Source organism: Juglans regia, chromosome 12 (genome assembly GCF_001411555.2).
Source record: "Juglans regia cultivar Chandler chromosome 12, Walnut 2.0, whole genome shotgun sequence".
NCBI classification, from domain to species: Eukaryota; Viridiplantae; Streptophyta; class Magnoliopsida; order Fagales; family Juglandaceae; genus Juglans; species Juglans regia.
The window spans coordinates 305736-377824 of NC_049912.1; the positions used below are offsets into that span (position 1 = coordinate 305736).

Genomic DNA, 72089 nt, shown 5'->3' on the forward strand with positions numbered 1-72089 from the left:
CATACTGCTCAAACCTTAAAGTAGGAGCACAAAACCTAGTAGCTTATGTCCCCCATAGCCATTTTTCAGCTAATTCCATATATCTTGGCAATTGGGCAGTTCTCAAACTTCCCAATAAGATTATTGTGCATGCTGCAAAGCGCTACAAAGCATGGTAAAATGCATGCACTGATCTTTCTTACCCCAAACCTAATAGGCTTCCATATCACAATGGTGTTGGGAAGTATTCATTTCCTCATGTTGTATCACAAGGTAGGATAGATTTTCTAGAATCTCTTGTTCATTAAACAAATTTTGAATTTTCTTATGCCACGTATCATAGTTGGTCTCATCTAGTGTCTCTCCTTTAGTAAAGTTAACATCTATGTTCTTAGTAGTCATTATAAGCATTCATTGTGCAAGATTGACATTAGCACACATATAATTTTATTTCAAATCTAATTAGATCTACATAGTGAGATCATAAATTTCACAACAAACTAGCAATAATCTCCCATTATATAAGTTAAAATATCATATCTAATTAATTTTGAATAAAATTTATAGGGGAGTTTTAAAAGTTCATAACCCATGCACATATGGTCCATTTATCATGTATGATAAATCCATAATTCCTTGATCACATTGCGCATAGACTCCACTTGAAGCTTCATTGGTGGTTTGATGCATCGTGTTAAGATGATCTTAAAATATATCGATAGACGTGAAACACGTCCCTTTACTTGGCCACAATAATAAAATTACATTTTCAATATTACACTTCTAAAGAAAATTCTATTACAAATCATCTAGAAAAGTAAATAAATAAATAGGGAGGTCACGTCATCAATATACTTATAAGCTACATTATATCCATCCACATAAAAATAAGTCCATACATTACAGATGAGCACAAAAATTACCAATGTCAACTCTATCTATTTACAAAAAATACTAATAAATTTAAACATCCAATCATAATGGTATGCATTATGATTCAATGGACAAATCATGTTTGCTTAATGTTATGATCTACTGTGTCGTGATGCATGGTTACTTAATCATGTTTCTTTTTTAGCTCTTGTTATTATTTAATATGATTAATATATATAATATTTATTTTGACGATATTATACTTATTGAAAAATACGTTAGCCACAATAGTAAACTCATAAATTGATATGACTTGATGTAATAAGTCCGAATATATTATAAAATCTAGTAGATCTAAATTAAGTATCACATGAAATCATGACAATTTGTGAGTTTATTTTTATATAATCTTTTTGTCATTGTATCGATCACTCCTCTTATTACTTTTGCTGAATTATTCATATGATTTGGATTGATGAATTCATTATTAATATACATTGGTTTAATTATTGCTGGATATTTGATTATGCATTTGTTCAAAGACAGTCAACAAATTAATCTAGATTCCTTCTGATTAATGTTAAATATGTTGATAGAATCAACGCCCAATTAGCTCAACCTTAATCACTTAGTAACAATTTTTAATAGCCTTGTGCCAGTACTGTATTAATTATATTAATTTGTATTTTTATTTTTTTATTTTTCTTTAAATAAGACCAGGTTGTTACGGATAACCGATTAAATAACCGGATCCGTAATCGGGTCCATACCGGATCCAGATTGATCTTACACGCCCGGGTCCAATCTAGGCGGATAACCTCCCGAATTTACCTGGATTTTCGAGTTCTGGACTGGACCAAAAAAAGAATCTGGCCCAGTTGCACACCCCTAGAAATTCCCACAAGCCTTGATCTTTGCTCGTTTTACAATCCATGTCAAACTATTGCGATTGCACCTCCAAGTTACTTAGAAGGCTACCAGAGTCTCCCAAAATAATTATACACTTCAAGATCAAAAGTTTAAGATGGTTACTTTAGAAAATTGTGTAAAGAATGGAAAGGCCTTTGTACATTCACTCACTTTCTGCACACACAAAATTAACGTACGTAAGACTCTTATTTAATGAGTCTCCTGATGGGGTGGTTAATTAACTTTCCTAGAAGTTAATTAATTACTTGTAACTTCTCCACCCATGCAGACACTACATGGATCATGGGGTGCCCATTTACTGATTGTTTCAAAATTCTATTGCTACAAGCTTGATCACAAAGTTGAATCAATTGATCACTTATTCTCAGAATGTGGCTATTTTTTTTTTTTTTTCTATCTTTGGTTTCTCTTCATTGTTGCATCTTCCCAAGAAGCATAGATTATTAGGATGGTGGTTGGCATTAAGGAAAAAAGACCAACTAAGAATCCTTGCATCTATATTCTTGTGCTCATTTTGTGGGGGATTTGGAAAGCTAGAAATGATCATTATAGTAATGGAAAAGAACCGATGGCTTCTGCAATAATTCACAGAGTTTCCCTGTAATGCCTCGGTCCTGGAGGTCCGGAGAGTTAGATCTTATCACTTAATACCAACTCCAATATCACAACTATAAAATCTAAAAAAATCCATAAAATATTAATTCATGTACTCAACCCAAAAATACATGTTCCTTCATAGGGACAACAAAGAAATTCTCAATAAAATAAATTACAAATTCTCAAAGATTCGAAAATATCTGTAACTTATCATATCAAAATAAACGAAAATAATCAATTTACTAACTATGACTCTCAAATAAGTACTTGTACCCTCGGTCACTTATTACTCTACGAACATCAACCTTTCTAACACTGCCTACTCTTGCTCTCCAGCAGAACCATCAAGATTATCTGAAAAATATTTGGAGATAAGGGATGAGTTATCAACAACTCAGTAAGCAGAGAACATATACTAGTATGCAAACATGAGTATTTACAGAATTCAGAACGCAGAACAAAACATTTTTTACTTTCAGAATGCATAGTCAAAACATGTTATCAAAAATATCAGAGCAAAAGTTCAAAAATATTCATAATCAAAATTCGTTTGGCATAACATAACTGAACATCTTCATTTTATGTTATCATATCGGAACAGAGACCATATTTAACCCTCATGGTAGGGTTGTGCAAACCCCAGCGACCAGTCGAGCAGAAACGGAATGTGAATCTTCTTCTTATTATTCTCGGAGTCCCAAGTGTGTACAGAAAACCACTTTGCTTCCAAAGTGGTTGCCCTGGAAACAGAAAAATTGGTACCAACCCGAACAGAGGCCACGATTTTACACCCCTGATAAGATCAGAACGGAATAGAAACAGAAATAGAATGTCATGCCAGAGGTTTTCAGAAATTACATCATATCATATCCGAGTACAGAACATCTTCAGAACATAACAGAATTATATCACAAAATATAATTTATCTACAAAATTTCATATTCACTCTCTTTTGCACAGTTCAGAACAAAATGCCAAAATAGCTCATGTATGCACCAGTCATACCAGAAAATACTTTATTCTTATACAGAATTTCATAAGTAATGCAAAACAAATAATTGAGGTTATTTCAAATTTCTTTTCATAACAATGCATGCATGTTTTTCATAAAATCAACCTCAGATCATTTTATTTTATGCAAAGTCTAGTATAAGAACCCTGCTTACTTGGACTTCTTAACTTTTTATAATTTTTCCACAACAGTACTGAATAAAAATCAATCGTCACCTATAAAATAGTCACTTACTCCTATAAATTTTCAATCGAACATGTATATCAATGCTTAAACCTGAAATACTACGTAACCTATTATTCCTTAAAAACAATCTACAACTCTTATAACCCAAAAATATAATCACTTCCCAAATTTCCTCGATATCAATTAACACTTTCGACTTATACATTAATTCCAAAATATTTCTATAAAAATATAATTTTTGTACCAATAAAAGAAAATACTTACAAATTTTCTGAAAACCCGTTGAGGCCCATGGTACAATTCACGTCCAAAAATAAAAAATATGCTTTGGCTTAAGACTCAAGGGTAAAATCATAATAGCCTAGATATAATCTTCCCTAACTTTACGTAAAGAGCAAAACACCTTTATAAGCTTTATATATACGCAGGGAAACATTTTTTACTGGAACCAGATATGCATGCAACGGAAAACTCACTAAAACTATAACTTAAACCAACTAAACACTAATGGCATTAATGGGATCCACTAAAATTGAAACTTGTTTTTAAGTTTGACAAAAAAGGAGGCAATGACGAGGCTCACCAAGAGGGAAGGAGGTCGCAGCAGAGCTGGGTTGTGGTGGACGGTGGTTGTCCCGATGGTGTAGCATGAGCGAGAGCGGAGGTTTCCGTAGAGGTTGAGGCGAGGTGGAGGGCTAGCGACGACATTGGCTGTAGTGACTAGAGAAGGTTCAGTGGATCATGGAAGAAGATTCACACTCTGTTTTGGGTGAAAGAAAATAGCGAGTGATGGAGGTTGTCTTCCGTTGTGCGGAGGAGATCTCACTCGAGGCAATGGCTTAGCTTTAGGAGTTGGAAAACATGGGACAATAGGCTGAGTTCGTGAAGAGGGTGGTGGCATCCGTTGGAGGCTTGTAGTGGTGCGGGTCAATGCAGGGGTGGTTTCCGGCACGTTTGGCTCTCGGGGTTGGTGGCTGTCGTGGTTCACAATTGAGGGTAGATGCTCTGAGGAGTTTGGATGACTGAGGTCATGAAAAGAGGGCAGAGGCAGCTTAGGGTTTCTTCATGCATGAGGGATGGTTGTGATGCGCATATATATAGGGGATTGAATATAAAACCCCTAGATAGGGAAGGAAGGAAAGACGTGCATTGGCAAGCTGTGGAACACGTACGTGATTGAAGTGTACATGCAGTGGGAACAGAAGTGAAATTGTGTATGTCGTGGAGTCTGGAATTGTTTTCACAGGCTAGGGCTCTTTAGCCTAAAAATATTTGGCCCACGACTTGGATCTTGCATGAGATTAGTACATGGGATTTTTTCGTAAGTTTTGGACCTCGACTCAACCTAAAAAAAATACTTGTCCCATAAATTTTCTGGGTGAAAATCCACTTGATCCATTAAAAGATTTAAACCTAATTATCAAACCTATTGAAAAATCATATTCCACCAAAATAAAAAAATTCCGGGCCCGTGGTTCATAAAAAAAATACTCGTTAATCCCAAGTGGGTTTTTCGTATGTATAAACCCAAAAAGTTTAGAAAACGGGCTTGGTGCTAGGCTCGGGTGTTACGTTCCCCATGGATTTCTTGACAGAATATGAAGATAAAACCATCTCGGGTCTTGCCTTTTGATGCTCATATTTCCTTGCAAGTTTTTGGGTGTCAGCATGGTGGCAACATCCACCTATTGAGCTGTTTTAAAGTTCTATATTACCCGGTTGGTAGCATCCACCTGCTGGAGTGTTTAAGTTTAATATAGATGGATATGGACTTGGAAGGATGGGTTGTGGAGCCATTCTCATATCTGACTCAGGCAATATGACTTTTGCTTTCTCACTGCCTTTGAGGGATGACATTAATATATTGATTGCTTTAAGACAGTTTATTATATTGTTTGCAATTGGGATTTTTAGGAGTGGTATTAGAAGCAAATTCAGAAATTCTGGTGTACTGGTTTTTGAAGTCCATTTGTCCTCCATGACACTATCACACCGAATGGGATGATATAGTTGTTAGGAATGATAAGAGGAAAGGAAAATAAAATGTGGAATCAATCACACACAACATAAGATTTATGTGGCTTGACAATGTACCTACTTCCATGTACCTGCAGAGGATTTCATTTCAGATGATAGTCAAATATACACTGCTACAGTACGACGTTCATACAATGTTTAATGCAATATATAGTAAACCCTAATCAACATGTCAGGTCGGACAAGAGCCAAAACAAAATTTTAAGCCCAAACCTAAATGAAAATCTATAAAAAAATCACATTAATAAATCATTATCGGATCATATCATCAACTAGGCCGTCACAAATATAACCAGACTCTAGACAGACAAAGAAGCCCAACAATACTCTATTTTCAGCAAGTGCTATAATTTTCTCTTTCAACACTCCATGAGAAAGCAATTCGGTGGCAGATGTTTTGGCAAAGGCAGGCGCAACATGAGGTGTTCCAACAACTTTTAGAAATTGAATATTTTCCGTAAATAAAATTTATGTTTTTTACAGTTTATTGACTGATTGCAAGATTAATTTGTATGTACGTGCAAATGAAGCTTTTTGTAGTTCTACGATATGAACAGTTACGAGCATTTTGAAGAAGCCGCACCAGCACTTGTTAGAAATGGTAAAGTCGGGATCACTGCGCTTTTCCTTGAAAGTCGAGCAACAATGGATTGGGTATGAAAGCACTTGTTAGAAATGGTAAAGTCGGGATCAATGCGTTTTTCCTTGAAAGTCGAGCAACAATGGATTGGGTATGAAGGATAAGTGAAAAAAGTGGATTTTTTTTTGACAGCAGGGTAGGTTTGAATAGGAAAATTCTGGATTCATCAAAATTTTGAATCTTACTTTTGTTTTTTTAAATTTGCATAGGCTAAGATCTCATGTGGTTGGGTTTTGATTTTCATATTGCTGTTTGGATGTGCATTGATTTTCATTTTGCTGTTTGGATTTCATGGTTGAAACTCACGGACAAGGAGGATACTTCTCATACCCTGAATGATTCTCATCAATTTTAGAAGAGTACAGAAAGCTATGCTGTCATCATTTTATTGGATGGTGTAAAACTAAGCTCTTGACGAAAGATGGACTCAATCTGAAATGAATGTATTCCTGGTGCGTCATTTACAGGATAGGTTGGTGTAAAACAAGAAAGACCACAACATCCGTCTAGCGTTTCCCTACATGTACTCGTGAAGATTAACTGTTGCTTACATACATACGGCCATGACCCACTTGATGTAGCTTACAAGAAAAAAAAAATGCACACTATCGCGGTGAAAACAGCAAGAGTATAAAAACCAGAAGGAAAGAGAGAGAGTGGGGGGGTGGGGGTAAACAATACGCAGATGGTAATCCAAATTATTAATCAACAATATCTCCACCACTACATATATATATATATATATAGTATCCAACTTGAGCACTTCTTTCATTGAAGTACGCGGTATCAATGGGCACTCACAAGGAATGGATGCTGGCAAACCCCACACTCAATGGTCTCAGAACCCGAGCTGGGAACTTGGACCTGCAACAATCCACAATGATGTTATAGTAGAAATCTGTATTTAATAAGGGAGGGGACTCCCTAATAGGTTAAAATATTCTAACCTGCAAATGGACAGTGCAGATTGGACAGGCAACTTCCTTCAACCGCCTCCCAGATCCATCAGACTTAGAGCCTGTCAAAGGTAAACCATTCCTATGAGCATATCATATACAATTTCCCTTCAAATTAAAAGATCGGCATTTCAGCCAAGAGCCTGATGGCATAGCTTCAAATAAAAAATCTAGGTTCAAAACCCTCCACCCCCATTGTATCAAAAGAGAGGAAAAAAAAAAAAGATTGGCGTTTCGCTCGACTCATTGATCAAATCCCAAGCCGTATTGGTCAAAGTCAAGATCTAACCAAAACAACATATTTCCCACATTGGTCGGTCCAAGCCAACTGAAATAATGTGGTCTAGGTATCACCACTTAAGCTGAAAGCCTAAATAGTCCGCTACGTAGTCTGTAATAACAATTATATAACAAGAACAATAACTCCTATAACAGAAGATACCTGATGATGCCCTTCGATTCCTTTCCATCTCCTCCTGTTACATACAATTACAAAAAAATAAAAATAAATAAAAACAATCACAAATGAATTCGTGCACATACCAATTTACATACAAATATAACTGAAAGCTGTACCCCACTTAACTAGTTTTCAAAATTGCAAACATAATCATCCAAATTCACAAAAACAGTTTTAAGGATCATTGCAAATAGCAAAGACAACAACAGCATAGCACAACTTACCTGAAGCTTTTTGGCAAGATCCTCATGACTCTGCACTGCTACAGGTTTACTAGCAGCTTCCTTGGCATTACTCAGCCTCTGAGTCACTTCAGCCTGTAAAGAATAAGGACACTGTCAGAACCGGTATCGTTAATGCACAAGGCCATCATAGTTTGCATGACTAGAAATGAGCAAACACCACAAATACATCATAAAATGAATTTTTATTGCTCAAACCTTTCGTGTGAGAGAAACCAAGTTTTTTTAACAAGTAATAGAACTTTATTGATAGGCACAAAAGGGATAACTCAAGTATACAAGTTGCAGACAAAAGATACACCTATCTAGAAGATAAAAAAGATACTAGAAATTCATGCAGGTCAACTCCATTAAAGTCAAAAGATACAATCCAAACAAAAAGGGTGTTGATAAAGAAATTCTTTTGATCTTCTGTCATCCACTCACAATCCTGTTTTTTTATTTCTTTCATTCCATATATTATATGAGATAAATATGAGCCATCTTCCTTGTTGCAGCAATTTGTGGGCTACCACCTAGTCTTCTCCAAGAACAAAAAAGAAAACTCTGCAATACTTTTAGGCATGACTTAAGCCAATCCCACTTGCCTGAAGATATCTGGCCATGGTGTGCTTGCAATATCACAATGAAGAATTCACCGACACTGAGCACTCTTCTAAGTCTAATACAGTTTGTGGATGAACACTCACCTTAAGTGGCTGAAAACTCTGGAAAAGCTCCTTAATGCAAAATGAATGGCATTCTAGAAGCTTCACTAAACCAAGGATTATATTGTACTAGCAGCAGAGCTGGTGACATGGGACGTCCCCCCAGTGGGTGCACTACCAATAGTGGTCGGAATTCCTTATGCTCACTTCTGTTCCCCCTAAAAATGAAAGCAATTTAGCTGCTAGTTCTAAAGCCTAAAGCTGAAGACCAATGACACTAGCTAACAAACGGAAAAGCTGCCCTAGATGAATGTGTGGCAAGAGTGGCTAGCTAACTAGCTAATAGAGAATCCACAGCTGCTTCTTCTGCAAGAGCTGAAAGCGTGAATACCATTACTTTAGCTGAAGAAAGGAGGGGCTGATGGACAAATTAGAACAATAACGTTGTCCTTAAGAGTCATATCCTCAACAATGATACTCATTACTCACAACAGTCTAAACTTATTTGGGTTGATGTGTATTGAGTAAGAATACATCAACTGAACAGTATAAAAGGCTTTATGTTATCGCATGTCTGAATGGTAATAGGAGCAATACTGTACATACCATGAATTCCACATCTAGGGCTGTTTAGAAACCCCGGCAGACTGAACTGACCAGTTTTACACGGTCCGGTCCGGTTTTTTGCTTACACTGGTCAAATTTGGTTCATATCTTAAATATTTTGTTATTTTTTCGGTTGGTTTCAAGATTTGGTTTTTCCACCCTGAACCCGATCAGAATATAAAATTATATTTTTAAAAGATTCTTTATATAATATTTTTTTTTATAAGTACATTCTTTATATAATATATTGGATCTTTCGAAAAGTTCTCGTGGATCTTCACAGTGGATTGCTCATTTTCTTAGAGCCGCCCTGGATTGGAAAATTAGAGCTATTTCCGAATTTTTTAGCTTGCTCACTTCGAACATTGCTGGCATTGAGGAGAACAGGATGCTTTGGATGAATACCGGAAATTGGAAGTTCACAGTTCAATCTGTGTTAAATTTTGTCATGTAAGAACATAATCCATTTCCTTGGAAGTGTATTTGGAGAAGGTGCCTCCCAAAATTGCTTTCTTTGGTTGGACCACATCTCTTGAGAAAATTTTTTTTTTTTTATTGGTAGATATCTCTTGAGAAAATGTTGACTTTGGCCAACTTTGAGAAAGCGTGGACTTATTGTGATAGACTGGTACTACATGTGCAAGAACAGTGGTGAATCCATGGATCACCTATTACTTCACTTCGAGGTGGCAAGGGTGTTATGGGCTGAGATCTTTAACAAGACCAAACCTGTATGGGCGATGTGATGCCTAGGAGGGTGGTGGACTTGTTTGCTTGTTGGAAAGGTCTTCAGGGCAATCCCCAAATTGATGATGTATGGAAAATGATTCCTTTGTCTCATGTGGGTGTATTTGGCTTGAAAGGACTGGCCGGAGCTTTGAAGATAGGGAGCCTTCTTAGGATGAGCTTAGAAGTTTCTTTTTCCACACTTTATTTCTTTGGGCTTCTGCTAGTGTTTTCAATGGAGCCAGCTTTCATGACTTTTTTGTATCACTTTCTAGATTCTAACTTGTAACTAGGTGTTCTCAGTTGTATACTTCTTGTATACTAGGACTGTGCCTATTTACTTTGATTCAAAAAAAACTCTATCAAAATAATAATAATAATAGTTATGGAAATGATATTGCCCCGATATTCATCTCTCTCTCTCTCTCTCTCTCTCTCTCTGTGTGATTCACAAACACTGAATTGCCCTGATAAACTGGTAGGCTTTGCCATGCACAATTACTGGACTGACTGGTCGGTTCGGTCTGGAAAATATAGCAAATCCGGACCAATTACAGCCCTATCCACATCAACAGGCATGCTTTCCTAAAAAGTGCAAGAAAAACATTCTTCTCATAAGAAAAAAAAAAAAAATTATACCTACCACACTAACCCATCCATTAAGTTTGCCATAATTTCTTGCTGGAGGTTTAAAAAAAAAAGTGTTTTTGTACTCCCACCAATATTTTCAGTTTTATGAAAAATAGACTGCATATCCCCAAACTTCTCCAATAACTCCATAAGAAACTGATCAAAATATCATGTCCCAAAAAACCACATTCTCACAAAGAATAGATATCATTGTGTGCTGTATATCTCATCTACGTAAGTGTAGCAATACTACTATGCATAAAAGGCTTTACGACTAGCACATTGATAATGGAAGCAGGAGAAGCCCAAAAAACATCTATACCATAATGAAGAGGAAGAAGAATAAGAGAACTTATTAAGAAAATGGAAATAAATAATAAGTACGAACAGTTATTGGTGCATTTATTTTGGTAAACATTTTTTGAAAGCACATACCATGCATCGGTCACAAACTCTAACTGGCTGAGCATTCTCATCAACAGTTAAAGCAATTCTACCATGGGTACACTTGTCACAGAAAATATCCCCACAGTTTCTGCAGTGATGCTGAAACAAGGCAGGCAACTATAAGTCCACCAAGAAACATTGCACAATGACATAATTTATTTAATGAACTGCAAAATAAATAAATAAAGTACCCTGCGCACGAAAGCTCCAAAATCTGTTCCACATGATGTACACTTTGAAACAGCTTCATCAGGGACCTAAGAGAGAAGAAAGGAAAAAATAACCAAAACTAAATTTACAAGCTGAATGGTAATAAATGACACTGATAAAATGAATCCAATGTACATTCATCCCATGGTCAATGTGTAGTAGAAGAACCCCACGGGCAATGAAACTAAGAAATCAATAATTCAAACAATTTTGGAAATCCATTAGGATCTCTCAATTCAGACAATATTTCATTGGAGAACTTATAAAAGGGAACAAGAAGTTTGCAAACTATTGTTTAAAAGTTAAACTAACTCTAATTAAAAAACATTACATATTTCCCAAAATAGAGATTAATTGCCCACCAACAAAGAAAACAAAAACAGCTTAAACAAAACTTCTTTCAATGGAAAACACTTCATACAAAACATTTAAATTTTTTATCCAGAAACGGCCAGAGCTTGCAGAAAACAATGTAAGAACTAATGTTACCCAATGATCTTTTTCTTCGTTTCCAGGCTTTATAATGTTCATCCAATCACCAAATCCTTTCTTCTTATCTGTAGGCTGCTCATTTATCTTTAAAGAATCAACAGGTCTGCTTCTTCCACCCATCTCCTTGATCTGCATCATTACGACAAGATGATCATAAATCATAAACTGCACATCTAGAATTGAAAAAATTTTCAAAACAATCTTTGAGAACTGGATGTAACCAATCAAATATCTGCTTCTTCTAGGTTTTGAAAACACAATACAAGTAACAACTCACAGGGATCTTTCATTATTGCATATCATACACATGAGAACAGCTCAACACTGTTAATAACACATTATGCACTGTTCAAAATGAAGATAGGAGCTCCCTAATATAGTTTCTGGATTAATACTAGAAAAGAACCCTGAATAATAATTCCAATGACTGTCATCTTTTCTCTCCATACATCTATTCTCGACAATGGAAAACAATTGTTCTTTTCGTTGAGCTTGGGTGGTCTGTGATTGCTATAAGACGGAGCTCCGGGGTGGTGTGCTTAGGATGGGTTTTTCGAAGGTCAAAGAGAGAGAATCCAAACTGTTTGAGGTGGTGAGGAATGGACGTCATGTAATACTGATTTAGAAATGATGGAAAGTTGTAAAAGAGATGAGTTTGGGGCTAGTGACAGCCCGATGGTTCTCTAAAGCTTTGGAGGAGTCTAAAGACTGGGAGGAAGGATTTCTACACTGCTCACCGAGAAGGGGACAGAGGTTATATCGCCCAGCGCTGTTCCAACTTCAGAGGCATTTTCATGGCCTTAGCGGAGTACGGCAGGGGAGGTTGGCGGAGCTTTATCTTCATTCTAGGGGATAGGGACAGGATGGGTTGGACGAAAATAGCAGAGGTGTTGAAGGAAGCTGGAAGTGAAGGTGGCCCTCCGCAGTTGTTTCCACCAACGACGACGGTGCATACATCGAATTCTCAATCATACAGGGAGGTACTTCAGATCAGATGGAAGGCCTCGAGATGCGAAGTGCACAGAGAGGATAGGCATGCCAAGGTCAGGGGGCTTTATCTTAGCGGAAGGTGGTCAGAGTTGTGAGGGGGGTGGCAGGGTCATGGTGGGTCTGAATGAGGAAATTCTCCTTCAGGCGTTATTTGAAATGGAGAACCAATTGGGAGCTCTAATTGATAAAATAAACTGGGTTAAACGGTGCGTTGAGGGGAAGGGGGTTTCGCAGCTAAGCTTGGGCCAAGGCTCTGGACATACGGGTTCAAGTGTTATGGATCAGGGCTAGCTCAATGGGCCCAACAGACTTAACTCCGTTGATCAGCTGAAGGAGAAGGAAAGGGCTCAGGGCCCAGGTGTTGGGCCTCAGCCCATGGGGAGGACTTCAGTCCTTCAAAAGACAGGCCCGATCTGGAGGAAGAGAGAGCAATGGGGAGCTGGCCCTTCGGCAACAGGGTCTAAGCCACCATAGCTGGCAAAGGCTCAGGTGATCCCACCGAAGGTTGCCGATCTATCGTCGGAGGCTACGCCGGCGGCGGCAACACTATAAAGCTAATAGATCGAAAAACAATTAAGAACTCTTCTTGTGGCCATTGAAGCTAGTAGATCAAAGTCTGCCACAAAGAGAGATAAGGAACTTAAAAGGCTCAAATGTTATATTACTTATGAAGCAAAGGAGGGAAGTGGCGGAAGGGATAGATTGAAAGGGAGGGGGGCCACTTTTGCTGATGAAACCTAAGATCCTCTCTTGGAACGTGCGGGGGCTTAATGATCGCAATAAGTGTCTTCGCATTAAATCTTTATTACGAACGTGGAAGGTTGATGTGGTGTGTTTTCAAGAAACAAAATTGCGGGTCATTGATAGAAGAATTATTCGAAGTTTGTAGGGGTGTTCGTATGTGGGCTGGTCATATTTGGCTTCGTCAAGAGCATCAGGTGGCGTTCTCCTAATATGGGATAAAAGACCGGTGGAGGCAGAAGAGGAGTGTGTTGGTACTTTTTCGGTTACTAGCCGTTTTAAAAATGTGGTAGATGGGTGGGAGTGGGCTTTTGTAGGCATTTATGGGCCTAACATGATTAGAGATATGAGGCGGCTTTGGGAGGAATTGGCGGGTTTATATTGGTTATGGGAGGTGTGGTGGTGTATGGGTGGGGACTTCAACGTCACTCGTTTTTCTAGCGAGCGATCGGGGAATCATTGAATCTCCCTAGCCATGGAGGAATTCTCGGAGTTCATTTTTTATCTAGATCTTATGGATCTCCCCATGGTTAGTTGCGAGTTCACTTGGTCTAATAGTCGAGATTGGTCGAGATTGAATAAATTTCTTGTTTCTCCTTCGTGGGAGGCCCACTTTTTGAAGTTTTGTCAAAAGAGGCTGCCATGTATATGCACGGATCACTTTCCTATCTTGTTAGATTGCGGGGGTATTCATGGGGGGTGTCGGTATTTTAAGTTTGAAAATATGTGGTTACAAGATGATGGTTTTGTAGAGAAGGTGCGCCATTGGTGGGCTTCTTATCAATTTACAGGCACTCCTAGTTTCATTCTTGCAAGCAAGCTTAAGGGTTTGAAGCTTAATATAAGAAGCGGAACCTGGAAGTTTTTGGTAATGTTGACAACCAAAAGACTACTCCTATGGAGGAAATGCAAGAGTTAGAGGGGAGGGAGTTGATGGGAGACACCTCGGAGGATATCATTGAGGAAGAGTTCAGTAGTGATAGATTTGGAGAGGGTACTATTGTAAGAGGAGACTTTATGGCGACAAAAATCCAGGGCCCTTTGGCTAAAAGAAGGCGATAAATGTACGAAGTTCTTTTATAAAGTGGCTAATTCACATAGGCGCAACAATGCCATTGAGACTTCTTTCAGGTACGCAAGTGCTTACTTCCCCCTCAGAATTGGAAAACCATATTGTGCATTACAACGAGAATCTCCTCACGGATCCGGCATGTTGGAGGCCGAAGCTTGATAATCTATTGTTTGAGTCTATTGATGAAGATGAGATTTATAAGGTCATTCTTAGCATGAACAAGGACAAATCACCGGGTCCAGATGGCTTTTCGATGGGATTCTTTCAAGCCTATTGGGATATTATAAAATGTGATGTATTGCAGGTTTTTGGAAAGTTCCACTCCTTTAAAAAGTTCGAGAAGTGCCTCAATGAGACATTCATTGCTCTTATTCCAAAAGAAACATGGGGCTACAACAATTGAGGAGTTCCATCCCATAAGCCTTGTGAGTGGAGTATACAAGATCATTTCTAAGGTTCTTGCTAACCATTTTAACCTAGCACTGGAACAAATTATTTCTAAGCCTCAAAATGTGTTTGTTCGAAGGAGACAAATCCTAGACTCGATCCTTATTGCCAATGAGTTATTGGATCATAGGCTGCGGGAGGGAGTTCCTGGTATTCTATGCAAGCTCAATATGGAAAAGGCTTATTATCATATGAATTGAGATTTTCTTATATACTTGCTAGGGAGGTGTTGCTTTGGTGATAGGTGGATTTCTTGGATTCAACATTGTGTTTCCACCGCCCGTTTCTCGCTGCTAGTGAATGGCACCCCTGCTTTTTTTTAACAGTTCTCGTAGTTTGAGGCAAGGGGATCCACGATCCATTATCTCCTTTTCTCTTTGTTATAGTCATGGAGGCACTTGGTTGAATGGTAAAGACGATTGTTGGAGGCGGCTTGGTTGAATGGTAAAGGTGGTTGTTGGAGGCGGCTTTCTATCAGGATTTTCGATGGATAATGGTATTAATGGCTCTATCTTAATTTCACATCTCTTGTTTGTAGACGATACTCATACCTTTTTGTGAAGAAGATCATGGCCAGATCCAATCTCTACAAGCACTCTTATTATGTTTTGAAGCCGTGACGGGGCTTAAGGTGAATTTGAGTACGTCCGAGATGGTTGCAGTGAGTGTAGTGCCCAGTATCAACAGCTTGGCGAGCCTCTTGGATTGTAAAGTGTCCTCGTTGCCTATGAAATATTTGGGCCTTCCGTTGAGGGCGACTTTTAAGGCTAGAGCTATTTGGAATGGGGTTGTGGAGAAAATAGAAAAAAGGTTGGTTGGTTGGAAACAGATGTATTTATCAAAAGGGAGTCGACTCACGTGACTAAAGAGTACTTTAATGAATCTTTCCACCTATTTTTTATCCTTGTTCCCTTCGCCTGCAGAGGTGGCGCATAGACTTGAGAAATTATTGCAGGCCTTCTTTTGTGTGTGGGGTGGGGTGGGGGGGGGAGAGGAAATTTCATCATGTGCATTGGAATAAAGTTTGTTCCCCAATTTTGAATGGGGGATTGGGAGTGTGCAACTTGAGGACTTATAATAAAACTTGGTTGGGGAAATAGTTATGGAGGTATCACTTGGAAAGGGAGTCGTCGTGGTGGAAGAAAATTATTGATTGTAGACACGGAAGTGCTTGGGAGGGTTGGTGTTCCAATGAGGTGAAGGGAGGGAGGGGGTACGGTGTGGGCTTATGGAAATTTATTAGGAAGGGTTGGATGAGCTTTGTAAGTCATATCCGTTTCGTGGCTAGAGAGGGTACCAAAATTAGGTTTTGGCATGATGTTTGGTGTGGAGATTGTGCTCTTAACACAATTTTTCCAGCTCTCTATCATATTGCAGCTAACAGGGATGCTACTGTGGAGGATTTGTGGATATCTTCTCATGGCCTTCCTCAATGGAATATCCTCTTCAATCGGGATATTCATGATTGAGGAGAAGAAATTTCATCATGTACATTGGAATAAAGTTTGTTCCCCAATTTTGAATGGGGGATTGGGAGTGTGCAACTTGAGGACTTATAATAAAACTTGGTTGGGGAAATAGTTATGGAGGTATCACTTGGAAGGGGAGTCGTAGTGGAAGAAAATTATTGATTGTAGACACGGAAGTGCTTGGGAGGGTTGGTGTTCCAATGAGGTGAAGGGAGGGAGGGGGTACGGTGTGGGCTTCTGGAAATTTATTAGGAAGGGTTGGACGAGCTTTGTAAGTCATATCCGTTTCGTGGCTAGAGAGGGTACCAAAATTAGGTTTTGGCATGATGTTTGGTGTGGAGATTGTGCTCTTAACACAATTTTTCCAGCTCTCTATCATATTGCAGCTAACAGGGATGCTACTGTGGAGGATTTGTGGATATCTTCTCATGGCCTTCCTCAATGGAATATCCTCTTCAATCGGGATATTCATGTTTGGGAATTACCCACTGTTTCAAATTTTTTTCAGATTGATATACTCCACGGGGAACACCATGGCACAGGGGGATAAGATGCACTGGAGGTCTAAGGGCAGCAAGAAGTGTACAGTCAAGGCGTATTACAAATTATTGAGATCACAAGCTAATGTTTATTTTCCTTGGAAGAATATTTGGAGGTCTCGTGTGCCTTCTAAAGTGGCCTTCTTTGTATGGACTGTTGCTCTCAGGAAGATTTTAACCACGGACAATTTGAGAAAGAGGGGTTGCGTCGTGATGGATTGGTGCTATTTGTGTAAAAACAATGGAGAATATGTGGACCACTTACTATTGCATTGTGAGGTAAAAAGGGTGTTGTGGGATGAGATCTTTAGAAGAGTCGACGTCGCTTGGGTAATGCCTCTGAGGGTGGTGGATTTATTGGCCTGCTGGAAGGAGATTCAAGGTTTTCCTCAAGTAGCAGCAGTGTGGAAGATGATTCCGTTGTGCATCATGTGGTGTATTTAGTCAGAAAGAAATGAGCGGTGTTTTGAAAATAGGGAGCGTACAGTGATGGAACTTCAGAATTTTTTTGTACACACTTTAATGCTTTGGTTTTCAGCCATTGTACTTAATGGAAACAATGTGCATGACTTCTTGTCTTTAATCTCTTGATCTTAGAATGTATTTAGGTGTTCTTTTGTATACTTCATGTGTACACGGACTATGTCTATTTCATTCATATCAATAAATTTACTCTTTACTTATCAAAAATATATATATATATATATATAGTTTCTGGATGCTGTAAATGAACTACTATTTGTCATCATGATAATCCCATATGCTGCGTCCATTTTCTAAACAAGAATGCTTGTTTCAAAGAAATGCAAGTATATCAATGTATACATTATGACCATAATATAACCCCACAAACCCCTCCCCCCGTAGTGGGAGCCCAATGAATCAGAACCATATATACTATAACTACTTAAATTCCACTTTTTTAATCCCACATTTTCTTTATTGCTACTTTTTTAATCCCAAATAATACTTACAAATTCCAAAATTGTAATTTCCCTAACTGATATTGTTTAATTTGAGGTAAACGATACTATATACTAATGCTTCAAATCAGCATTTAACTTATTTCATTCAAGAAGTATATAGTCCAACTCTGTGAATTCAGACACAACTTAATCTCAATGAACTTGACAGCTCGAGTCAAAGGACTGCAGCTATTCTCAGTATCAGATCTGAGAAACTGGAACATAAAAAGTCAATAAAACATGCTGAAGAAAGCAAATGTAAGGCAATATATTGTATGTCATAGAACATGTAAACATTAGCCAATGTTGCAGAGAAGAAAAACAAAAACACAAGTACACATCGTTGATGAAACAATTAAAACTCAAAATAACGTGGTGTGAGGATGCCGGTTCAAAACACGATAGTTTTGAGTGTAACTTATGAATGAAAGACCGGGTAACTAGGATAAAGCATTTAAGGGGAAGACATGCATGCCTTTCTTGCCCATGCACCTTAAAAAAGGCAAATACAAAAAGCTAAAATGGCAAGCCCCTAGGAATACTGATTGGGTACACTCGTAGTATCAGATGACCAGAAAGCAACAAGAAATGCAAACACCTCGGCCACACACATTTTGCCAACTAAGATCGAACTCACTATAATCATAAAGCAGGAGATGACACAAGTACAACACCAACCTGTACAGTTGCAGCAGTCACTGTGTCCAGAAGGGTATTGGTAGTATAACTATTTGATTGCAGTCTGATACGTCTGGGCTCAATGTCCACCGAACTCTTGGACCAAAATGCAAGTGTAGATGAATCGGTAACCTATGCGAGGAAAGACATATATCTTATTATTAAGCCAAAGGCTAGCAACGGATAAAACAGATTCAACCAAAATAAACCCACTCACTTCGCATCTTGAAATGGTCTCAAGAGGATATATTCTCAATGTCCTACTGGTACTGGGATCAAGCATCCGTATTCCATCCAAACCAATCTGAAAGAGAAAATCGTGATCCAATTATGAGAACCAATCAAGAAAATGTAACGAGCAGAAAAATGTGGGTCCAAAAAGAGAGACTCGGCGACATACTTGAGTCAGAAAAGCTAACATCTTCGGTACGAAAAAATATGACAATTGCTCGAATGTGATTTTGAACGCAAAACGAATCGTAATGAAACTCATACCTGGCAAAGGACATCCATGGTGCTCTGACCAAGGGTTTCGGGCAATAATTTGACCCGAAATTTCTGCACCCCACCCTTCACGTCTTGCTGCGTCTCAGCCTTGGGCACCGCTCGCACGATCTTGGTGTTCGCAGAGGAATCTTTCGCAGAACCAAAGCCGATCGACCTCCCATAATCATCGAAAGCAGAAGACTTGGGCGCCGTGCCCCGAGCACCATACGGCTCCACCTTAGGCCCCTCATAGGCATAGACACCGTCGCTGTCATAATGGGAAAGTCCACTCTCCGATCGCTTACCGTACAAATCCGAACCAAAATCGGACCGGCTACGATTGAATCCACCGTAGCCATCGTCAAAATAAGGAGCGGCAGCGTCGTATTTCACAGAATTCTCATAAGGGTTATCATAGACAGGAGGGGTTGGAGCGTTTGCCTGACTGTACGGAGCCGAGTAGACGGCGGAGTAGGTAGAATTCGGATTTAGAAGAGGAGAAGGGTTAGGAGTAGGGTTTGAGGGAGGGGCATAATTAGGAGGAGTCTGAAGCTGATCGAAGGGTGGATAATAGGGTGGTTGCTGCTGCGGCTGCGGCTGCTGCTGCTGTTGATTGGGTGGTTGGTAGGGAAGGTGAGAATCGAAAGGAGGGAAGGAAGAGGGTTGAGGTGGGGAATTGAAGGGGGGAAGATTGGGGCTAGAGGAAGGGGGGTAAGAGGGAGGAGGGGGAGGAGCGGCGACAGGATCGGGAATATGAGAATACGAAGGAGGAGGAGCAGGGTATGAGGAGGGATAAAGAGAGTAATCGGAGGTAGAATAAGAAGCGGTGAAGGGAGGAGCGGAGGCGTAAGGGGGATCGGAGGAATTAGGGTTTTGGAAGTTGGGATATTGAAAATATGGAGGAGGAGCAGAACCTTGTTGCATGTCTAATTAATTGCAAAGAGCGTAGTGGTTGGCGTTGGGGTTGGGGTTGGGGTTGAGGTTGGGGTTGTGGTGGTGGTGGTGGTTCTGCCTTTTGTGGGCTCAAAACTTTGAAGCCTTTTTTCTGCTGGAATCAACACGCAGAGAGAGAGAGAGAGAGAGATCAGAGAGACTCCAGAGATGATGACGAAGAACGCGGTCCGGTTGGATCTGGAGTTCGCTCTTGATATTGAAAGATCTCTTGCGTGCAGTACACGTGCATGGATGTTTTTGGTCCTTAATATTATCATTGCGTGTAGTACACACCGGAATAGAATTTTTCTTGAGCACCCTCGCTCATTTTTACTGCTAATTATTTTTATAATTTTTTATTCATATTTTTTAATATATTTAAATATTTTTAAAAAATAAAAATATATCAATATATTTAAAATTATTTTTTTAATTATTAAATAAAAAAAATCTGAGCAATAAAGTAGTAAAAAATAATGGACATAATAGCTTTTTTCATTTTTCTTTTTGTTTTGGTTCAGTAACTTCTGTTTCTCTTTTCGATAAATTACATTTTATTCTCAAAAGCCTATTACTTATAACGTAAAAGAATTAATAATTTTTAATTAGTCTATAATTATTTTATTACTTTATTTAAAATAAAGAGTAATTATCTAGACTCCTAACACAACCCTAACACAACTCCAAACATGCTCAAAAACTGTTAGTTATCTAAGTAATTTTTAAGACTCCTAACACAATCTCAAACATGCTCTAAGATTGTTAGTGTCTATCCTCTCTCACTATCTTTGACTCTTTCTATTTCTCTTTTTCTCTCTCAAATAATTGTAGTCTCTCTCTTTATTTTTTGGAATTAGGGTTGCAAACTAAAAACCTCAACCTACTTTAGAATTGTGATTTTGAATTATGGATTTGATTTGAAATTCGGGAATCAATTTTAAACCCTTATCTAATTTAATTTTTGTTTGTGTTGTTTTATTTTGTTTATTTAAGTTTGATATCTTTTAGTTTTTTTTTTTTTAAGTGTCAATTAATAGACATGAAAAATAGTTCTAAGGCTGATATTGGCATGTCACTTAAATGTTGAGCTGTAATTAAGGGTGGGCGGCAGGGCTCCACCACCCCACCTACCTCGTCCAACCATCGCCTAGTAAGGGTGTGCAGGCAGATGCTTGCACATAGTTGGGCGTCGAGGGATAGGGCCAGGGTTGGGCCCAAGCCTACCCAGGATTTTCTCAATCTGCCCAACCTAGTTTTATGTGTGTATGTGTGTGTGTGTATATATATATACACACACACACACACATACATACATACATACATACATATTAACATGTAGTTGAATTCAATGCTATGTATTAACATGTAAAATGGCGAAAAAGCTATGCCTCAAAGAAGTTCAAAAAGAAGTAGACATTTTAGATATGACCAATACAGTCAAAGAGATAGATGCACCTTAGGATGAAATGCATCGTATTGGTTTTGAATATATTAGATCCTCATTTAGTGGTATCTATATCTAGTTAATTGGATACAAAGACAAGGAAATAAACAAACTCATAGGGTGGCTAAAGAGCATAAAGCAAGTGAGAATTTTTGCTATATAAAGAGAGAGGAGATCCCTAAGGACATTCTAATATGGGATGAGGTTGAGGTCAAGAATCACTCTCCTAACTGCATTTGTTCTCCATTGGAGAAATGACAAACCCCACTTGCTAGAGGCCTTCGTTCTGCAAAGCCCCCACCTCTCCAACACTCCAACTTGAAAGGGAGAAGCTCTGGCATCTCCCTTCCTCCTCCCCTCTCTTTAGTTCCTCTCTTGCCTCTCTCATCTCTTATTTGCTCTTTTTCCTCGCTTTTCTCCTAGTTTTTTCCCATTTTTTCTCAAACACTTGGAGGATAAACCGACATCTTTCTACTCATCAAAACACAATAGTTCCACTACTATCATAACAGCAATGCTTACTTACCTACCCCAAGCCATCAATCACCGAGAACCACCTGTGTGGTCGCACGCACCTCCTCCATGTAGTGATTCTAGACCCATTTTTATCCTTTTTTTTTTTTTTGTTTACATCCTCCTCTTGGTACTCTCTAGCCTATTTTCCGGTCATTTTATCTCATTTTCTTATTTGTTTTCCTCCATTGTCTCCCACGTTTTGTGTCGATGCTAAAACTTCATATATGCCACCTTTTGACCACCATAGCCGCCACTTGTCCCTCTATTCCAACATGAAAGTGGGCTCCGCACACCATTTATGTGACAGGGCAGCATAGAGATCTCATGAGTTTTATGTACATGATCCACTTCTAGCAACATTTTGATAGTTTTGTGTATTCTTTTAAGAGACAGTTCATTGTTCTCTCTTTTGTTGTAAACAGGCATTTTTCCTTGCTTTACTTTTTTAGGATCAGGGTGTGGAAAACTCCATCTTATTCTTCAAAGCAATCAAATTTAGTGCATAATCTATTGCAACTTTCAGCCGCAATGTTGTAATCTCTTAATGGGATTGCTACAAAAATGATTTTTTATGCTAGTCATTTCTTTGGTATGATCAATGAATATGGGTCCAGACCATATATTTTGGTACCACTGCCATTTTCTCTTTAGGTTTCTATGCATTGTATTTTTGTATGCCGTGTTTTATTACTTGACAAGGAAAAAGTATACTATTTGTAAACACAATCACACTCCTTGAGTTGTATTTTAACGAGTGTTTCTTTCTCTAACTTTTAGCAAAGATTTATTGGACTTCTTCATCCCTTCTATAACTGGCCTCTAGTTCCTCTAACCTGATAGCCACTGGTAAAGAAATAGCATACAAACACTTTTCATTAGCATCCTCTCCTTTGGCATCCCTTCAAGTCATGTATTCAACCATAGTGGTAACCTAACAATTTGGGCATCCATTTTTTAGACAAAGACAAATATTTCACACTATATTAGTCAATTTTATCTTAAGGGATTACCCTAATAAACATAGACTATTTTTGCACGACCATTACAATAGTCAAAAACTCATTTTAGTAAGTGGATAAAGTTAATTATCTTTCGTACTTTTTCTCCACTTCTTGAGGTATTATATTCCAATGTGAAACTCTTAGGCTCCGTTTGGTTCATAAACTGCACTCGGTGCAGTTTATCTTTAAACTACTCTCAGCATTCAAACATACAGTTTATACTGTTTGAATCTAATTCAAAATTGAGTTCATCGTGAGGCCCGGTAACTAACAAATATCAATTTTATCTTAGGGGATTACCCTAATAAACATAGACTATTTTTGCACAGCCATTACAATAGTCAGAAACTCCTTTTAGTAAGTGGATAAAGTTAATTATCTTCCATACTTTTTCTCCACTTCTTGAGATATTATATTCTACTGTGAAACTCTTAGAGAAGTTATGTAGAGTGAAGATAGAGAGTTGAGTAATAGCTTTCTTTAAACATTTGAAGGCTTCTTTAGCTTGTCATCCCACTTGAACCCATATTTTCTCACAAATGTTGTCAACGCGGTTGTAATGACTCACAGGCCATACTTATGCATGAACTTTCTATAATAGATCATAAGGACAAAAAATCTCTTAAAGCCTTTTCACTATAGTGGGCCTTGGTCAACTTCGTATAGGTTTTATCTTCTTGTGATCAGTTTTCACTCAATCAATTCCATGTAATTATCCTCCATGGACATAGGTCATTCTAAACAATAGAAATAGTTAGAAAACGTGACAAAGGGTGCATGGTTATCAAAGGCATAAAAGGACTTAGAGGACATGAATGACTTGAAAATGAGAGAAACTTGCATAAGAATGACCCAACCAGAAAGTTAGCAGCTCAGATCTTAATTGACTTTCAATTGAACGAATCAAGAAGTAAGACTTCACTAGATGTTCGGTTAAACAGTAAGGCAAATAAGCAACATCTATGAAGAATCTTGCTAGATGTTTCGCTAGACCCTCGGTCGAGTAGATTTTGCTGAATTATATTAATTCCATATTTTACATAATAGTTTTCGTTCAATTTGAATTATAATTAGTGTTTGAGAGAATTAGGGAGATAATTGTCATTAGGAGCCTGATTTTAAATAGATTAGGCTTTATCGAGAGCATTATTAGGATTAAAAGTAGATCCTAAATGTTATTTTAAGATAATAAGTGGTAAGGAAAACTCTTTAAAAGAGCATTTCCATAACAATTATTCTACATAGAAGCCGGTGTGCAAAACACACCCTCCATTTAATTTACATGAAAAGACTTGATTTGTTAGAGATTTTAATTTTAAATTTTCTTAATAAATCAAGTTTTGCCATGTCAATTAAATGAAGAGTGTGCTTTGCACACCGGCTTCCAAATAAAACTTTTCTTTCCATAATCAAATATGAATATGAATTATTCTATTATCAAGCGGTGTATAGAGTAAATCATTTACATCATAAAAAATTTTATTCTCTAGCTCTTAATAAAACACTTACATGACATAATTTAATTTGAAAAATAAATTTTAAAATTTGAATATTATAAATCAAATATTACTATTTAAGTTATGCGAATGATGTATTCTATACACCGGCTTGAGAATAGAATAACTGATCTTCACATCATTTAAATGTTAATAAATAGAAATTTTCTATGAATATTAATAATAATAAATAACCACTTAAAATGACTCTAGACTAGCCTTTTAATAGTATTACAATCAAAGAATTTAGAATGATATAGAATGCTAAACTTTTCAGTAATTTGAATGATGTGCTCTACACATCAGTTTGAAAATAGAATAATTTATATTCATATTTGTTATGGAAATACTCTTTTATCACTTATCTTAAAGTAATATTTAAGATTTACAGAAGAGTTGCTTCATTTTTCATGAAGTAGATATGTGTTTTATGACTTCTATATATTTTGCTGCATTCGTAGCATCAGGCCTGGTTTTCATTTGCACACTGCATAAAAAAACCTCTTACTAGACTAACCACTTTAAGCTTCAACTCAGTCACAATCTCTTCAATATCTAATTTTCAATATCTAATATCATGGGAGTGAAACCCTTTTTGTTAAGGACAATTCAATAGTAATGAGATCTAATCAATGGCAGCCCTAGGCTCCTTAAATAACACAACAAATTCATAGGCAAACTCGTGATAGGCTTGCTTGCTTTTATTTCCCACAACTAAACTTCTAAACTCATAATTTGCAGAATAAAATTATTGGTCTCTTTCTTTATCTCATGTACAAACCTAGGCCAATCCTCCTAGATTAAATTCGATACTCCCAATCCTCAAAGGTAGAGCTACCTACCCATTTAAGGAAACTTTATAGTCAGGCTCTTGAAATCCCACAGTAGTGCACCTAACTCTTTTAGCCATTGCACCCTAGTACCATATTGCCTCCTCCTAAACTTAGGATATATATCACTTAAAAAATTAATCTGGTTTCTCTACTAGGATCACCACACCCCGGCAGCTACCCTCACTAGAAGCGGAGTCTCCATTGACTCTCTTCACCTTAATCCTATATTTTTTTCACGACATTCAATCCTTCCTTTTTCTTATATACGAATAGATCTAGAAAGTTATGGATACTTCTCGTAGCCATTAGCATATTTCAGACTAATGGCTAATCCTCTTAACCAACCTTATGGTCTTCGGGTCGAGCAACACAACCATAGTGTTAGGCCCAATTCCTACCCTAGAGAAAGGGCCTAATCCCGTTGGGCCGAGTGACCCTTATAAGGTTCAGTTAGATTAGATACCCTATAAGAAAAGGGCAGCGTTACGTACAATCCAATTCCATGGACTCCTTTACAGTCCAAATATAGGAATAGACAAAAAGACCCCACCTTTTCATAGATTTGACCAAAACACCATTATTTCTAAATAAAAAAGTAGCCCAAAATAACATTTCAGTTTCCCTCTCCTTGTCGTGCATATGCTCCTCGCCTCATCCACCATTGACGACTCCTCTTCAAGGCCGGAGCTCCCACTTGGCTCAGTGATGCTATTCTCCAGCGTTAGGACTCCATCCATCTTCACAGCCGACAAGACGAGGTCTCTGCGATTATGAATCTCAGTGAGAGCGGGGATGAAAACCGGACGGAGACTGACTGTGAAGGGACTTGAGAGTGGGAGGGCGCCAAGCAGAAGGCGGACATAGCGGCCCACCTTCTTTACAAGCAGTTGCTATCGGCACATGTGGCTTGTCTGAGGATCGCTACACCAGTGGACCAATTGTCGAGGATCGACGCTCAGCTTACTCAGTCCCAGTGCGTGGTGGCCAAGTACTTAGTGCTCGAAAACGACTCAGTGGACAAGAAGGAACTCGATCAGTTTATGGTTAGTTTAGTTAGTTACTTTCTCTATTTTTTTTTTCAAAGCTTGGGTTTTTGTTATCTTTGCAAGTACAAGAAAAAGATAAAAAACTTAAGCCGATGGTTCTATGAATTTGTTCATAACAATACCAAACCCAAGAGTTCATTGCTATTACTCGATCGTACGTCGACATAGGATCCCATATCTTAAGTAAAAATTGCCTGGTTTGAATAATTGAAATGGCTATATATGCCTGCGACTTTGTTTGTTTTTGTAGTTCGAGGTTGACTTGATGAAGGGAAAAAAAGCTCTAGGCTTAAAGGCCACTTCAACATAAGCAAATATGGATATTATAAAGAAGTACATGCAAACACAATCTAATTCCATTGTTCTTTCTATTGACTTGATGAAGGGAAAGAAACACTTCGTTTCATTTATCTATAAATGCATTTAGGTCTAAAACACAGATGTGGATTGCAAGAAGAATTATTCATATGCAAAAATAAGAGCAAAGGGGTCCAAAGAGTCCGTCTATCGAGGACAAGAGCCAACCCATCAAGGAGAAAATAGCAAACAAGATGGTCATTTGGTTGTGCCCAGGCAAGGCACCATAGGATGAATGGACACCTTCAAAATTTCGACTGACATACTTTAGCTGGCTAGATCGGTGATCAAATTAAATCAGAATGGACCCCCTTATCTTGGAATCAGACAGGGTTACCACATTAAATGTGGTAATCTGCCCTCTCAAGGAACATGCCTGTGTCAGGCCACATTGATCTAAACACCTAGAGGGGTTACTGCATAATGATGGGACATGCTTCCTCAAGGGTAGGAGCTGTCAGGCCACCAAGAGTGAGAGAAGCTACACCAACCTCCGAACAGGGTACTTATAGCCAAAATATGAAAGAGTAAGACATGTAGAGACGATTTCCCAATTCTCCTTAAAATTTATAGCACGCAAAAGGACTGACATAGACATCGGAGTGGCGATCCTCGCCTCCCTCTAGGGCCATGCTTTTTCTAGACTGCTTGTAGGTGGAATTGTTGAGGTGGGTGTGTGAAACACGTCATCAACAGCTAAAACCGTTTGTGGGATCGACATGCCTTTCGCATGCCTATGACGATGTGCTCTCAGGCAACCTGTGCTCAGGAGGCCATTATAGTAAGAGAACTAATCAGCCAAAGGATGAAGAGGAGGTTCGCAGAAATGAAAGAAAGGCTTAAGAATGTGACATCAGAAATGGAATCCCTGCAAAGGAAAAATGAAACCTTAAGGTGTAGAGACAAGAGACTTGGCATAGGTGTGGTGCTAAATTGTGAGGGACAGAACGTAGAGGATTCACAAGGTGAGGTAGTCCAACTCCAAGTGATGAGGAGGAAAAGCGAAAAATGCACAATGATCTACGTAACCTCATGGATAAATACAAGGAGATGACCAAGAAAATAGGCATGTCGTCCTCCATAGATAACTTACTTCATAGCATGGACCGGCCGTTTAACGCAGCAGTCATGACAGTTCCCTTCTTTCCAAAGTTCAAGGTCCCACCGATCAAGTTGTACGATGGGTCAAAATACATTATTGAACACCTAGAGACATTCAAAGCTACATAACGCTACACGGGTTTCCTAAAGAGATCGCATGCCAAGCCTTCTCTTTAACTCTTAAAAGGGTGGCTGGGGGATGGTTCGGAGCTTTGCAGCTAGGCTCCATCAACAACTTTAGAGAACTGAGTAGGTAGTTCTTGACGCCTCATGGCCAGTTGGCAGAGAATCAGACTGGCTATGTACCTTCTCACCGTAAAGCAATAGAAGGACAAAAGTTTGAAGGCATACTTGGCGAGATTCAACAAGGAACGAACGACAACAATCGATCAAGATAAAAAATCATGCTTGTTGCACTCCTGAGAGGGATTTGGCCCATAAGCGCTTTATGGTGGAGTTGGCGAGGAAAAAGCCGATGACTTTTCTAATGCGAAGGACACTTTAAAGGCGTTGACCATCCCTAGGAGATCCAAGGTAGAGCAAGCGGACAAAATGTCAAAAACAAGAAGACAGACAAGGGTCATGAAGAGGAGGAGAAGGCGAGAAAAGAACCATACGAGAGAATGAGGGAAGGGAATGCCTCATCAAGGGAAGCCAAAAGTCGTGGGTGGTGCATTCAAGTTTAAGCATGCAGATAGAGAGTGAGAGGAGACTGTGGGAGGATGGTGATCAGGACACGAATAGGCGAAAGACCCTCTGTTATTGTGCCTACCATCAAAGAGGACACATAACGAAGGATCATCACAACCTCAAGTAGAGAACCTTGAAAGACTTCTCAGGGGAGACAATACAACCCATCGGTGATATTACCTTGCTTGTATATGTCAAGACAACGCCTCGCATCACTACTATATATGTAAAAGTTTGGTTAAGACTAGGTGACTAAGTTGATAAGTTTGTATAGGATAAAGTGACTAAAATGATAGAGTTTATCCTATCATTAAGTTGGTAATTTTTTATGAATGTAAATTATTTATTGACTTTATCTATAACAATATTAAGTTTATCTAAGAGGTATTAGAGGTAGTTTAGATAAGTAATAAGTGGAAAAATCGAGTCTCAAGAAATCTGCACTTATCCAGAGAAGAGGTTGATCTGGAATCTGTTATTGCAGTGAAGAGTTATCGCGAAATATCAGCATTCTGTCAGGAGACGACTTCGCGACCGTCAGCAGAGTCCTATTGCAGATCAAATTCCTACCAGACTCATTCCGTCAACAGAGTCCTACTACAGATTGTTTATCAAATCCAATCCCTTAAATAAACACTGGGTTGTATTTGCTTGGATCCATGAGCATAAGCCAGACATCGATGCTGAAATAACAGACCACCATCTTTGCGTATACCCCAAGGCCAAGAAAATTCGACAAAAATGGAGGAGTTTCAACATAGATAAGTATGCTGCAATCACCTGTTGCCCATGAGTTTCATCTGAGAAGCCCACTATCTGAAGTGGCTCTCTAATTTTCGTGCTAGTGAAGAAGCCCAACAATAAATGGAGGATGTGTGTAGACTTCATTGACCTAAACAATGCATGCCCAAAAGATAGTTTTCCCCTACCTTGTTTAGATTTGATAATCGACTCCACGAAGGGCCACTAAATCCTAAGTTTCATGGACGCATAATCAGGCTATAGTTATCCTCGAATGGGTCAAAGTGATATAGAGAAAACTGATTTTATCACTAAATGAGGTCTATATTGTTACCAAGTGATGCCCATTAATCTGAATTACATTGGGGCAAAGTACCAGAGGTTGGTTAACCACATGTTCAAGGAACAAATTGGGTAGAGTATGGAGGTTTATGTAGATGATTTATTAGTCAAAAGCAAGAAACCCTACAACCATGTGGAGGATCTTCAAGAGGTTTTTGTCGTCCTCTGACATTATAAGATGAAACTCAATTAAGCAAAATGTGCATTTGGCGTATAATCGGGATAGTTCCTAGGTTTTATGGTCTTAAAAAGTGGAATCGAGGCTAATCTATAGAAGATTGAAGCAACAATGGACATAAAGCCCCCCAAGAACCTGAACGAAGTGCAAAACTTAATGGGCAAGATAGCAGCACTGTACAGGTTCATGTCTAAATCTACAGATAAGTATCTCTCATTCTTTCGAGTACTAAGAAAGATCCACGCCTGGAATGAAGAGGAGATAAGGTGCTCGAACAATTCAAGACGTACTTGTCCAACCCCCTTCTCCTAAGTCAAATGACGTCGGGGGAAGCCTTATACCTGTACCTATCGATCATGTCAAATGTGGCATCTATCACCTTAATAAAAGAAAAGAAAAGGGTGCAGAGGCTAGTTTATTATACAAACTGAGCCTTGAGGGGAGCTAAAACCCGCTACCCACGTATGGAGTTACTAGTGTTTGTACTGGTAATAGAGATTCGCTACCTACAACCCTAATTCCAGGCACATCATATGATAGTCCTAACCGAGGAACCTTTAAAGAAGATATTATGAAGACCGGATACGTCGAATCGCCTAGTGAGCTGATCAATCGAGTTTAGCGAATTTGATATCGAAAACCTCTCTTGATCTGCCATGAAAGGGCAAGTGTTGGTAAATTTCATCATCAAATTTCTCGATTTCCTAAATGAGATCTAGGCGGAACCCATAGGGAACCCATGGTGGGTTTATGTCGATGGCTCCTCATGCCACGTTGAAGGTGGGCTAGGAGTACACCTGATAACCATGGCTGGCGACAAACTCTACTACGCGATAAAGCTCGTGTTCAAGACTACAAACAATGAGGCCGAGTTTGCAGCACTGCTAGCGGGACTCACAATTGCCGAGGGATTGGAAGCGAAAGAAGTCTACGTGTACGCTAATTCCCAGGTAGTGGTGAACCAGGTAGGCGAGGAGTATCTGGTAAAGGGAGAAAAGCTTAAAAAATACCTACAGCAAGTATGGGAACAACATGACCATTTTTGATACTTTGTTGTTAGCCGAATACAACAGGAAGAAAATTGGAGGGCAGATAGGTTAGCCTAGGTCGTGTCAGGAATGAATGACGCACTTCTACTGTGGGATGTACAACAAAAGTGCTAGAAACTTCCTCAGTCAGGCCCGAGGTATCGAAGATAAAGTTGGGAGCTCCTGAATGGGCACATGATATGATGAAGTACCTCACAACTGGAGAACTTCTTGACGATAAATGCGAAGCGAGGAAAGTAAAAAATAGAGCAATCAGGTTCACCCTCGTGGAAGGGATATTGTATGCATGGGACTTCTCTGACCCGCTTTTGAGGTGTATTTTATTGGAAGATGTGCAGTATGTGATGGAAGAAATATATGAGGGAGTATACAAAAACAATTTTGGCAGAAAGATCCTAGCGGGAAAGGTCCTATGGGCGGGATATTACTTGCACACGAATTGAAGGATGCAGAGGAATTTGTCAGGAAATATGCGAAATGCCAAGTGCATGCAGCCATGCCCTCATTAAGAGTTGTCTTCGATCGCTGCGTCGTGGCCATTCGAACAATGGGGAGTAGACATCGTAAAACCCATGTTGTCGGGCAAAGGATTTGTAAAATCCATCGTTGTAGTAGTGGATTATTTCATGAAGTGGGTGGAGGCTAAAGTGCTAGGCACGATTAGCACTAGTGTCATTACAAAGTTTCTCTGAAAAATCGTGGTATGTCAGTTCGGCATACCCAGGACCATAATCTTGGATAACAGGCAACAATTCCACTGCGACCAATACCGTGACTAGTGCATGGAGCTAGGAATCCAAAACAAATACTCCTCACCGTGCCACCCCCAGGCCAATGGACAAGTAGAGGTGACCAACAATACTGCACTCAACATATTGAAGAAATGGCTAAATAACAAGAATGGGGCCTAGGCTGAGAAGCTCCTAGGGGTCCTATGGGTGTACAGGACTACCGTCAAAATCGCCACTAAGGAATCTCCTTTTGGGATGATGTATGGGAGCGAGACAGTCATACATGTTGAAATTCGTATAGCGAGTCATTGTGTTCAGTGTTATAGAAAAAAGTGAATGATTAGGGGTTGGAGGAGAGTTTCTACCTACTAGACGAAAGAAGGGAGAAGGCCCAAATCGTTCCAAGTAGGAGAATTGGTGCTAAAAGAAATAGGAGTGACGACATAGGGAGAAGGAAAGCTAACTAGAGGCAAGGAATCTAGCAGTTGATAAATGTCAGGATCGGGGTCCATAGTACCCAATTGCAAAGCGTTAAGATCAGTCATCTGTTGTTTCAGGAAAATATCTTTCAACGTTTGGAGACCAAGAGTGTACCCTACTCCCTAAACCCGATCACGGACACCACGAGCTGCCACGATTTTAGGCAAGAGACGCACAACCTCCCCCCGCGAACACACCATTTCATCATCCAACCTCTCAATCTCCTGTCGGGACTCATCTAGCTCCCTATGTAGGGCCACCATTGCATCATCGTGGTGAACTTTAAGCTCATCCGTAACTGCTGTAAGTCGGGCCTCTGGCCAAGCCACCTCATCGCAATAAGCATCAGACACTAATTGAAGTTCACGTTGGGAAACTTCAGCTCCTAATATCTCTTTGCGTACCTAGCTCTACTAGCCCTTTGCGCTTTCCAGCTCCTCCTCCAACCTGCCACCACAATCGCGCTCGAAGTACCTCTCCGATTTCTCCCACTCGTCCACCAACTCTCAATGAAGACCGTCTAACTCAGTCTCTCGATAACGAATGAGGACAACCAGCTCAGGATAGGCAGCTTCCCATTTCTCTTTTTTGGTTCCTCCGTTTTGAAAACTTGCCCAGCTCTCTCCATAAAGGAATGTGAGCCGAACCATCTCCTCCTATTAGGCTTTGACAGTGAAAAACCCAAGATGCTAGAGAGTGAACTCCCTACAACGCCCAAAGGGTTATTAGAAAATATCATAGAAAGAACACGCTACGAAAGTAGAGGGACATACCGTGGAAAGGAAGCACTCAAGGTCATCCACAGTCTGATGCAAAGACAGATCCTTAAGGCCGTCAGTGGGCAAGGTAGACACCAAAGGGCCTGGTTGGGAAAGACTTGGCAATTCCGAAGAACTAGGTCCCTTATTGACAAGATTGGGCAAAAGACTGCTCGCCCCTCCTGGATGACCCAATGGAGGAATAGGGGAAAGAAGCAGAGTCTAAACCACGCCTGCCACTGTTGTAGGTTGACCCTTCGCCCTTTCAACGTCATCCCCCACAACCTCGATGGGGGAGGATGTGAAAAAAGGGTCTTCTATAAGGAAGACAATGGGGAAGACTCCCTACCTTGCGATGGGATATTGGATGGGGAAAATGGGCGACCCTTTTTTGGGGGTTGAGCTCAGGACTAGGAAGATCGTTTATGGGAAGGAATCGGGACCCCAAAGAAACACCTCAAAGGATCATCAAATGACACAACACCTGATGCATGAACCTTATAAATGTATGAGGTGTGTTGGACAGTCCAAAGGTATGACCATGCACTCGTCAAGACCATGTTGCATTTTGAACAGCATCTTCCACTCGTCTTTAGGCTATATTTTGATCTGGTGATATATGCTCTTAAGGTCATTTTTCGAACAAACCTTATAACCTAACAATTGATCCAATATTTCATCCTAGTGGAGAACCGGAATTGACACACATACACCATGAACCCTCTTTCTTAGACACCAATAGGGTAGAAAATGTGCATAGGTTCATGCTCTCATGAATATAGCCTCTACCTAACAACTCCAATACTTGGCATTGCAACTCCTCAAAATCTTTTCCACCAAAAAGCTTCACAAAGAAGGGCAAAAAATTTTATTAGTCAACTTAAAGATGGATTAGGGGTCTGGCGAGAAGGGTTGGATTTGGTACCAGTTGTTATAACATATTTCTTAATTCTATTTTCTACCTCAAACCCAAGAGGAATGGAGGATGTGGTTGGTACTTTGCAGCCTAAAGTAACAGGATCCATGAATTCAAATCTACTAAAGCCTTAGACAAATGAGGAAATTCAGCAAAGTATTATTTCAGATGTAGCCTATGAAAGCACCAGGTCCTGATGGTATGCCTCATGTTTTCTTTCAAAAGTATTGGCATATTGTGGAGGATTTAGTTACAAATATAGTTTTTAGTCTCTACATAATGGTTTTTTTCTACTGTTTTGAATGAAACTTTCATTATTCTTATTCCGAAAAAGAGAAAACCTAAGCAAATTACTGAATATAGACCTATCAATTTGTTCAATGTTGTATATAAAGTGACTACTAAGGTTATAGCCAATAGACTTAAACTTATCTTGCCACATGTGATTTCGGAGAGTTAAAGTGCTTTTGTGTCGGGAAGACTTATAACGAATAATGTGCTTGTTGCTTTTGAGACTATCAATGCTATTAGGAGAAAATGAAAAGGCCGCAAGAGTTTGATGTCTATTAAACTTTATATGAGTAAAGTCTGATTGCATAGAGTGGTGTTTCTTGGAAAAGTTTATGCTCAAATTATGTTTTGAAAAAAAAAAAGGGTGGCTATGGCTATGTCCTGCATTACTTCAGTTTCTTATAGATTCTTAATGGGGTACCTACTTCTCCCTTTTGTGCATCAAGAAGTTTGCGACAAGGTGACCCCTTATATTTTTTATTTATTTGTTTTGTGTGGTGAGAGATTATCTTCTCTTATTTAACACGAAGGAGAAGGTTGATAAAAGGAGTAGGGTTTGTAATGGAGCTCCCTTCATTAGCCTTTTTTTTTTTTTTTTTCGATAGTAGTCTTCTATTTTGTCAAGCTACTAGATCTGCAAATGCATGTCTTCGACAGTTGTTACACGTTTATGACATGGCTTCTAGGCAGCAAATAAATTTGGTTAAAACCAAATTGCTAAGTAGCATAAATGTTGGGCAGGAAGAGGTAAATGTAATTCAGTCTATCTGGAATGTTTCATCTCTGCATAACATGATAAATACTTGGGTCTTCCTTCATTTATTGCCAGATCTAGAACTCATTCTTTTTAGGAGATAAAAGCTAGAATATGGAAGAAATTGCAAGATTGGAAAGAAAAATTATTGTTTCAGACTGGCTGGGAAGTTCTAATCAAGGAAGTTCTAATCAAGGAAGTAGCTCAGTCAATTCCCACTTATACAATGAGCTGTTTCAGATTACCAAAAAGCTTTTGTAAGGAAATAGAATGAATGTTTCCAAAATTTTGGAGGGGATAACGAGGGGAAGAACATAAAGTGCATTGGAGCATAGATGTATATTTCTAAATTTTGAGGTGGTATGGGCTTTAAGGATTTAGAGGCTTTTAATTTTTCATTAATTGCTAAACAGGGCTAGAGGTTGATTCATAACATTTAATTTTTAATGTCTAGAGTGTTTAAGGCTAAGTATTTTCCTCGAAGTGATTTTTTGCATTCAGATTTGGGTAGAAATCCTTCCTATGTCTGGAGAAGTATTAGTACAACAAAGTATATTTTGTCACATGGTTGCAAATGGAGAGTTGGAAGGGGTGATAAGTTTAGCATTTGGGGAGATAAATGGCTACTAGCTACACCTTTACACAAAGTGATATCCTTGGTTCAAATTCTACAGCTTGATGCAAAAGTTAGTGAATTGATCAATCCCCAATCAGGAGGCTAGAATCATGCTTTGGTGCGACATGTCTTTCTTCCTTTGGAGGCTTGATCAGACATTAAATATGCACTTGTTTCCACAGGTTCTAGAAGATCAAATTGTTTATACATGTTAGAAGAATGGTATGTACACTATTAAATCAGGTTATCATTTGGTAGTGGATCTCAAAGATGAAGTCAAGAATGCTGAAAGCTCAAATGTGAGAGCAAGACAAAGTTTCAGGAGAAAGTTATGGAATCTAAAACTACCTAATAAGGTGGCAAATTTTGCTTGGTTAGCTTGCAATGATAACTTACCTACAAAACACAATTTAATGAAATGAGGAATTCTCTCCTTAGAGGTGTAAACTGGAAATTGAGGACTGTGGCCATGCACTTTATAGTTATTCAGCTGTTAGACATATTCGTGTTGCTCATTGTAATTTGGATGTAGTTCTCTTAGATGGTACATCTGGTTTTGATGTGATGGTCTAGGATTTAATGGGGTCAATTGAGGAGACTTTTCTTACTATATCTTGGGGTATTTGGAAATATAGAAATCTTCGTTGTTTCCAAAATTCATAGTGTTCTTCAGGATATCATTGATAATTGTCTTGCAAACCTTGAAAGTTTTAAAATTGTCAAGAATAATAAGGTTGTTGTGAGAAAGGAGAGGTTGTTCTTGTGGAAATCTCATTCACCAGGTAAAGTTAAACTTAACTTTGATTATGCTAACGCTGCAGGGATGGGAGCTATTTTACGTGATGGAAATGTGAAGTTTTATTCGCTATGTGTAGAAATGAAAGTAATTTGTTAGAGGTGAATGAAGTTGAGGCATTGGCTACTTTACAGGGCTTACAAATGATATCAAACTTGGGTATTTCAGGATTGGTCTTAGAAGGGGATTCCTTGGTTTTGATTGAAGCTATCAAATCAAAGTAATCCAACTTCTCAGGACAAGGGCCTTTGGTTACAGAAATTCAGATTCTTCTAAATCAATTGAGGGAGGTTGAGGTGCTCCATGTTGGAAGATAATGTAATGAATCGGTTCATTTGCTTGCCATATATGCTAGATTTATGGATGATACAGTTTAATAGTGGTATCAATGCCCCGATTTATTCATTCTCGATTGATGTTAGATGCTGCTATGTAATGTCTTTGTTTGAACTCAGCTTTTCATTATGAATGAAATTTGCTTCTATTATATAAAAAAAATCAACCAAAAGTATTAAAACTATTATTGTCAAATTAAAAAATTTTAGTGTGTTCCTCATGGGCTGGTGCTTGGCCACCCTTAAACCAGATCTAGATGTAGGGTAGCTATTGTGCCATGCCACCCCCACAATCTTACTTTGCTCTTGCGAGGTGGCATGCTAAATTTAGGCATGCTGGGTGGCGTGTGACTCAATGTTTTGAATACTATACATGAAGTTGTACCAGTCAAGGTACTGGAACAAAATATTTTAATACCGGTATCATTTCGTGTACCATTTCGGAATAATTGATATATGAATAAATTATATATAAATACATATATATAAATTATAATAGCCTAGTCTGAATTGAGAGTCAAAAAATAAGCTTATAATTTGAAAAAATGAAAAAAAAAAAAGTTGAAAGTCGGAATACAGGCCGGTGCAGGCTGAAATTGAGGACGGTACGACTAGTATTTGGGCCGGTACAAAATGTATATGGTACCTGTACTAGCCTAGTGTAATGATGAGATGATATGAAATGGTTAAGAGTGTTTATGTAATCAAACATGACTTTAATTTGCAGTTAATCTTTAAAAATGATATATCCCATTTTACAATTAACTAATATAATTATGTCATTAGATTAAAAATAAATTTTAATTTTATAGAATTATTGTTCACTTTATTTAGGCTTCATTTATTTTTACAGATAAAATGAAATGAGTTACAATTAAAGTTAAAAGTTGAATAAAATATTATTAGAATATATTTTTTTAATATTATTTTTATTTAAAGATTTAAAAAAATTGAATTGTTTATTTTATTTTGCTTGAGAATTTAAAAAAGTTATGATAATTAGGTAAGATGAGATGAGATGAGTTAATAGGAGTTGTAAAAACAAACGAAGTCTTAAAATTGTAAAATAATTATAAAAAATTTATTAAATAGTATTTAAAAATAAAAATCCTGAAGAAGAAAAAAAAATCTTAAGTTGTGTTTAGTTGTTGAATCAAATTCAATTCATATTAAATTAATTATTGATAAGATCTACTATCTTTTCAATTTCTTAAAAAAAAATTAAACTTATATCAATCTACTTCATATATTTTAATTTAAAACATTAAATTCACATCAATCTAAGAGCATTAGTATTGGTCTATGTATATACATATGTAATGTCATATTTGCATAATATGACCTTAAAATCCTCCACATTGGCTTATGCATATCCAAATATTTAGCTACCTATGAACAGTGCTTATTCAAATTTGGATAACTACTATTCACTATACAAATCATATTTTAAACATTATTTCTCTCTCCTCCCACTCTCTCTCTCACAATTCTTTTATTTTCTCTCTCCTTCAACAGCACAACAAACATTCACTTGTACATTCATTTTATTATTATAATATATTATATATATAATTTTCATTTTATTATATTTTTAATATAATATATAAAAAAATTATATTTTTTATTATTACATTTGTATTATTAATGTCAAATGTATGTAGTAGATGTTAATTGTAAAATATATATAAAAAATTTGATTTTAGCAAAAAATTAATAATAATAAAATAATAATATTTTATTATTATTTTATCTTAAATATGTATAAACTAATGTAAAAATTTTACTTAAATAGTAAAATAGATATACAAAATAGGTAATTTTATTTATGCATATATATATATATATATATATAGACTAATACTGATGCTCTAAAAAGGTTAAATCCAACTTATTCCACGTTCAAATGTAACCTTACCCTCACACATCTAGTTTCGAGTTTTCTTCTCTCTCCCCAATTATTTTCTTCTTCCTGAAATCTCACTCCTTCGAAAACTAAACTAAGCTCAACATTGATCAAAGCCCATCCTCCATATGCGACTTGTCTCTCTTTCCCTCTAGTTGAAGCTTATCCACTGCCCTGTCCATGAACTCATCATGCTTAATAGAGATTTTGTAGATTGATGGAATGTCCAAAATGGATTTTGGGTTAATGACTTTGGAGGCTTTGGCGGGTCCTGAAGGGGGAGGAGGTTCTTCTAAGGCCTCGGACCCCGAAACGAAGCTGAAGGGTCTTGGATCTGGGTTGGTCGAGCAAGAGGATTCCGGGGCTGGTGAAGATGATTGGAAGAGCTCAAAAATGGCCAAAAGTGGTAGTCTTTCATCCCACAAGCCAATGCCGTTGTACCATGGCAGTCCTTTGCTGAGATCTAATGCTTTTTCCACTGGTGATGGTCGGAAAGAGGAGCATACGCTGAGCTTCTCTTCGGTAAAATCAGAGGTCCCTTTTCTCAGGAAGGATGGTCTGATAGTGGACAAAAACATCCACAACTCATTTTTTCCTTACTACCAACGCCCGCCATCAGCTTACCCTACAAATGCAGGTAATCATTGCAACATCTAAGATTTGGGTTGAGCGTGCTTCTTTTAGGTTTAAAGGTGCTGAGGAGCTGGGAAGGTGGGTTGGTCAAAGATTGGTATGTGGGAATGCGACTCTGAAAGGGAGAGATTTCGACATTCTTGTGCAGAAGATGGGTTTGGTAATATTATTAAGTATCTTTATTTCTATGTCTCGGTGGGTAGGGGCATTTCATGGAAATTATAGTTTTGAGTCTTGTCGAGGAAAAAAAAAAGTTGGAATTTCCCTCCTCTAATATCCTCGGTACTTCTGCTTTAATTTTGGTAAAATCATCAACAGTCTCGAATTGATGGAAGAAAAAGCGCAAGAAAGGATAGGAAAATCGGGAGGACAAGCGGATAGACTTGTTTGGGTTTCTCTTTCTCACGTTTTGATTTTTTGTTCTTGATATTGTTCTTCTGTTTGTCTAGTTTTTTATATTATATGCAAGTTCCATAAATGTTATGTGCAAGTTATTTCATCTGTGCAGGTTGTGATTCTGGAAGCTTGAATGCAAGCATGCATGGGACCTTTGCCGGGGTTAGAGGACCATTTAGTCCATCTCAGTGGATTGAACTAGAGCATCAGGCTTTGATCTACAAGTACATCACTTTAAATGTGCCTGTGCCGTCCAATTTGCTGAGCCCCATCAAGAGATCCCTCTACCCTTATGGTTTGTCCGGCTCAACTCCTGGATCCTTGCCTCACAATTCATGTAAGCTTGTTATTTCCTTCAAAACTACAACACGCAGGACATGGAATTTTAAATCTCCCACAAGACATGCATAACTGCCAACCATGTTCACATGTTGTGTAAATGTGAGTGCGAGTTTGTTCTTTCCTGGTGGAGTTGTGGTAAAAATGGGGGTGGGTGAGTTGGAACTTGATGCAGGCAGCTGCTTCTTCATATATTCATAAATTCATATGTGCATCGCATATTACTTTACCGTTGGTCACGTGGGTTGTTTCAGCATCAGCAGCTATGCCTATGTTTTTAGCTAATATTTGGTAGAAAGCTTTATCCATATCCAGAACATAGTGTTTTTTTAGATGTAAATTACTGGCTTGGACACAATTTATTTTCTTCTTTTTTCCTCCTTTAGTCTGGTTGTCTTTTTTCCTCAATCCCTTCCATTTTATTAGTGTTTTCCTCTTTAAATTTATAGTGGGTTGGGGCTCTTTCCATCTGGGTTTCTCTGGCAACACAGATCCTGAGCCTGGGAGGTGTCGACGAACAGATGGAAAGAAATGGCGGTGCTCGAGAGATGCAGTTGCCGATCAGAAGTACTGTGAAAGGCACATAAACCGTGGCCGCCATCGTTCAAGAAAGCCTGTGGAAGGCCAGACTGGCCATGCTGCCTCTGGGACCACTAACTTGAAAGTGGTACCGATTACTTCTTCTGTGTCAAAATCAGTACTTCCTAGCGGTGCTTCCAACAGCCTCACTATTGGGCAGCACCAGTTCAAGAAGTTGCGGCCCGGTGATGTTGTCAATCGTTCTGTAGATGCTGTTGTCAGCAGGTAAAAAAAAAAAGAAGAACTTTTTGGATTAAATCTTCCATTATCTGTTCAGTTCTCATAATCCTTTTTAGGCTTTATAAGAGGATATTGATCTAGGCAGTCTGCATGCTTGCACTTTCATTTTCTTTCCTTTATTTTAAAGCAGACCCCATCATCCATATTTACTTTGCTGAAAGTGACTAGTCCAACTAGTAGAAACTTAGGATTCCTTTTCTAGGGAGATATTATTATATGCTCTTCTGCAATTTCTATATATATAATTGAATTGAGATCTTTATGGTAGATATTACAAAATTATAAAGGCTACGAGTTTTGCATAATTGTTACTGATAATTGTAAACATTCTTTTTTTTTAGACCTTTCCCAATATTTGCTTTCCTGAAACTGTGAGCCTGTGTGTGGCAGAATGCAAGAATCTGGGGCCCTTTCCACGATGTCTTCCGCAATCAGCCTGAAATCTAATGAGTCTACTTTTACCATTTCGAAACAAGAGATCCCATTAGAAGAATTCTCTGAGTCCTTGTTTGGCCTAGTATCTACTGATTCCCTGCATAATCCTTCACACAGGGGCTCCTGCTTAAATTCTAAAAGCTATGGTTCTTTCCTAGACTTCAATGACCAGGAAACCCAAGACCAAAATCCCCTCCTCCAATTCATTGATGACTGGCCGAAGGACCAGTCAAATTGCTCGGTCATTTCCTGGCCAGAAGAACTAAAATTGGACTGGACCCAGCTATCAATGTCAATCCCTATGGCCACCTCTGACTTCTCATCATCATCATCCTCACCCACTCAAGAGAAACTTCCCGTTTCACCTCCAAGGTTAGTTCGAACTCAGTTTGAGCCAACTCAAATGAACTTGGGGATTAGCACTGAACTTAGTGAACCATCCAAGAATCAAACTAACAGGATACCGATCTCCTGGGGTACTTCAATGGGGGGTCCTTTAGGTGAGGTCTTGACCAGCACTACGAACATTGCAAGAGCCAGCAAGAACTCTTCAGCTCTTATCCTCTTGACTGAAGGGTGGGATAGCAGCCCTCAGTTGGGGTCTTCTCCCACGGGTGTCTTGCAAAAGGTGCCGTTTGGTTCTCTCTCAAACAGCAGTTCAGGCAGCAGCCTGGGAGCTGAGAACAAAAGGATCCGCGAAGGAGGTAGCATGTTTGATGATGTGCTGGGCTCAACTCTTGCAAGTTCTTCAATTCCATCCTTGTAAGAGAAACAGTCAAAGGCTCGAGACATACAAAGGATTTGAAGAAGAGGATGTAATTAGTTAGCACGTGGAAGAAGATCGAAAAGCGTGGAGTAACTCTTTGTTTATCTGATGGAAGTTTGGTTGTTTGTAATTTTTTTTTTTCCTGCCCTCTCTCTCTCTCTTCTCTATGAATGATTTAATTTGAGGTAGGTAGTTGTCTGATTTTAATTTTAACAGGTATCGACGACTTCGGCTCTTGAGAATTTGTTGTCAACTATATCTTTTTATCATCAAAAGCAATTTATACCGAGAGTTAAATGTCTCATATCTTATTAGCAATTTGGCTTTCCGCTGTGCTACAACAATTTGATCGTTCACGAATGGGCTGCTTAATGTGAATTATCATCAGCTGACAGCAGCTGCAGAAATGATCATATGAGCTATGTTCAGAATTTGTGCAGTGCAGCCCGGATAAGAATCTTTTCAAGTATACATTTACTACAAAATATGAACTATTCCTTGTGCACCCTGGAATTAGTAGTGCCCATTAAAAACAAAATTGATAAATAAAATGATGAAAACATCTTATATTTTGTACTAAATCATTACCATCCATTTCAAATAAAATAGAAATTATAGTATTCCAATTTCCAAGTAGTTCCCAAAGCTTCTATCATCATCAGATCCATAGCACATACATACCTTCCAAGATACAAATATTCATTAAAAAAAAAATGATAGACACAACTATAAAGCAATTTTTTACAGTTCTGAATTTGTTTGAATTTGAAAAAAAAAAAAAAAATATTTTAGACCCTTGGAATAGACCCCACTCCAAGCTTCTACAGTTGGGAGATAGCTCTCGACACTATCTAGGTAGTAAAAATGAGGATGGTGAGTTAGGTTGGAGTACCCTGAAGTCCAGACAGGGGGCACTCTTGTGGCCTGCCCATCAGGCAGATCCCGCCATTGTCCTTGCAGCGTTATTGCCTATGGGCCATGACTGACAAAAGTTGGCATTATTTTGGTCTTTAGCTTGTTGACTGTCCCCTCAGAATATAATTTGGGTCCCTAAATTGGATCACACTTTAGTTTTGTGCTTGAATTACTGACTCTCTCAAATTTTAATTCCTGAAAGTTTAAAAGAGGTTTTAATGTTATCCGTATTTGCTTTATTGTGCCAGCAAAAGTTGCCGAGGTCCTCCCATTCATAAGGAGTAGTCTTAGCTGGGAAAAACTTTTGGGGCCCCTTGGATCCTTACTTGTAGCTGTCGTTGTACGTGTTATTTATCATGGGCAAAATGCTATTTACATTAAGTGTGAATGGAAGACAACTGGATGTGGCAGTATTTCTCGATGAACAAATATGAGATAGGTGAACAAGGGGGCTTTGCAAGCAAATAGTTCTAACTCGAGCTGTTTTGATAAAGTCAAAAGCCAGTTTACAGTTATCTATTCGGGACTATCAATTGTAGAACTCGGCAGTCGGCAGGTTCAGAAAATCAAACGAGGCTTTAAATGCAGCAAGCCAGGATCAGATTTGCTTGTTTACGTGACATGAACTCACTCACACAGAGCTATGGAGAATTAGAAGGCCATCCCCTGCATGAGCTTGAAATAATAGGTACAATTTTTGGTTTAATTAAAACCACTGTCTCTCTCAAACCCTTTTAATTTGCTTCAGCATTAATCACAACGTACAACAGAATATGAGACAAAAGAGATGGAATCTAAAATCAAATCAACCTTGTGGGGATATTCTCATCCCCTCCCTTGGGTTGGGCCTGATCGAGATATTAAAATCCATCCCGACCCAACTTGCATCCCTCCAGTGCGTCCAAGAACCATCAACACATCCGGCCCATGAGCATACTGAGCATATAAGACCCACCGGCCCCTGAGCCCCTAAGCCAATAGGCCCGTGTTGACGCAGGCAAACAAGACCCACCAACTATGATGCCATTCTGCAGGATCATCTTGCATTTAAGGGCCGTATCCGTCAAACGAACGGGGATCGCTAACAACACCCCTACCTCTGACGGACTGCGCGGAAAGTGAACGCTTTGCCACCTGCCATCAAAGCATGACCCAAGATAAAACGCCGCATTAAAGACTATGGTGTGGCACCTGTGCTTGAGACGTTGACCTCTAACATAGAGTACGAGTTTTCCCCTCCATATCTAATGTAAAAGGCAGACACTAGGAAACAAGGTGTGGGGTTGATGTTTTTTAGAGAAAATACTTTAAGAAGAAAATACTAACTTTGGTATCGGAGGTTCTCTAGAACAACCCTGATCCCACCATTTCCTCTGTGTTGCAGGTGATTGAGTCTAGTACCCAGTGTGCGAAACATGTCATCAACACAACCCAGTTTAATTCAAAGCCTAATTTTAATGAAAGACCACTCTGGTCTACCATAGACATTACTCATATCCAAACCGATGGAAATAATCATTTCCCATCTCTCCTCTTATTCTTTGAGAAATTCATAACTTCATATGCAAACAAGATACATTATCAGTTAAAAGCACTGTACATGTATTTTTTAAATAATGTGGGGTAGCATCCACTTTAGCCTATTAGTTTTAATTCGCTAAAACTAATTTGGATACTAGTGTTTGTACACAACATTACATAAGCTAATAGATGGGTGGATACCCGTTGCCTTTTTTATGGCTTTTGGTTTTTTGAAACAAAACAATATTCGTATAATTTAATCTTTCTAAACATACATGTGGAGAAAATGAAGAACAAGTGAGCAAATCACCTTGAAGATGATAGCTCCAAGCTATCAACCAAGAAATTGAAAAGAAATTAAGAAGCAGGAAACAAGAAGAATTGGGAGAAAAGTTTTGTATTTCTCGATAGAATGAATTAATTTGTACAGACTTATACCTATCATTTATATAAAGAATATTGCTAATATACACGTGTTGTGATAATAACTAATCTTGCTAATGAACTTGCTGACTCATATCTCCCTTGAGATGGAGTGTGTGCATTGATCACACCCATCTTGGAAAGCAGAGATGTGAACTGTGGTGAAGATAAAACCTTTATAAAGAAATCTGCTAATTGATGTTGTGAATTAACATGGAGAGTATGCAAGATGCCAGATTGAATTTTCTCCCTAACCAAATGGCAATCAATGTGAATGTGTTTCATTCTCTCATGAAACATTGGGTTAGTTGTTATGTGTAGAACAACTTTGCTATTACAGAAAAGTAAGGATGGTGAAGTGTGATTAATACTACAATTCTTAAGCAATGCAATTAATCAGGTTAATTCACAAGCTATAGAACGAAGAGTTCTGTACTCAGCTTTAGTTGGGGATCTTGCAATAGTGTTTTGTTTCTTGGACTTTCAAGAAATAAGGGATTCACCAAAGGAGACACAAAAGTCAGTAACCGATTTCCTTATTTCAGAAAATGTTCCCCAATTTAAATCTGTGAATGCTTTTAGCTGTAAAGAGGAAGAGGCAAGACGAAATATACCTTGTCCTGGAGTGCCTTTTAGATATCTTAATACCTGATGTGTAGCATCCAAATGAGCTTGAACAGGTTTATCCATAAACTAAGTTAGAACTTGAACAAAGAACTCCAAATCTGGTCTTATAATAGTTAGGTAAAGTAACATTCCTATTAGTCTTGGATGAACAGTTGGATCAAATATGATTTTGTGCAATAGAGGTCTTCTTTTGCACATTTGTGGCCTTCTTCAAAATAATGAGGCTATCATGAAATTGTGTCAGCCTAGTCCCATCAGCCATGACGATGTAGCTTTTTAATTTCTATATTCACAAAGGAAAATACAAAATTGCAGCCTACTGTGCGCTGCAGCCGCAGCACACTCTACTGTATTGAGTGTAAAAAAAAAAAAAACACTACGCAAGTGTGTTGCGGCTACGGGCTGATACCAAGAATTCCTCATTCACAAAACCGATTCTCTAGTACCAAAATGTAACAAATTCCCTTGTGTAAATGTAGAATAATAATGATACTCTCACTTCGAGAGTAAGTACCTCAAAAAAGAAGATGAGAGAACGATAGAACTTTCTATAATATTTTAGATAATTCCAAAAAGGTTTTGCAGGTACCCTATACGTCAGGGATTCCCAACTGAATACTGACGCACTAGAGGGCCCAAGCCCATTACATGATAATTTAAACAGGAAACAGACAGAAATAAAACAACACTGAGTAAAGATAACTGGGCCCAAGCCCTGCATACAACTAGTTAATCAAATATAAGTCCAGCATGGTTTAAAAGCCCACGAGCCCATAACCCTCAATCCTTTCAAGTGTTTTCCATGGTGTTCTCATTCTATGTCAACGAACTCTGTGGCAGTTGTCTAGTATTTTGTCATATGACTTTCAAGCATCGTCGTAAACATTTGAAGAGGTAAATACTAAATACAGAAGCAAAAATAATTAATTAAAATTATATTGATGATGTTAATTGCTAATTTGTTACTAACTTAGAGTATGTCAAATTGTCAATGTATTAATGAGCTATATTAAACTTTTTACATTTTGTATATGAAGTATAAATAATTGAATTATCCATAGGTCCATACATGCTTTATATTTACTTCCAACTTAGGTATTTTACAAAAAAATTATCTAGTAACTTTAATTAGATTATAGATGTAAATGTTAATAATTAGTTAATGGTGAATTGGTGATAGGTTAGTTAATTAATATTCATATAATACATTAGTTAATTACATTAATATTTGTAATTCATGAAGATGTAATTGCTTTTACTTCAAACATTAGTGATACTAATCAGTAATACTACATGTTATACATTATGGAATATATTATATATATATATATATATTATATAATAATACATTGATACTAAATTATTACTAATACTATATATAGACTTATAGTTATGGACTTATAGTGATTTAGTTATAATTATAGTTATAGTGATTTTGTTTAGTTATAATTATATCGATGATGTTAATTGTTTCTTTGTTACTAACTTAGAGTATGTCAATATGTTATGATAGTTCTAAGTTAATGCATATATAATGAGCCATATACAACTTTTTACATTTTGTATATGAATTATAAAGCAATAAGCATAAATAATTTAATTATCCATACTATTATAAATTTATACATATATTATAATTTATACTATAACTCTTATAAATTTATAATATGTTAATATATTAATATATACTAGTACTATATATTATAGACTATAGTTATACATTAAAGAATATAATAATACATTGATACTAAATATATATAGTTATAGACTTATAGTGATTTAGTTATTATGATTAGTATAACTTTATAATAATATTAGTATTAGACTATTAGTATGGCTATATATTAGTAATATTAGTTATGGTGAATCAGTGATTTAGTATAACTTCTACATTACTATATTAGAGACTAGAGTATTAGTATTAATATAAATATTAGTATTAGTTATAGCTATATAGCCTATATTAGAATTTAATTAGACTATATAATAGACAAATAGTATTAGTACAATTGTATAAGTATATTGTATAGCTATATATTAGCATTGATTATAGTGATTAGTATAACTATATAATAGTATTAATAGTAGACTATTAGTATAGTTATATATTAGTATTAGTTAATAATTACTTAATGATGAGTTAGTGATAGGATTAAGTTAGATAAAAATTATATAATTAATTATATACAATTATTAAATAAATAATATATATAAATAATAATAAAAATATATTATTTATGTTGACTAGGTCCGATCAGGGTGAAAACTCTTGGACCGGGACCAGACCTAAAATATTCGGTCCTATATAAATTGGATTGAGATCGATCGGATTCAGTCCCGGATCAGTTTGGTCCAACTAGTTTTTTCAGTCTGGACCGGCCGAATCTCACGTGGCCTACCCATATCTTTGAATTTTAAAACATACAACTCGATCCCGGCCTTTTGAATCCAATCTATTAATAACCCAGGATACATATGAAACTAAGATTTCATATCAATATTGACCTTAAAGAAGGTGGATCGAGTTCAAGTACTTTAAATTCTCCTTATGTTAGCATCCATTTTTAGACATGATGAATATTCTACCGGTAAGGACACTAGTACATGATAGGAAGCTGTAGGAGACAAGGGCCTTGGAGTACAGTACTCGATCATGAGTACTCATTACGACAGTACTAGTACAGTACGTGTATAATTATATTTTTACAAGTGCCTTGGAGTCGTCAAATTAACATAGAATGTACTTCGTGTTATGATGAGAATAGAAGTCCAGTATCAAAACATCGATCATATTTATACAAACACACAATATAATCTCTATCGAAGAAAAAAATTGTGAGAATGCAGGAAATGATGATCTTACTGTTCAAGGAAGCTCCACACATTAATCAATTCAAAAATATAAACATGTCAACTTCAAAAGAAGAATATGGTACTATATACGACAGTGCAAGCAAGCTACTTTTATTGGATTGTGATCTGTAGTTTGGCCGCCGCTAAATATTATGCGCATATATATAACATGCATGCACTCAAATTAAGGAGGGAGGGGGAGAGAGAAATTAAATCATGTATACAGATATAGATATATATATATATATATATATTATATAACTAGGATAAAGAGCAAGAAATTATGCAGAATGCGCAGCTCAACATTCCCTTTACCTACCGAAAGAATGTCAGCTGAATAATCTTTTTGACTTGTACGTTGATCAATTAAGCTGCTAACATTGGCTTTCGGTTTCACGTAAATTCCTTACTTCCAACTACTGCATGTCTGAAGATTCTTTCCATCCCTTCCTCGGCTGCATTTTTTTTACTCTTCTCTTCTGCCTTTTACTTTTCCTAAATACGATATTTTTAATATCCCTTGTCTCTCGTCCATCCTCCTCCGTGAACAATCAAAGATATATATAGATCTTGGCTCCATGATCTTCTTGGATATATATATGACTTGCCTCCATTTCCTCAAAGAATTATTCTATATATATAATTATTCCCCCGATTTCCTTCATGTATATATGTTGTCAATTTTTAATATGAAAGTTGTTCACGTGAAGTGGAATCTAGAAAGATACAATATCACGGCCGGCTTATCAGCATCTACGTTAATTATAAGAATATATATATATATATATATATATATATATATATATATTATTAATAGCATGCGCATTTAGTTATTGATTTATATTATATGGTGTATGACTGATAATATTTATTTAACTAAAAATCTTATTTAACATAAAAGAAATCATTAAAATTGTTTTAAATTAATTACATAAAATTAATTTATGAATTTGTATATATATGATATATATTTTTTATATTTTGAGTTACGTACCGAGATTAATATTATACGTTCGAATATATAAGTGTGGTGTTTGAATATATTCAAACTAAATATGTTCCGTTTGAATGGTTTAGAAACTTTCCCGCCAGGTTTTGCCACCAAATCTTTTTCGTTTGAACAAAATAATTTATCGTTCGAACGGGTTTAAACTTTTCCCAGCATAATAAATTACTTCCCCATCAAGATTTTATTGTTCTAACGGATTTTTATCCGTTTGAACGAAAAAACTTTTGAGACGATTTAATTCGTCACAAAAAATATTGTTCGAATAGATATTTATCCGGTCGAACGGTTTTATAAAGTCATCAATTTTTAAGACGAAATTTAATTTCATCTCAAAAGATTACTTGAATAATTTCGTCCCTAAAAATCAAATTTGTTGTAGTGTGACCTGGTTCTACTTTTGTGATCAGTTGCCACCAGTACTACCGTTCAATTTGTCCAAATATTGCAACTTATTATAGCTTGCATGTGTAAGGAAGTAATTTGCAGAGGAGCGCGCTTGTCCCGCGGCCCTATCCAGTTTTGGCTACATGGGAAGCATATTCTGGTGCTGACTTATAATTTTACTTGTACACATGATGAATAAAAACAGTAACTAGAACTCCCAGAGGAAAGCTGATAATAGTCAATAGACAGCGCTAGCTAGCTGCCCATAATCAACGGAATTTACGAATTATTGTTTCATATAGATATAGTAAAACAAATGCTATATATATATATATATATATATATTTAGGTCATGTACATGTCATGGTGACTTCATAATATATGGTTCAGCTGATCAGTATAATTAGCATATATATATAAGAGCTAGCTAGGGATATTAATGTATATGGTGTTCTAGAATGTACGTAGCTGTCTTTTTAATTAGTTTTGAAAACTGAACGCGTTTGAGAAAACAGGAATATCAGCAATCCACGCAGACACAGAAAGGGACGTCTTTAATATATATATACGCAACTCCGATCCGTAGCTGATGTGAATACTAGAAAGCAGTACTTGTCGTTACTGGTTACAGTGCTGTGGGTTTACCATATATATAAGAATTTGAATTGCTTACGTTGCTATGATGTCATTAATAGTAATTGGTTACGTTTGCGCTTAATTAATACTAATACCATATATATATATATATATATATATGGATGGTGTCACTTAATTATGCCTACTGACCGACCACTTGCAAATAAACCCATGCACATGATCTTTTCATGTCTTGACTTGTAAATGTAGATGGAATCAATTACATATTAACATTAATAATGCTGGGCTGCCTAAAAATTTAACAGGACTCGATATGATCTGATCTGTATCCAAATTCGTCCCTTTTAAGCCATTTATTCTGGACCAACCAGGCTAGGCTCTCTCCCTCTGATCTGTCTCTGATCTCTCGGCTCACTCTGTGATCATCATCTCATTCTATAAATAGCATGCAAAGCAAGTCCCCAGCCACATCAACAAGGATTCCCTACCCCTTTCTCCGGGAGTTTTGCACGTCTTTCGGTTAACCCTCACTTTCTTTATCCCTTGATTTCTTTTTTTCCCTCTTAACCGTATATCTTTATCTAATTTAAATCAAGTTCTTGGTACATAGAAGGTCTGCCTCCTGGTTGTCAAAGTTCACACATTTATAATTTGTCTTAATCTCCTCGATCAATCATCTCTTCTATAAAGATCAATACACCCTTTGGTCTCTGTGTCTCTCAATCTTACTCCATCTTTCTGTTGTAAATTCATCGAAAGATGGCAAAGGTCGTCAGCCTGTTGATGATAGGCCTCCTCCTCTGCTCCACGCTGACCTACGCTTCACGTCCAGAGCCTGGGTTTGCTGATGCAACTCCTGCGAATACCCTTCATGCGGTTGGTTTATTTTGCATGTTGTTTTTAACATGTTTATTAATTAGGCTCGTATATACAGATCAATTGGGATTTATGAGTTTTTTCTTATAGGATGAGTCGACGGACGTTCATGATGCTGTGGATGTGGGTTGTGAAGGAATTGGAGAGACGGAATGTTTGACAAGGAGGACTTTGGCTGCTCACATCGACTATATCTACACCCAGAAGGAGAATCCATGAAATTATTCTCATGCATGTCCTCGATCGTTACTGGTTCATTTCATTTGTGGAATATGTAATATTAATTACTTGATATGATATTAATGTACGTTTCTTAATTAATTTCTTCTATATATAGGCCAGTTTTGCTTTGTTATTAATTGGCCAGAATGTTACAGATCAAAAAATAACTTCAACAAACATGAATACGTACGGTCTTGGTCTTCCAAGCGGCCATTAATTATATGATGCTGACCTCTCGATCGATTGATATCGTTAACTTTCCGATTCAACCACTCTCATCATGTTTTATTAAATGCAGTCGCAGATATAAATCACAAAAGAAAGGATCAAAGAATAATTAAGTAGAAAGTTGGTGAGTATATAGCAATTGTTATTGGATTTAAATGCTGCTCTATTACACGCCTCTTATTCTTTTCTTGAGAATTCAATGTAAACAACCATTGATGTACGTTCAGTTGGGGAAGATGAGAAATAACTCAAAGGTAGCACTGGTCGTTGTAATTGGTTGACAGTTGAGGATGAAATAAATTTGATTAAAACCTTTCGAAATTAATGTCATGTCCGAGGCATGCATGCCTAATATATATATATATTATATATAATATGACACAAACTTAATGGAATGCCTTTAAAAGACCTGATGATGTTATTATACCTATAATGACCCCAGACAGAATTAGAATTATTTTGACATCTACTTAATCAACATAAGCTAAGAATTGAAATTGAGATCCAAAGAATATGCTACACAAACTTTGAAAAGTATTCATTAATGATCAAATTCGAAATCAATAAATGAAGCCCGAAAGTCAAGCTTAAATAGCTTCAAAATTCAAAATTATGAAAAATCTTTTCAAAAAGGAAAATCTAAATTATTGTCTGAAAACTAAATATGTAATGAAATAAGAGTCCTATAAAAAATTTAGCCAAAATCAAAATAAAAATTACTTCCAAAACATGAAATGAAACATTTTCTAAGATGACAAAAATGAACGCAAGTAGATTATTTGAGGGCAATCCAATAAAGATTCGGTGTTTCTTGCCATATTTGCAAAAATCTATTTTCTTGAAGCAGTTCAATGTAGAATCTAGGCATGGATATCTCATATTAGTTTGGGTTTGCATCATGCTTACCGGGTTGGAGAGAATTCGACATCGAATTCTAAACTTGCTTGCATCAATCTTTATGATATCCAATTAGATCCATCTTTCTTTTATTTATTTTCTTGTCCCAATGATCATGACAAAATAAAAACACAAAAAAAGTATTTTCAACTTTTTCATCTAATTATAACTTTTTCAAACTTTCAAACATGCAAAACATAAAAAATAATAAAAGTTTTTCAAATTTCAAAATAAAAATTATATTCAAATAATTTTTTAATTTTATAATATTTTAATTCAACATTTTCTCTATCATTTTTCAAAACCTAATAAAATATTTTAACTTAAACAATTTCATTAATATTCACAAAATTCTCATCCCATTAATATCCTAAGCGTACTTGCTTAGATGTTCAATGGAACAAGTATACATCATGTCATGGAGGCTTTGGACCTTTTCTCCCATTCATTTACAAACCTCAATCTAAGGCCCTACCCTAGTTTTTGACCATCTTCGCGCACTCAATTTTGTGGTCCTTGCCTCGTTTGAACTCTCTCTCTCTCTTTAACGAACCTTACATCAGGATCACATAAGAAGTTAGAGTCAGCCGGGTTGGTCTATTTGGAGGGGGTCAAGATCTAACTGTAATGCAGATAGAATATTTACTAACTTCGAGTGGGCGCGCGTGAAGTATATAATTTTATGGATTTTTTTTATAAGTAATTTTATGGAAATTTCAACAAACTAGTGCTTAATGGTGGCATTATAGATCGCAAGCAAATAAAAATTAAAGGACTATGCAGTATGTACCACACGCTTCAGCTAAGAATGGAATTACACTTGTATGGGCTTTATCTGTCGACTTTGATGGATTTGTCAACATTTAGAGAACAGCTTATAGATATAATTTTGGATATAACAAAACATAATTGATTATTGTATTCTTCTGTCTTCTTTGAATTGTTAAGTTCAGGGAACATTTCCGGATTGTATCTCCTTCTCCATCAGTGATACCATCAAATTCCAAAAGCCTCAACAACAAGCAACTGGACTCAAATGTTTTTTCAATCAGCAAACACATTTATAAGTCTTAATTCTGGTTTGAATGGGCATCTGTACAAACTTAACAGTATCCAAGTCCAGAGTTGGACTTCAAAGACCATAGATGATATTCACCACAATTTTGGAAACTAAAGAGCATATACTGTTCAAGCCTTTTATGGCATTTTCAAATTACATCAATGTCATCAAGATTAAGCCAGTCATTAGGTTCCTTTGACTCAGGGTTACGAGCACTTACCTGCTCAGATCCAGCATATTTTATCTCAACAGAGCTGATATCTTTAACTGAGTCAGCAGAGCTTCTGCTCAGCTGAACCCAGTCTCGTGAGTCTTTTGTTGAAGAATCAGAAGCAGTCGTGGCTTTCGTGTAATGTATGGGCACATCTCCATCATCCTCCTCAAGATCGCTAAATGATACATCCTCATCATTCCCAATAGGGAAAGTAGTTCCACTTACACCAACCATTTCTGAACTTTCCTCTTTCAACCAATCATCACCATCATCCTCAAATTTATCATCTAAGACCCTAGAGGAGGAACCAGGCAGTGAATGTTGGTTCATGGTTTGATCCACTGGTTCATCCTTAACAACAGGCTTGTCAACAATCTCAAGTTCCGTACTTTGGACTGGGTGCTTCTCCATCTCAATGTCAGCTGGCACTGAAGAAGAGGCAAGTTCAACAGCTGACGTCTCGAGAGGGGCTGATTCTGATGCCCTAAGCTGCACCGATAGATGCTCTTCATGTGTTAAGTCAGTAGTGTTCACGTCTCTTCCCAAATATTCAGGTTCTTGCTTTGCCTTATTTTGGCTTTGCAAATCATGTATCAACATCGTTCTGGCTTCCACTATCTGCAAACATAACATCAGATGTTAGCAAAGCAGGATAGCGAATAATTGTGCACAACAAAAGGACAAAACCTTACAGTAAAAGGAAACATCGCATCCCACAAATCTAGGAATATGAATCAACAAGAAAAGGTGAGAATTGCAAAACTATAACTAAGAAAAAAGTAGGGCCGTTGATAAGTATGAAATCCATTTCTCCCTAAAATTGACTATACTATAATGGTACAAGAGGTCAAGCATCCCTCATGGATAACTTGCTCATCTAAGATCAAAGGAAAGAAGCCATTCTGTCCTTACGGATTTGAGGGGAAATTTTAAAATTAACAGTAGCCAAGTAATTAGCAGACAGGAAAGACATGGAATAAGCAAGGAAGATGAGAAATGAACTAGAACCTAAAAACGGAAAGCTAAGGAACCTAAATGGTTTGACAACTATCTGGCTCATTGCCTACAAAATAAACATCCTAACATAATGCTTTTAATCTCTCCATAGTACTAAAGATTTTTTTTTTTCTTCTCTCTTGAAAAGATCTTCCAGATGTAATCAAGTTTGTCACCTTGATTCACTTATGTTAGCAGAAAAATAATGTATTGGCATATTCTAATGATGAAATTTAGTCCAATAGAGTTGTAATTAATTTGGATTGAGTTTTGTTCGAGTTTGAACAAAAATCCAAGACAAGGTAAGTTTACTAGACTCCCAGGAGAGTAATGGTCGCCTGAGGCTTACACATAGAGTTCATTCAACATGAGCAACATATGCTCGACCAAGACCTTATACAGAAAGTTCAATCAACACACGCACAACATCTACTGGAGTGACCTCAGTGCTGGTGAAAGCACTAAGCACAAGATGATAATACATTTACCATATTAACTCAATTTATTTATTTATAAGTACAACATGACAACCAAGTAATCAACTAATTTCATAAAATTTAAACACAACATTTTATATAATTCTTGTGCTTTGATAAATATATACATCTATGATATTCTTAGCCATAATCAAACTAAAGTACATGGTTGAATAAATATATACAAAAGGGCCATGCCGCCATGGCAAGAAAGCTCAAGAATTATAGGTGTTGACTTATATGCTAACATAAGCAATCAAATATCACTCAGGCCTCGTTTGTTTTCACAATTCCTCTCAACACATTTCATCTCATCTAATCATTACAATTTTTTCAAATTCCACACAAAATAAAATAAAAAATTCAACTTTTTCAAATTCCAAAATAAAAATAATATTAAAAAAAAATATTCTAACAATATTTTATTCAACTTTTAACTTTAATCTCAACTCATCTCATCTCATCTATGAAAACAAACGAGGCCCGAATCTAGAAAGCAAACATGGGCCATACTGGGCTCGAAGCATATATATCACAATCACATGTCAAAATATGGCAGTATGGCAGTATGGCACCATGGTCTGTAAACCATCTTCAATATCAACTAAATTCTCAAAGAACAGATGTTTATATCATTTTCTGAGTATTTTTGGATGGGTAATCAAGAAGTTTGATTCATAATAATAGGCATAGTGAAGTACACAGAACACATACATGAACATTTTCTGAGTATTGAACTGATATTTATATTTTTTTTTCAAAAAAAATTACAAAAAAATATGCTTTTCTGCACTTTAAGCTCACACATAAAGCAACGAAAAGCATGCTTTTTGTAGATTTGCTTTGCTTTTGTTGGATGAAGCAATTTGGCCTTGGCACTTTGCACTTAAGCATCCTTTTTACCAGACAATGAGTGAAATGTTATGGATCAGTTTGCTAGATGCACGTGAGACTTGAAGTTGAATTCCAACAGGTTTATGAATCCTAAGTTAAATCTTATTTCAGTATTACCTATTTAAGCTTAATTATGCACGACTTTTGGATATTCTTGGGCATATGTTCAGAAATCCAAATGTATTTCTTGTAAGAGAAAACACTTGTGAACTTTTTATCCTGAAAGTCAAACAGTTCTATCCCTATCACAAGCCATCACCCTATTGATCTTTGTTCCTCTTGTTCTTGAAGGGTCAATGAGTTTGTGAATGTTCTGGTGTATTCATTAATGGGTACTGCTAGAGTTCCAGTAGATAGGATAAGGTTTGTACTTGAGGGAAACTCTTATTAAGAATTTTAGAGTTCTGCAGCTGATGTGAACAGAGATCTAGTGGTCACTCACATTGCTCACAGTCTGGTGTTTGAGTCTACAAAGGTTTTTGAGATCTTAAAACTGATTGTTATATTGATCTTCTATATAAAATTTATAGATGGTGGCTGAGCACCTCAGTTTTTATTTTGAATAGTTCTTCAAAAGGTCTTCCTTTGTGACCAAAATCTTCGTGTTCATTATTTTTATTGCTTTCTTAGTTTTTGGTTTCCATATCGGCGGTTGCTTATATATATGAGATATTTTAAACTCTACTTTGTTTTGTTCAAACACCTATTCACCCCATTACTTGTGTTCGAGAACTATGCCATTTGATTTTTCAACTTACTTGTGCTTGATAAAGATATATGAAGCCCTCATTAAATTGGGATGAAGTTTATACGGAAACCTTAAACCTCAACAATTAGAATTAACCAAAAAACCACTATGTGCCTTGCAACGTCTTCTACAACCCCGGATTAGATACAACGAACTTTTCATGGGCAAAATTGCAAATTACTCTGATACCCTATACCATTTCCAGTAATTAGTAACGTCACAAATGAACATTTTGTATATTCCAAAAATCCTAGTGCAACTGCTCGAGGACTTACTTTTGGTGTTGACAGAAGTTCTGCGTCATCTTTACCGAGTCTCGGATGCAACAGTACGAAATAAATCATCCAGAAGCAAGCCTCACTCATATATCCTGGGCAAAGTTCAATCCTAAGAGCAGCCAAGCTTGGTGCAAGCCGTTCAATAGCCAGAGCATGTTCTTGTTGGGCATCAGACATTTCAAATTCTGAGGCAGGGGAAAGGATCAGAATTTGTATAAATTTCAGTAAGAGCACAGAAAATACAATCACGTAAATATGCTATAAATTTCTAGACCAACATTTGACGGCAAGATGATTTGTGTGAACGGGATTGTCATCAAATCAAATACCTAGCATGCAGAATTGCCGACATCAAAATATAAATTTGATGAGCGAATCAAATCCCTTCATAACTTTCAAAATCAAATCTTCGGAACCCTCAAGCGCTAAAGAGCTTTACAGACATGGATTCAGGCTAGAGAGCTAAAGTAGCACATGGGAAAAACTCAATTATCACATAAACTACGGGATTTCAAGGATCAATATCAACTGTCAGCAAAAGAAACAAAAAAAAAAAAAAAAACAAATGCACGTTGAAATATATATAATCTTAGATAAATAAAAGAATGAAAAAAGAGAAGAAAAAATACCATCAGAATCTTCGTAGTCAGGGAGAGGAAAATCCAGCCAAGTTTCTGGATGCATCGAGACGTTTCTTGCGAAGGCCAGCACCTCTTCGGTTACACCGACAGCATCGCCGATCTCCTCCTCCGATCCAAGCAGGAGAAAACTGGAAGCTATTTTGGTGATCTCCGACACCGTTTTGTTGGTCGATAGCTTTGAGATGCCGGTCTTAAATTTCCCGCTGATCTCGGCGAAATCGCTGCGGATTCCGGAGATCATGTCCTCTTCGGAGGCCTTGTGATCGGAAGGTTGAGGAGGAGGGGCAAGGAAGGAGGCGACGCCCCAGAGTTGGCGGGATACGGTTTTTGTGAGCTCGGAGAGGTCATCTTTAACGCCACGTGAGGATGGAGTAGATGGTGAAGAGGGAGAGTCCGGCTTCTGCTTCGGTGGAGAGTTTGGATCCGAGGCATTGGTGGTGGTGTCGTTGTCGCCATCGTCGAGTTTGAGGGAGTTGGCGATCGACCTGGCTATCCAAGACATGGTTTTGCTTCACTACCCACACTGATCTGAACCCAGACCATGGATGGTGTTGACTTGGTTAGGGATGAAAGGAAAATGATAGGGATCCGCTCGGGGTTACGGCTCAATGCTCACCTTTTTTCTTTTTTCTTTTTTAATTTTTAAAATATATAAGTTGAGATAAAAGTTAAAAATTAAATAAAATATTATTAAAATATATTTTTTTAATATTATTTTTATTTTAAAATTTAAAAAATTAAATTATTTATTTTATTTTATATAAAAATTTTAAAAAGTTGTAATGATTAGATGAGATGATATAAGATGAATTGAAAATTTTTAATATTTTTAAATATTTTAAAAAAATTACAATATTATTAAACAACATTTTCTTAATCACTAGGTAAAATAAATAAAAAAAATAATAGAAGCAAGAGCATAAGCGGGATCCCTAGCATTACTCAGGATGAAAAGAGTTGTCAGTGAGTCGTCGTTTTCATAATGATTTTATCCACATAAAAAAAAAAGTACAATAATACAATTCAATCAAGTGTAGTGATATGATTACTGCTTTCTTACTATCAATTTATTACTTCTAGTGTATTTGAAGTTTTTTAGTTTTTTATCATTTTCTTTAAGTATTTTTTTAATATCCTTAATCATTAAAAAAATTAAAAAATATATAATTTTACTAATAATCACTTCCTTAACCATTAAGTAAAATAAAAAATTAAAAAAAAATCAAATACAAAAAAAATAGTAAATGGATAATAGAAAAATAGTTACCCTATTATTATCCTTCAATCAAACCTTCATTCTAAATGGAAGAAAATGATAATCCCACCCACAAAGCCTACATACCAATAAAGTCTACCTATTTTTTATTTTAAACATTTTTGTTTATTTATATTTTAGTATTTTAAAAAACTAACATAAATAATTTTAAAAAAAAAATTACATTATCAGGTTTCAAATTCCGTACACTTTATAGGTAGCTCTAGCACTACCCATTCTAAATATGCATAACTAGTTTTACTTCTCAATAAATATGAAAATTCAAAACTTGCTTAATTCCCTCCCAATATTGTAGCCGAGCACTAATTCCTAGGGGTTAGCTCAAGTGGTAAAGGCCTTGGGTTTGGATATATCCTCTCCCAGGTTTAAGGTTCAAATTCTCTTAAGTGCAAACAATCTCTAGAGGCCATTGGACTAAGGGACTTTTCCCTTAAATTACTAGAGGTGCACTTCCAAAAAACTCCTTAACGAGGGTTTGTGCACCTCTGAGATTAGTTGGAACGTTGTTATTGAACACTTGGTACCAATAAAAAAAGGGTCTAATCGAGCACACTTCCAACACCAATAAGCTTGTTATTCATGTTCCATATTTCCAGATCAAATATTTACAAATTAGGGGTAGGTGGTGGGACATCGCCGTTGCCACTCCGCGTCCACTACCTTGGCTCAGCCTAGGTGGCAAAGGTAACTCTACCCGTCTGGAGCAGGGGGTGGTCTGGGCCTAGGCCTGCTCCTTTCTGCACCCTGCACCCTCGGGACTGTGGCTCCCCCTGGGCAGTCTCTCTTCCCCCTTTCTTTCTTTTCTCTTTGCAGGTTGCCCTTTCTCCCTCTCACAGTCGCCGTAGTGGCACAACTCGCATCCTCTTCTTCTCCTTATCCTCCTCCTTGGCTCTTCCTCCTCTTCTTTTCAGACCTTCTCTCCCTCTCGCAATCATTGTGGGCCCGTGGCCCTGGGTTTGCGAAATCATTTTTATTAGTTTAGGTTTTCCTTTTTTTTTTTTCCCTGATTTGTTGTGGATTTATATTTTGTTGTGGATTTTCTTTGTTCTTTGATTTTTTTTTTCTCTACTTATGACTATCGTGGGTGGTTGGTGGACAGGGGAGGGGAGGGGAGCAGACGGACCAGGGGTCCTTCCCGCACCCGACACATGAACGTGGGGTCTCGCCCCTAGGTGCAGTGGTGAATTCAGGGTCAAACGCCTCCCCTTCCATGCAGGGGTGGGGTGGGAGAAGGGGGCAATCCTACCCCGGTAGGTGCGGGTAGCACCCCTACTATACATCTCATTTCTAAATGCATTTTTAAGCCATCCATTGTTGCTCATCATTTGGGCTAGAAGTCTCATCCTGATAGCTTGTCGAGGAAGAATGCAAGTCCAAGGAAGGTGAAGGAGCAGTACAATAGCCTGACAAAGGACATTCAAAACCCAATGCCATCGCTAAATCGACCTCTGCTTGCTTCAATATGTCATCAAGATTGTCCCGACTGGACGAGTCACGCCGAGTTGATGACAGAGAGAAAAATTAAAAGAATTATAGAAGGAACAAAGAAACTAAAGAAATGTATTAAATGATTAATAGAGGATAAAAATTAATTTTAAATGTAAATTAAAGTGAAGCAAAATGACTGACGGAAAAAGTACTCAAGTTTGACAAACAGTAAAGTATCGGGAATCCCTTGCACAAATCTGGTATTTTAATTATTCTTAATTTATTGAATAACTCAATTGGGAACTCAATTCTCAAAATTTCCAATTGGAATGTATAGATTTATAAATCAAGATTAAACTAAATATAACCCGATGAAAAATCATTCACTACTTTTAAAATACGTAAATTATTATCACTATTGAGAAAATCCAACGACAACAATATACTTAGGAAGTGATATTGCAGTAAAAAATTAAATCAATATAGATAAATAATTGATCCAAACATAATCAAAGAGCTAATCCATTCAATAGAAAAAGCATGAATAAATCCATAAACAGAATAAATTCTATGATTATTCGGAGAAGAAAACATCAACAATAAATTGAGAATGATAAAACAAAAGAATTTTAGTAATTGAAAATCACATACATAAATCAAAAATAAATTAAAAATACCATCTAATGTGCAAGTTCATCCCTAACCTTATTTGAGAATTTAGTTACCCATAAATATAATGGACAACAAAAATCTCAAGAGAAAAATAGAGCAAACGGCGGCCATGGAAATTAATTTCAGATCTTCTTCATTCAAACTGAGCCGTCTCCCCTTTTATGAACTCTCCAATTTCGTGTTAATGATATGCTTAAATAGGGTAGGAAAGAAATCCTAATGTCTTCATATTCCCGCACACAAAATCACCTAAATTTTAGGACTCAACTTGGCAGTCACGTACGTATTTCAGGAGTTCGAATTTGGAAATCTTTATTAGAGACAACTTTGTATTGTTTTAAGATAGCTTTCCAAAGCATCAAGAATCTCATCCATCCGATATTTGAGTGAAGAGTTATAATTAAAATAATAAAATGTATCCATTCTATCTCCTAGTGCATTTTGGACTCTAATCTGAATTACTCTTAAACCCTATCATTATCGTTATTTGAAGAGTCATACACTCATTGAAAGTTCTTAGATTGTTCTAACGTCTTTACCACTTGAAAGTCCTTTGAATTTGAATGGGTTTGGACTTGTTCTTTTATAGACTCTGAAATTAAACATAAAAATATACTTAGGAGTATCCCAAAGTAAATATAAACTCAATTCAAGAATACACATTAATTCCTATGATTTTTATTCACATTTTAACAGTTTAGTCTAATAATAAGGTATTTAGAGTATACTTTCGCACACACATCACTATGTTTTTTCTTTCCTTTTTTCTTTTTCATTTATGTGCGTGCTTGTTAGTGTGGAAAGTGCACAGAACAAGCATAGCAATCGAGTTATACTATACGGAATCCACTGTAGCGGTGCACTCAGTAAGTGGATTTCATTTTTTTTTTTCAAAAAAAAAAAAAAAAAATCAAAACGTGTGTTTCGATTGAAGACTGGTTTGAAAATCCGTTTCATTCGTTTCATTCGTTTCTGCCATTTGAATTCATGCCGCGAAACCCCTGCTCCATCGCCCGCATCTCCTTCCACAACCCATCACGTCCCGACGACGCCGTCTCTCTCATCAGTGCCACCGAGCGGCACTCCTCCGTGTGCCCAGTGCCTCCACTGTCCCGCGAGCTCGTTTGAACGGAGCAAAGAATATTTGAATCCCGCGAAACCCCCTTCCTCGCCACGAACCCGCGTCCGTCGGCTTGCTCTTGCCAGCGCCACCTCGCAACGGCTTCTTCTTCCCAGCGCCACCTCGAGACGCTCGTACGTCTGCCCAGCGCCGCCGCTCCCCGCGAGCTGATCGAACGGACCAAACCAACGACGGGTAAGGGTAAGAGTGCTCTGTTTCGCCAAATGGTTTTGTCGGTAAATATTGTACTACCATTTTCCCGTCCATACATGCTATGTACATCATGATTTTTGTGTTTTCTGAGATGGGTATGCTTAGGGCATGGAGAAATTTCCAGAAAATGATATTTGCTATTACAATCTGTATTTACATGTGAAAACATTGAGGAAAACCCGTGTGTTGTCTCCTAATGTTATCAAGATGCAACTGAGGTTGTCATTAACAAATAGGCTAAATTTTAATTTTTAGATTTAATATTTATGCTGATGTGTGAAAGCTTGATTAGAAGTTGTTTATTAGTGATCATAGTTAATATTTGAGCTTATTTAATTTTGGTTGCTTTAAAAGTTGTTTATTAGTGATCATAGTTAATCATTCCAATGAATTGACCCGTCCGAAACATATATTTTTTTAAGAGTATAATTAATTAGAAGAAAATGTGGCAAAATAGAAGACAGTTTCATGTCAACAAAAGAACAAAATCTCTTAAACTTCATGTGTAGTGAAGACCAATTTGATTAAACAGTATGAGAACAAAGCAAACCTTTGACTTCTTAAATAATAGGAAGTCTCAAAATATGGCTATAGCATAGATAGGATGTTGTCAAAGTAATTGTTTTTGCAATATTCATAAAAAAAAAAAAAAAAAAAAACTAAATGTGTCCAATAAGTGTCTTGCAATAGTTTCATGAAAACACTATTAGAAACTATTCCGAGCACTGAGATTAGAATATATTTTAACTCATTTTTTTTGTTCTTGACAAGTAGAAAGACATGAAAATAGACTAACTAAATACTTGCTACATGATTCGATGGATTCCATGAATTGGAAATATCTGTTTCTGCTCACTGAGAGTTATTTGTTTCTATTTTTTCCGTTCAAACAATAATTGTACGTTTGTATTTCATTTATGTAGAAAGTGCTTATATTTTCAGATTTTGCATTACGTATGAGAGTTTAATCTTTATTTTTCTTCTTTTGCCATCTTGGAAGACTGGATAGAAATTATTGGAAGACATTCTTAGCCTTATTGTGATGGGAGAAAACGAAGATGGAATGCATCCTTTTGATATAAATATGCCCTACAATTCCCCGAGTACTCCAGTAGACTATAGCCCATGTTTTGATTCATTTAAGGTATATTTATTTGAATTTTTATATTTCAGAAGTTAACATGTTAAATTTTTTAGAGTCATCCAATTTTCCCTAACAACGTGCCTGTTGCAGCATATGCCACCTTATATGTCCTACCCTCCGCCAAGTAATCGAGATGACTTGAGGCAAGAAGTGCCCCCGACGTCAACTGTGCCAACCGATACCACATTTGAACAAAATCTTGGAAGTACATCCCGGATGACTGCTGAAAGTTGTCTTGATGCCGACGGTAGTACAGTTTTGTTTGCCTTGATTATAATCATTGTAATTTTGTTTTGATGGTAATTCATATGTTTCCATTTTTAGACATGGTCTTCGACATAAATGAATATTTAGAGGGTACCACTGTTGTCGAGGATGATGATGAGGTACGAGTTGAAGCACCAAGATCTGGGATGGAATTTGACAGTATGAAAGATCTTACATCCTACTATAAGCAGTATGCGAAGCAAGAGAGTTTTGGTGTATGGACACAAAGGACTAGGAAAGATGATGAAGGGAGGCCTGTGTACGTGACTGTTGGTTGTGCCCGTGGCAGAAAGTACAATCCTACGAACAATAATATCTCGAAGCCACGACCAACAACTAGAACGGATTGTAAAGTGAGAGTAAATGCGACACTGAGCAAGAATGATAAATGGGTTTTCACCATTGTTGAAAATGGGCACAACCACATAACTGTGAGCCCCAAGAAGACAAGATTCTTGCGATCTCACAAACATCTAGATGAATACAGTCAAATGATCCTTGACCTAAATGATCGAGCTGGTATACGAATGAAAAAGAATTTTTATTCTCTTGTCGTTGATGGGGGGGGGGGTTTTGAGAATCTTCAGTTTCAAGAGAAAGATTGTCGGAATTTCATTGATAAGGCTCGACATTTAAGGTTGGGTAAAGGTGGTGGCGAATCACTTAATCAGTATTTCCAAAGAATGAGAGATCGGAATGATGGGTTCATTTCTAACATGGACTTGGATGATGAGGGAAGGTTACAGAATGTATTTTGGGCTGATGCTCGGAGTCGAGCGGCGTATGAGTATTTCGGAGACGTAGTAACATTTGATACTACGTACCTAACAAATAGGTACGGGATGCCTTTTGCGCCATTCGTTGGTGTTAATCATCATGGTCAGTCCATATTATTAGGAGCGGGATTGCTTTCAAACGAGGACACTGAAACTTTTGTGTGGTTGTTCCGAATGTGGTTGGATTGTATGAATGTTCGGGGGCCCAAAGCCATGATAACCGACCAAGATCGGGCAATGAAGGGTGCTATTGCCATTGTATTCCCTGAAACTCGTCACAGATATTGTTTATGGCATATAATGCGCAAACTTCCAGAGAAGTTAGGATCTCATGCGCAATTCAATGCGGGGTTGAAGACTGACCTTCAGACTGCATTATATGACTCACATACCAGCGGTGAATTTGAGGAGAGCTGGGGTCAAGTAATTGCGAAGTATGATCTCCACGGCAATAAATGGCTTCAATCCTTATATGAGGAAATGTCTTTTTGGGTTCCAGCTTACTTGAAAAGTGTATTCTGGGCTGGAATGAGCACAACACAAAGGTCGGAAAGCATGAATGCATTTTTCGATGGGTATGTCCATTCCGGTACCACGTTGAAGGAATTCGTCGACCAATTTGATAATGCTCTTAGAAAGAAGGTGGAGTTAGAGACAATGACTGATTTCAATTCTAACAACCAAACTATTCCCTGCGTGTCCTATTTTAATATTGAGAAGCAGTTTCAAAGGTTATATACAAATGCAAAGTTCAAAGAGGTACAAAAAGAGTTGCTGGGCCTAATGCGTTGTAATTGTTCGTCGGTAAGCACAGAAGGGTGCATTTTAAAATACCAAGTGTTGGATGAAATATCTACTGATGACCACATCAAAACCTTGGATTTCTGTGTTTACTATAACGAAGAGAAGGTGGAGGTCAAATGCACGTGTGCACTGTTTCAGATGAGGGGGATTCTATGTAGGCATGCACTTAGAGTTTGCCAGTTGAAAAAGATTAATGTGCTGCCAGATGTATATGTGTTGGATCGTTGGAGAAAGGACTTAAAGAGGACATATACATTAGTCAGAAGTAGTTATGATGACCAGCGGGACAGAGCAGATGCACGGAATTATGAGCGGGTGCTTAAAAGATGTTCAAAATTAGCCACCAAAATATCCTCTGATAATGAAAAAATCAGTGCTTTCTTGCGTGTTGTTGATGAGTTTGAGACAAAATGTGAAGGTTCAACACTAGAGTCGGCATATGAACAAATGAAGGCCAAAGCAAATGTCGTCCTGGATAAGGGTAAGAAGATACTAAGCCCCAACGTGGTTCAAGGGAAAGGGAGACCCCCAATTAAGAGGAAGGTTCCACCAGTCGAAAAGTTGGCAACAAAGAGAAAGAAACCGATATGACATCATGTCTAATTTTGCATTGTTTTAAGTTAGTATTATGAATCTAATATGTGTCTATTTATGTTTTGGACCTCAGACTTCCAGGAAAATCTTGGTAGATGAAACACACTTGGGTGAGACACTGGGATCTGAACAACACCAATTTGATGATGGGGTTGGAACACAAAACAACATTCTTACACAATCAACTCCAGTGGTTAATCGTGTTGTTTCAATAACTGACAACCATGTATGACATCATGGTGCATACTTGTAACCCTACGATTAATTTATTTCAGATGTGTCACCATCTCGATGCACACTTGTAATCCCATGGTGATGAGAAGCCACATTTTTTGAAACTCTTGGAGAGGGTAATATCATTTCCCTTTTGAAAATGATGCAATCTTTCTATTTGAAAATGATGCAATCTTTATATTTTTTTAAGGAGGACTACTGGAATTTTTCTCTAAAGTGTTCTTTTTAGATACTTGTATTTCTCATTGATTTGTCTTTATATCCTCTAACATTGTATGATTGTATTTCTCAGATCTGCCGCCGGGATTGAGTTGTTGTTTTTGTGTCTTTTAGAGGGTTGGGTGGTAGTTTTGTGGCTTTATATCCTCCTAGTGTAGTTTTGGTATCCATGGGTGTATGCCAATGGTTAGGTTTTTTGTGGAGATGCAACGGGTAATTTTTTGTACCTCTTGGAGATCAAAGGTGTTTTGGTACCATGAGCCAACAAGTTTTGGAGGACTACTACAAAGTTTTGGATGTTGATGATGATGCAACTGAGGAAAATGTGAGATTAAATTACCTTCATTGTGAACTGGTTAGTGATCTTTCTTTTAAGGTTAACATCCTTGTGCCCGTGGTGTTTTTTCCATTGGAACAAAGTGACCATCTATAATGTGATTAAATGAAATGCAAATTCATTAACCATCACTAAAATATATGATTAGATGTTTGTTAGATCATCAGTCATATTCTTACATGATTTTTCATTTTTATATCAAAGGCTGGAATGCACATATATGCAAGAGCATTGGCTAAAGGGAAGCGTGTTAAGGTAAGTGTCACTTCTCCATTAAAAAATTATACAATTCCTTTTATGAGCAGTGTGGTTCCTTTTATACCATGCAATTGTTGAAGTTGAAATGAATCGGCCTTATCTACAGTCTAACATGAGGGCAAAAAATCATGCAATTGTCATGCTTGATGCAAATGTGGATGCTACTTTAAATGCTATAGTTGCTGCTGGTTTTGGTGCTTGCTGGCCAAAGGTGCATGGCACTCAGCACTGTTGTTTTTGTTGGAGGCTTAAAGTCATGGTAATCTACTTTGTTTCCCTGATCATAAATGGGGCCTTGGATTATTTTCAAATTGGAGGATTGAGTTTTTGGAATCAACATTTCTAGTTTGAAGAAATACATGATGCTGTAGACATCAAAGGTATTAATAGTTAAATTAGATACTTTATTTTTTGTTCTCTTAATAGTTTGATTATAGACGTGCTTCAAATAATTGTTTTGGACCTTGTATATTAGATGTTTTTTTTCTTAATCTCTGCTGGACTTTTTTGTTCTCAAGCAGCTTCTCTGGTTCCTGGACCAATTGTAGCAACAAAAGCCAAGACTTTTTTGTTCTCAAGCAGCTTCTCTAGTTCCAGGCCCCTTTTTTCCCTCAGTGTGTAAATTGGTTATTAGAGAATCAACTCTGTGATGGCTCATGGGGTCTTCCTAACCGTGATATACTTTTAGTTAAAGATGCTCTGTTATCTACCTTAGCTTGTATCCTTGCACTAAAACAATGGGATGTTGGTCAAGATCAAATGAATAACGGTATTTCTACTGTTCTTCTTGCTAAATTTCCTCCTTTTATGTCCAAGAGATAGATGTTCTCTCTCTTTCTGCAGGCCTCTACTTTATCGAGTCAAATATAGCTGCAGCTACTGATGAGAAGCAATTTTCCCCTATTGGATTTGATATAATATTTCCTGCCATGATCGAGTATGCCAAAAACTTGGATTTGAATATACCTCTGAAAACAATGAATCTAGATGCTTTGGTTCACAAAAGAGAGTTGGAGCTCAAAAGGTAATGGTTCTAATTTAGTGTACATTTCTGCTTAACTTTATTACTTAATGTACATTTTTGTTGCTGAATGTTTTAGTTGCTGAATGATGACCTTAATTCTCCAAACTCATGTTCTAGTTGTTTTTATTGTGGGATATTTGCTTTCTTCCCTTGCTTGGGTTTTGGCTCATCTATATGCCAATTTAGCCTTTGCTTGGATTTTCTTCAAAGGATTGTTTTCATGAAACTCTTGAGATCTTCAGACTGTGAGTTTACGTCTTATGCGCTTGGTTTGTTTTGAATAATCAACATTCAACATTTTTAGTATTTCAACTGCTAAGTCTAATCCCTTATGGCCTTTATAGCTTTCAGGCAAGGGCTTTTAATTATATCGCTTCTTGTGCCAAGCAATAAAATATTTTACGTGCCAAATATTTTAATTTTTGACACAATTAGTGTTTTATATTGCAGTCAAGTTAAATGCAAATCCCTTATGGTCATTGGTACGCTTCCTGGTTTTGACTAGTATATGATCCTAGTGATTGACAACACTGTGGAAGTGAATGGCAAGGATAAAAATGATATAGGCATGGTGGTGGGTTCCTTATCCTATAGCTTTTTTAAAAAAAAGAACAAAGAAAAATGATAACCTAAACACAGCGTACATTTTAGCCGATATTACTTTTACTGCTGCAGGTTATCAGGGGAATTCGTGTGGTCACTGTTGAAGCTCTTGAACCAGTAAACTGAAATTAGTGCTCGGATAATGCTGTGGATTTTATGTATGATCTAGTGTTTATTTTGGATGATGGTATGACAATGTATTTTCTGGAAGGAAGATGTTGTATCACTTATTTCTGCATTCCCATTTTCAAGCAGACTTGATAGTCATATTGTGTATTTGTATGGGTTCTATGGACAGGCAATGACTTCGGTTAATATAGTTCTCATTCAGTCATAACACTTTATATGCTTTGCTTTTTCCTGCTTGTACTATAGTTTTCATTCAATCAAAGACTCCAATAATAGTATACAATGGAGAGAAAACATGCAGTTGCAAACACAGACTACATGCTCTTCCTCTTTACCTTCAATACAATACAATACCTCAATACTTGAAGAGAATAGATTCAGCTCATTTAATCGAGCTCAGCAGTAGCTTCAAACTGTTAAATTCTAACAGATTAGAGTAAGTCCTAATTTATACACATGCTTTTTAATCTAATGTGTCTACATAAAAAATTACATAATTTATACAACGTGCTTTTTACATTACATTTATCCAAACCAAGCAAACAATATTACAAAGGTGATAATCCAGTACAAACACAATAACTTTCGCTTTTCCTTTTTCAGATTCTTCGCTATCTCTCTCACTTTTTCTTCCCTTTTCCGAACGGCATACTCGCGGCGTAATACATCATCCCATGTATTACGCCGCGAATTCTGTTTTAATAACATGTTCTCCACTAACAACTGAAAAATATCCACCCACACGAAGAATTCACACCTCGCATCTCCCTGCACACAGTACGAACTCCCAAATTAATATGACACAAAGTACAACCCGCAACAGCAAATCAATTAGTTTAATATGACAAATATTAAGTTGCTTTACCGTATTATATTTGGGGCAGGCAAAAAATCTCCTTCCAGGATTTTTCTTAGTGTAGGACGTCTTTAGTGGCGTTTTCAAACCACACCAACAAGTTGGTGACTCCATCACAAAATCATTATCTAAAGATGATGATTGAGAAGATGCCATGGTGATTCTGTCAAAGGAAAGACAACTACAAACACAAGAGTCTGTCTCATATGAACAAAATTTCAAGTAACATAACTTGATTTCAAGTAACCCAACACTAGCAGCTCATTATCATGTTTATGACAATAACCACACACTTCCATTCAAGGATACAATACTTATAAAGTTAAAATAATTAATGATGTAGTTAGTCATGGTAAATGTATATCTAAGTACACATTAGTGTTCCCAAATGGATAAAGATGCCAAAAAGAATACAGATTTGGATATTCAAGTTTGCAGGGGTCAGTTTTCAGCTTGGAAAGTCTAGTTAATTGCAACATGATTGGCCGTTTATTATTATTTATTTGTATGGTTCTATATACAAGTACAAGTAGAGAAGAACAAGTAGTGATGTAAGCCTCCAACCACAAGCGAAAATTAATTTTGAGTAATGGAGAAAAAAGAATGTTTCAGGAAAAGAACAATCACAAGACAAGCAAAGAAATGTGAGTCTAAATAGACATGCATTTAAAATGTGCCACTTAATAGATTTTGCTTAAAGAGACAAAATTTAAGAAGAAGAGTTTTACTCATATCTCATTTCTAGGTTGCTTTCACTGCAATAGCAGAAAATTTGGCATGGCTAGTCAAACCTTGAAGATGGTAATATTTTTTTTTTTTCTTCAGTAAGGGGGTTTAACTACACTAATAGAAAGCCATAGTCTAATTTTCTATTAACTAGTGTCAATAAAGTATAACCACATGCATGGTCTATTTCAAAGTAATCAAACCCAACCTAGGTAAGTGAAGAGAACATGCATTTTATTCTAATGAGAGTTGGAAATATTGGAAGCCAATAGTCTCCCCCAAAAGGGGCCATCCCATGTTACCAGGAGGTAAGTTTGGAAGTTTTGTTTCCCAAAAAAGTGTAGGAGAAGAAAAGCCAAAGCTAGTCCTAACCAGAGAGCTAATATAATAGGCAAAAACATCTCTCTTGCTGAAGAAACTCAAGAAGCTTGCCTTGTTTTGATGACTAAAGCTCTCAGCTACTTTGTTTCCCTATGCTTGCAAAAATATATATATATATATATATATATATATATATACACACACACACACACACACAAGAAGCTTTTTATTTTTTTTCTAAAGTTTGGAGGACCACTGACCGAATTTAAGAAATTCAATTTTATAGTGATAATGCTTTCACTTATACATGGAGATAAAAGGAGAAAAGTCAGAAAGGTGCAATGATCATCATTGTCTCTCCCAAGATATGAATAAGAAATATGAACTGTAAAACGAAGGGAGGCTCACCTAACCCTCTCAAAGACCAAAAAAGCCTTACTAACGTGCTTTCAACGTCAAAGCAAAACCAGGAAATTAAACCTAGGCTATTACAGAAGTTGATGGTGGGCCTTTCCCACTGTGAAGCTGATTTTGTTTGAAATTAGGAACCAAAATCAGCTATTTCCACCTTCATTAATAAACTAAAACTAGCCACGATAGAATGCAACCTCCAATCTCTACCTAATACTAGCTATGCATCATCCAGATACTATTAATTTCTAGAAAAATACTATTAACTTACTGAACATGTAACTAAACCCTAGAGGAAAAAAGATGCTGTAAATACAGAGAAAAAAAAATAAATGTATGACTAAACCCTAGAATCAGAGAGGAAAAAAACGTAATACATGAAAATGGTTTAGGAAGATTATTTAGAAGAAACTATACATTACCCCTCCCGCAGCTCTGGGCTTCGCGTCGGTGGATTGACGGCTTCAATCTGAGTGTGTCGAACACAGAGAGAGAGAAGAACAAGAAACCTGCATCGAATAAGTGTAAATCTTAGAGGAGGAGGAGGAGAAGAAGAAGAAGAAGAAGATATAACCTGCGAGGAGCTCGGCCTTCGGGGGATGAACTCAAAATCGCAGTGCAGGGCCTCCCTTAGGGCAGAGGAGTCTCGGGGGTGGGGGGGACGCAACGCGAGGGGTTGGGTGAGAGCGAATCTTGAAGACGAAGGGCAATCTCGCGTGTGGGGGGCTCGGGTTCTTGAGAGCGAATCTTGAAGACGAAGGGCAATCTCCCGTTTGGGGGGCTCGGGGAAACGACGCGGGAGGATTGGGGGAGAGAGGAACGAAGACGAAAACATGCGTTTGTTTTGGAAAATTCAAAATGAAGCTGAAAACGTGCATTTGGGGGGAGGGGGGTGGGGCTCGAACACGTCATGTGTGTCACTGAGTGCAGTAAACAGTGGATGTATAATAGAGTTTTCCCAAAAATATTTCGTCTGTAGTTTTCTTACCCATTGATTGTTATGACGGTGTGCAAGTGGCATCGCAGTATCACGTTCATAGTATTTGTGAACTACTTACATAGTGGG

The 72089-nt window shown here is 37.2% G+C and overlaps 5 protein-coding genes and 1 pseudogene across 6 annotated transcripts; 4 read left to right on the plus strand and 2 right to left on the minus strand.

Moving 5' to 3' along the window:
* Positions 1-6665: 6665 nt before the first annotated feature.
* LOC109003546 (protein FREE1) lies at positions 6666-20181 on the minus strand. Its single transcript, XM_018981717.2, has 10 exons — positions 19067-20181; positions 18789-18875; positions 18572-18703; positions 11668-11799; positions 11160-11225; positions 10957-11067; positions 7895-7987; positions 7653-7686; positions 7202-7272; positions 6666-7118 (listed from the first exon to the last, which is right to left on the minus strand). The coding sequence occupies exons 1-10, from the start codon at positions 19979-19981 to the stop codon at positions 7041-7043; spliced, it is 1719 nt and encodes a 572-aa protein (XP_018837262.2). The 5' UTR covers positions 19982-20181; the 3' UTR covers positions 6666-7040.
* An 18172-nt stretch (positions 20182-38353) lies between these two features.
* Positions 38354-42053, plus strand: LOC109003545 (growth-regulating factor 1-like). Of its 2 annotated transcripts, none has more exons than XM_018981716.2 (4): positions 38354-39001; positions 39506-39730; positions 40182-40536; positions 40942-42053. In XM_018981716.2, the coding sequence occupies exons 1-4, from the start codon at positions 38587-38589 to the stop codon at positions 41750-41752; spliced, it is 1806 nt and encodes a 601-aa protein (XP_018837261.2). In that variant the 5' UTR covers positions 38354-38586; the 3' UTR covers positions 41753-42053. The 2 variants fall into 2 exon arrangements, with proteins under 2 accessions (XP_018837261.2, XP_035539756.1); XM_035683863.1 differs by having other exon boundaries at positions 40224-40536.
* An 8395-nt stretch (positions 42054-50448) lies between these two features.
* LOC109019530 (phytosulfokines-like) lies at positions 50449-51448 on the plus strand. The gene is made up of 2 exons (XM_019001823.2): positions 50449-50957; positions 51048-51448. The coding sequence occupies exons 1-2, from the start codon at positions 50841-50843 to the stop codon at positions 51174-51176; spliced, it is 246 nt and encodes an 81-aa protein (XP_018857368.1). The 5' UTR covers positions 50449-50840; the 3' UTR covers positions 51177-51448.
* A 1883-nt stretch (positions 51449-53331) lies between these two features.
* LOC109019531 lies at positions 53332-58225 on the minus strand. The gene is made up of 3 exons (XM_019001825.2): positions 57600-58225; positions 56968-57155; positions 53332-54196 (listed from the first exon to the last, which is right to left on the minus strand). The coding sequence occupies exons 1-3, from the start codon at positions 58111-58113 to the stop codon at positions 53513-53515; spliced, it is 1386 nt and encodes a 461-aa protein (XP_018857370.2). The 5' UTR covers positions 58114-58225; the 3' UTR covers positions 53332-53512.
* Positions 58226-63790: 5565 nt separating this feature from the next.
* LOC109019529 (protein FAR1-RELATED SEQUENCE 5-like) lies at positions 63791-65902 on the plus strand. Its single transcript, XM_019001822.2, has one exon. The coding sequence runs from the start codon at positions 63791-63793 to the stop codon at positions 65900-65902; it is 2112 nt and encodes a 703-aa protein (XP_018857367.2).
* A 2547-nt stretch (positions 65903-68449) lies between these two features.
* LOC118343952 lies at positions 68450-70035 on the plus strand (annotated as a pseudogene).
* The last annotated feature ends 2054 nt before the right edge of the window (positions 70036-72089 follow it).

Coding starts and splice junctions, on each gene's coding strand:
- LOC109003546 (XM_018981717.2), bottom strand. CDS start 19,981: ATGCAACAAGGTTCTGCTCCTCCTCCATATTTTCAATATCCCAACTTC. Junction 7,988..10,956: donor GAGTTTGTGACCGATGCATG/GTATGTGCTTTC, acceptor TATTCTTTACAG/GCTGAAGTGACTCAGAGGCT. Junction 7,119..7,201: donor TCTGCACTGTCCATTTGCAG/GTTAGAATATTT, acceptor GGATTGTTGCAG/GTCCAAGTTCCCAGCTCGGG.
- LOC109003545 (XM_018981716.2), top strand. CDS start 38,587: ATGTCCAAAATGGATTTTGGGTTAATGACTTTGGAGGCTTTGGCGGGT. Junction 39,002..39,505: donor AGCTTACCCTACAAATGCAG/GTAATCATTGCA, acceptor TCATCTGTGCAG/GTTGTGATTCTGGAAGCTTG. Junction 39,731..40,181: donor ATCCTTGCCTCACAATTCAT/GTAAGCTTGTTA, acceptor TTAAATTTATAG/TGGGTTGGGGCTCTTTCCAT.
- LOC109019530 (XM_019001823.2), top strand. CDS start 50,841: ATGGCAAAGGTCGTCAGCCTGTTGATGATAGGCCTCCTCCTCTGCTCC. Junction 50,958..51,047: donor CTGCGAATACCCTTCATGCG/GTTGGTTTATTT, acceptor TTTTTCTTATAG/GATGAGTCGACGGACGTTCA.
- LOC109019531 (XM_019001825.2), bottom strand. CDS start 58,113: ATGTCTTGGATAGCCAGGTCGATCGCCAACTCCCTCAAACTCGACGAT. Junction 57,156..57,599: donor TGACTACGAAGATTCTGATG/GTATTTTTTCTT, acceptor CCCCTGCCTCAG/AATTTGAAATGTCTGATGCC. Junction 54,197..56,967: donor AACTTCTGTCAACACCAAAA/GTAAGTCCTCGA, acceptor TTATGTTTGCAG/ATAGTGGAAGCCAGAACGAT.
- LOC109019529 (XM_019001822.2), top strand. CDS start 63,791: ATGGTCTTCGACATAAATGAATATTTAGAGGGTACCACTGTTGTCGAG.